This window comes from Equus przewalskii, chromosome 28, assembly GCF_037783145.1.
Source record: "Equus przewalskii isolate Varuska chromosome 28, EquPr2, whole genome shotgun sequence".
Lineage (NCBI taxonomy): Eukaryota > Metazoa > Chordata > Mammalia > Perissodactyla > Equidae > Equus > Equus przewalskii.
The window spans coordinates 6,754,844-6,811,477 of record NC_091858.1 but is presented as its reverse complement, the minus strand read 5'-3'; the positions used below and the strand labels follow the sequence as shown (position 1 = coordinate 6,811,477).

Below are 56,634 nucleotides of genomic sequence, written 5' to 3'. Positions count from 1 at the left end.
ACAAACCATTAGAGGCTCTTCCCACTAGCTGCCAGTTCTTTCTGCCCCAACCAAGTTAAGCTTTTCCCCCAGCTTCATTAAAAGCTCCTATGACCTCTATCCTGTAACCCTACCCCACTCTAAAAATGTAGGAGACAACGTGGACCAGGAGACAAGAGACCTACCTGGGTTCCGGTTCTAGCTCCTCTGCTCCCTGGGTGGCCAAGAGCAGAGCACTTCACATCTCCGTGCCTCAGTTTCCTCCTTAGAGTGAGAGGGTTGGATAAAATGGATGACCGCTAAGATCCTTTTCATCTATAACAGTCCATAATTTCATTTCAGAGAATTGCTGTGAGGACCAAATGCAAGGAGATAATGGATGTTATAACACACGGAAAAGTTTAAAATGATTCGCAAACACGAGGTAGGAAGGAGTCTCCTGTCTTGGAATCGCCCACCAGCACGTCTTTGTAAATATCCTATTGTTTTCATGGCTCATGGTTTCCTCCACAGATTGGGGGCAGCACCAGGGCAGAGATGGCGGCTTCCATTTCTTTTGTATCCTCTCCCAGTGGCTAATACTCACAGAAGCCACTCAACATCTGGGTGACAGATTGAGTGCCCTCCTGGCTGCTCACTCACTTAAACGGACTTATAAGAAACTGAAGAGAAAAGTGGTCCCCTTTGCTTCTTAGAAGGAGAAGGGAAAGCACCTCTTTTAGATATGCACATCCCACATCTACTGAGGAAAGAAAATCCTTAAAATTTGTTGGATTTGGGAATTCAAATGGAATTTTTAATACTGACTTGCAAATTAGCACATAGCAGCACACTCAAGGCTCAGTTCCATTCCCCCAAGTACTTGCTGATATACTGTGTGCTGAGTGCCAACCCTCTGCTCAGTGGTAGAGGGAATACAGAAGAAACACTATAAGGTAATAGACGTTTTTTAACAAACATAGTAGGACTTAGATATCAAAATAAATATTGTCCCGTTCAAAATGGTTACTTTGGAATGGTATACACTTATTCTAATACCTTATTTCGCTCAAAACTCTTTGGAACTCTTTGAAAATCAAGAATGTGAAAGCCTGTCACATTCTTTACTGACAGTGACAAACCTTTATGTTTGATTAGGTGAGAGTAACGTCTCTTGAAGCCAAGCTGGATGGCCAGCCTTATTCAGTCAGGTCAAAAATCTAAATAATGTGCATCTTATAATGACGCTCCTAGTGAGCACACAGGAATAGTGCAGCCTTCCCGTGTGAATACTCTGCAGGCCTTCTTTCATTGACTTGCCTGAGTTTGGCTGTCTATAAAAATCAAGCTCATGATAGATCTCCTTGCTTCTGTTCTTGTCCTACACCCCACCCCAACCACCATCATCTATTCTCAACACAGCAGCCCAAGAACCCCAACATCTTCTAAAAACATAAGTCAGATCATGTCCCTCATCTGCTTGAAACCCCACAAGGGCTCCCATCTTACTGGGAGTTGAGGCCAAAGTCCATAGGGTGGCTTCTGAGACCCCACAGGATCCAGCTCCCAGTTCTCTCTCCCACCTTTCTCTCCTCCAGTTGCTCGGCTCCAGCCACATGGCCTCCGTGCCATTCCTCAAAATGCCAGGCATGCTCCAACTTAGGGGCTTTGCCCTAGCTCCCTCTTCTGTCTGGAAAATTTCTCTCAGATATCCACGTGGGCAACTCCCTCGTTTCCTTCAATTCTTTGGTCAGTTTTCACCTTCTCAATGAGACCTAGTCTGACCTTCTATTTAATGCCTCTATTAATAATGCCTTCTGTTAATACCTTCCACTTAATAACTCTACACACACACTCTCGCCTACACACATTCACTCCTGATCTCCTTTACCCTGTTCTTTTCTTTTTTTCCCATGGCACTTATCACCTTTCACTATACTATATAATTTATCTATATATTATTTATAATGTTTATTGTTATCTGCATCCCCCTGCTAAAATCTAGCCTCAGGAGGGCCAGAGGCTTTGTCTGTTTAGTTGAAAAAAGCTTGGAACTGACACTCAATAAGTATATGTTGAACTGAGTTAAATTGAATGACAGATCCCAACTTATATAACATATAGTCCCTACCTTCCAGTTGCTTACCAATCTGATGGTGAGAACTGGAGACACACACCTGAAAGTGAGTGAAGAGTACACAACAATACAAGACTAAGTGGTATCCACAGTAATGCTGTAGGAACCCTGGGAGGGACAAGTGCAGGATGAAGGAGGAGAAAGGGCTCCGGCTGAGCCTTCCATCTAGTGAATCAAATCTCCTCCTTGTCCCCAGCACAGGCTCCCGTCATCTCAGCCTCTATTCGTTTGCTCATGTTGTCTCCCTGCCTGAAGTCCTCTACCCTTCTGGCCTGCTTAGCCCAACCCTACCCACCCATCAACGCTTAGCCCCAGCCCCCTTCCTCCTTACAACTTTCCTTGATTACTCTAGCCCTCACTGACTTGTCTCTCCTCTGAGCTCCTACAGCACCTACATTTTGTGTCAGACCATTTAGTCTTCAGACGGAAACACTATGTGTGTATGTGTATTATTTCCCCAACTAAGGACCACATCTTTTGCTTCTCTCTTTAGAATGATGCCAAGTGCTGTGCAGTAGTGGCACCTCACATAGTGGCACCAGTTGGTCAGTCAACAGGCAGAGAGAAAAGAGGAGGGATTCCAAGCACAGGAAACATCAAAAGCAAGAAAATCATGGCATAAATTGACGTGATGAGTTTAAAGATATTACACCAGTAGTTCTCAGCCCAGCTGAGGTTTGAATCACCTGAAGAGCTTTTAGAAATACCTCCATGCAGAAGCCCCGCCCCAGACCAATTTTCTCAGAATATCAGGGAATGTGGCCGAGGCATCACTATTTTTCAAAAGCTCCCCAAGTGATGCTAATGTGTAGCTAGAGTTAAGAACCATGGTATTAGCAAAAACAGAAGGAGTGAAAGAAAAAGAGGTGAAAAGGAAACTGGAAAACAGGCACAAAAAACTGTGAGGGTGCCCATCCTTCTTGTCCATTTTGTTCCCATCAGTTTGTCATGGGAATTTGTCCTTGTCAGAGTGGTCTGGATGGATCCGCTATGAACAGATGCTTCTGTCATCTGCCATGGAGAGAACAGACAGCACTGACGAATGCGGGCACAGCCCACAGGGTCAATCTGTACCCACAGGATTCGGAAAAGTTTGGGGAAGTTAGAGGACTAGTTTAGACCACTTGAAAATTTACGTTGCAGTTTCTCCCCCTTCCAGGTTGTTAGCATTCAGTTTACTCTCGCTTATACCTGCCCATCAGAAGAGCCAAGAAGTATGTAAATTATACTCAGGCTACGCTTGTAGAAATTCCTGCCTAATTCTTTGCACTCCTCCCTCCACCTCCTCTGGAATCGAGCAGAAGTCACACCTCCTCGCTGTAATAGGTAATCTGGCTCAAGTGCATTGAAGAGCATGCCAGGAACTTGAAGAGCTAGAGAGTCCTCACCTGGTCCGGTCTGTAGTTGCTGCCTGCCCACGACCTTTTCTCCTCTGGTCCCTCCTTTCTCTACGTAGAAAACCCAGAGACAGAACAAGCACCCAAGCTGCACTTCCCGGGAGCTGCCTCCAGGGGCGCCTGTGCAGAGCGGCCTCTCCTCCCGGCCCGCCCACTGACTGCGCATCGGCAGACAAACCATTACTATCGCCAAAAGTCCCTATCCACCAGATGCCGCTGTTAGGGACGAGGCTGACAAGACAAGTGCCTCTGGGAAAAGACACGGGGCTGACATTCAGAGTAGGACGTAAAGGATTGAGAGGGAAAGTTTTCCTGAGCTCGAGACCTGTTTGTTTGGGAATGGAGGCGTTGGGAGGTGAGAACTGAAGGAAAAAGGAACCCAAAGGGAGATATGTTGGCACCTAGTGGCTGGAACAGGGAGAGAAGGGAGTGCCAGGGAACAAGGGGGAGGGTGTGGAAAGACGAGGCTAGGGCGCTGACGACAAGCTTCCCCAACTCCACAGGCTGGCCAAGCCCCAGCCCTGGATCCAGAGGAGTCACAGCCGAGAGCCGACCTCCGAGGCCACGTCCTTTCACCTCCTCGCTCCCTGGTCTCTGTGCAGCAATTGTGGTCCGCCAGGTTCTGGCCAATGTGTAGCCTCTCCATGCTGAAAATGGCCCCTTGAAAAGTGGAGGGGAAGAGACCAGCCCCCAGCAGCGAACCCCATATATACCGGGAGGTAACTCGAAACCCCAGAGCTGGGCCAGGGGAGGAGGGGAAGGGTAGAGGGGGATGAGGTTTTTCCACTTCCATTCGCAACTGTCAGGCGGGTGATTAATGACCAACAGGTTTGGAATCGCCTTTATTGCCAGATCAGTATTGTTGCCCATGACAGCTAATGAGGTTGGACAGGCTTCTCCACACTGAGCTTTATGGGGCCGGCTCCCTCCCCTGCAGAGCTCGCAAGCCCTGCCAGCTTTTGTGCACTGGAATGTTCCAGCCCCACACCCCGCTTTGCTCCTCCAACACTACCTCCCCCAACCCCCTGAACCACCATGTCACCCAGAACCTACCCCGTCCACAAAGGAAGCTGGGGAGCAAGGGTTTCTGATGCCCAGCCTGCTCAGAGAGACCCATCTGTTACGCCCACACCCCTGAGCGCCCCTCCCCAGCCCTGCTGGAGCTTGAGCAGTGGGATGGGGGCAGCTCTGAATAAAAAGGAAGGGAAAGGAACAAAAGCAAACATCGCAGCCCTTAGGTTTAAGACAAGGGGAAGACACGTCTGTATGCTTGTTCTGGACAGTCTGACCAGCAAACTTAAGAAGCCATTCCCCAGTCAGCCGTAAAACTCAAAAAGTATTTTATACATTACCACTTCAATCCAGCAAATGTGTTGGGTGGGGGGAGTGAGGACAGAGGAATGAGGGAATTTAGGAAAGGAGGTTTAATCACAGTTAATACTGATTTTTTAACCAACCACCTTGAGCCTAGATACACAAAGCCAGGTTTCAGTGCAGAAATCAACTTGGTCTGAGGTTTCAGGGTAAGGAAATGCTGGCTTTGTTTTCTGCTCTCTTACAAATAATCTTTACCTTTGTGCTAGTTCACATCTTGATACGGTTAAGCACGTGTTTGCCTGGGGTTTAATATTTGAAGGAGTTGGAGCAATGTAATAAGCAAACAGCTTAAAAGGCCCAGAAAGACCCCCTCAGCTTAAAAATCTATTACTTTTCAACGTGATATAAATGTATTTTGCTTCTGCTCAGAGCAATTTCCTAGTTTACTCTTATTAAACCAGGAGACGGCTTAGCAGAGTTCTTGATTTATGAAACACATACTAGATTCATTAAAACCTTAAAAGATTTAATACATTTTATCAGGACATTAAATCTGTGCAGGCTTTTTAAATCAAATACCTGCCATATTTCATCCCCCACACCCTGCGCACTTACTTAAGAACACTAAAATGTGCACTGACAGACATTATGGGTGTTTTCGGGCCTGATTTCTAAGTGGCATTAAAGTCCTCCCCTCTAGGATTTACAGCCTGGCCTCTCCCCAAGTCTGATCTACTGAAGAACAAGTGACTTCCCTCTTTGGAATTCGGTTCAGTAGGATGGGCTAAGATCTACATTCCGAACATATATACAAATGTTTCCACCTCTCCCATCCCATAGCTGGTGGTTTTTATCCTCACTGGTTCTCTAGGACCCCACCAGCAATGCCCCTCCATCTCCCATCTTCCTCCAGAACTCCTCCTGGGCTCTGCTTCCACGCGTCCACGCTCACAGCATCCCCTTCCATTCTCTACTCCCCCGACTCTTAGCCATACAGCACTGCATCAACACACCTGTCGTTCTTTGGGATGCCTGGAAAGCTGGCTGTCTCATTCTCAGTCCCCTTTTTAAGTCTTGCTATACAACAGTGGTTCTCAGCTGGAGGCAATTTTGTCACACACACCCCCCAGGGGACATTTGGCAATGTCTGGGTACATATTTGGTTGTCACTACTGGCATCTAGGCAGAGAGGCCAGAGATGCTGTTAAACATCCTACAATGCACAGGACAGCCCTCCCCATCCCACCCCCCAAAAAAGAATTATCCAGCCTAAAATGTTGATCGTAGCAAGGTTGAGAACCCCTGATACAGAACCTTACCAGGCCCAAATGGTCTCTCCACTCTTCTATGCTTTCTTCACTTGGATTGTGGCTTATAGCTAGTAGGTGTTCAACAAATGTTTATTGAATTGAACTAAATTTCTCTCCCGATACACTGACATTTTCCAAATTCACAAATATAGGGGGAGAAAAATATTGAATTAACAATCAGATGATCTGCCTGCGACCTTGAGGAAGTGACTTAACCCTCTAACTAGCATGTCCTCATCTGTTAAATGGGGTTATAGTGAAACCATCCTCATGGAATATTATGAAAATCAAATGAGCTAGTCTAACTGAAAGCACTTTCTACATCCTAAAGGGTCATGTGATATTTATTATTTTAATCAAAAAGCACTTATTGAGTGCCAGTTATGTGCTGGGAATTATGTTAGACTCTCCGGGGTAGGGGTGGGAGACACAAAGGTAACTCAAACGAAGCCCCTACCCTCCAGGAGCTTACAGTCTTGTGAGAAGTACTGACATAGAACCAGAATATTTCAGTGAGTGCCGCAGGAGAAGGATGCACAGGAGGCTGTGGAAACAGAGATGCAGCATTTAGAAGGGTCTTGAAGGATGAGTAAGAGTTGGTCTAGTAAAACACAAAAAACAACAGACTATCATAAAAGCTGAGGTGTGGGCAGAGAACCCACATTAAAATCATTAAAGATCTTGTAAGACAAGCTAAGAGATGTGAAGCTTTTTCTGCAGGTAACCTGTGATTGTGTTTTTAAGCAGAAAAAGTACGAGTCAAAGATCACAAGGAGCAGTGTGGAAGATGCACTCATTTAAGGGTAGGCTACAGGGTGCAGTAAGGAGATCACTAACATTAGATTCTTACAATAATCCAAGGGAGAAATGATGAAGCCCTGAACTAGGACACTGTATAGAGAGAAGGGTACAGGGGCAAGGAATAATTAGAACTTCATAACTAAATGGTTGGGGCAGATGAGGATAGAGGTTGAGCGTCTGGTTGGATGGTTGAGTGCGTGGTGACGCCTTCAATGGGAGGAGTACGTTTGAGGGGAATTACAAGTTCAGTTTGAGACATGATTGGTTTGTCCCCATCCAACATCCAAAGAGATGGTATTCTAGTCTGTAACTCATAGCTATGATATATGTTTGGGAGAGTCAGCAACAACCACACAATTAGAATCTTGAGAACACAAGAGACCTTCCAGAAAGAGAAGGTAGAGAAAGAAGAGCAGTGGATCAAGGCTAGAGTTCACAGAAGTAGTTGAGGATGAGCTAATATAGAGACTACAAAAGGAACATTCAGACAAGTAGGAGGAAAACCAGGAGGGATGGGGCCACTCATGGAAGCCAGGGGTGGGAGGTTTAAGCATTAAGGGGTCAGTCAACAGTACCAAGTGCATCAGAGAAAAGGACTGAAGGACTGAAAACAAGGGATGGAGAGTGAGGAAGTCAAGACAGCAGCAGTAGGTACATGTTCAAGACACTGCTCAAAAGGAAGGAGACAAATCAGGTGAGAACTAGAGGCTCCTGCAGGATCAACAGAGGGGCTTTAAGAGAAAAGAAAGAAAGGGAGAGAGAGACTTGCACAAGGCTGCAGGCTGCAGCTAAAGATCTGGTAGAGTGAGGAGATCATAAAGGCTCTGGGGCCCTGAGGAGAAAGGAGGGATAGATTAAGAATCCAGGTGGAAAAGACTGGCCTGGAATGGAACGTGGGTTGCCTTATTCTCTGAGATTCACCTACCAGGAACATAAGGTATCTCTTTGTCTACAGCAAAAAGGCATCTATCAATGATAGAGATGTATGCAGACAAAATGCCAATCTTTTCTGTAAATTCCTAATGTTATTATGAATTCAGAGATATCAAATGAATGGGCATCCCAGGCAAAACAAGCCATGCCACACCTCTAACTGCCAGGCCGCTTGGCATAGTTGCCCAGGGTAGCAGGCTGCTTTCCCATCGCTCCCCAAATGACTGTGGACCTTGACCAAGGCCCCTCTCTGGAGACTTCCTCCCCTGTGCCCTCTGTTTCCCCATGAGTGAGATAAATGGGTCAGATTAGAATCACAGGCAACAATGTATATGTCTATCAACAGATGAATGTGTAAACAAATCACTGTATAGCTGTACAATGGAATATTACACAGCAATAAAAAGGAATGACGTATTGACATACTCAACAACATCGATCAATCTCCAAATCATTATTCTTGGTTAAAAAAAGCCAGAGAATCCCCCTCAAAAAGAACACATACTGTAGGGTTTCATTTATATAAAATTCTACAAAATGCAAACTAATCTACAGTGACAAGCACAACAGTTTGTGTTCAGGAATTAGGGATTCATGGGGAGGGTGGGAGGGACGGATTACAAAGGGACATGAGGAAATTTGGGGGCATGAGACACGTCTTGATTGTGGTCAAGGCTTCACAGGTGTATACTTATGTCAAAACTTATCAAACTGTATACTTTATAGGCATTTTATTGTATGTCAATTATACTTCAATAAAGCTGTAAAAACATATAATCACAAAATGATCTTTAGGTCACTTCCAACTGCCTTTCAACTCAATTATTTTTTCATGACTCCTCTTTGATCCCTTTACTGAACTCCCTTGAAGAACCCCAAGCAAATATCCTTTTGTTCTCTGAAGGCACCGATCCTGGTTTTCCCTACTGAAAATGAGGGGAAAGTTTTAAGTAACCCTCTTATGAATTAAGGACATAGTCTCCTTTCCTTTTCCCCCCAAGCTCACCAAAATCATACTGGGATCAACTGTCCTGAAGGATGACCTCTAGTCTCTGTTTAAGACACAAAGGAAGAAGAAAAATCAAAAACAAAAAATTTTTCCAGCAACTTCCACTCTTGTGTTATAAATGAACTGAAGTCAAAGATTTTAAGAGTTGCCTGGCTCCTCTGGAGCTAACCTGGTATAAAAAGGGCTCTAATTGTGAAAGAAAGGGTCTCTTCTATCTTTGGAGTAGTGCTCTCACCAACAAACAGCAACCCAGGCAGAGGGAGATGTGGATGGCTGTGGGAGGAGTTTTTTTTTTTTTATCTCGCGTCAATCTACAACTGCAAAATGAACTGGCCCAATTTAAAGTTTCACAATTTCTGACCATTGGTCTACATTCCTGAAAGGTTCTCCATGAAATAAATGTGGTGTGTGTGTAAGTTGAATCACTGGCTTCTAATTCGTTTACTATAATGAAGAAATAGACTTGGGATTATTTGAATTCTGTCTTTGCAATTTACAAGCTTTGTGATCTTGGGCAATCTCTCAACTTCTCTAAACTTCAACTTCCTCCTCTAAAATGGAGCTGAACTCAAGGGCTGACCTGAAGATTGTATGCAATGAGAAAGGCCAGGGCCTGGGACATGGGAAGCACTCAGTAATGGTTTATGAAATCTGCATTGTAAATATCTATTGAGGTCTCATTTCGGAGTCCCTTATCTCTTCTTCTGATAAACATTCATTTGGTTATTACTCAATACCACATAACTTTAAGCTTACCCTCCCCTCACCTTCTGTCATGTTGATAATCCAAGTCCACAAGCAGGCAAGAACACATTCATGGAATCTGCTATTTAAAACAGCAACAGCTCAGGAGGCTGGCCCTGTGGCCGGGTGGTTGAGTTCACATGCTCCGCTTCAGCGGCCCAGGGTTTCACCGGTTCAGATCCTGGGCACGGACATGGCACCTCTCATCGGGCCATACTGGGGCGGCGTCCCACGTGTCCCAACTGGAAGGGTCCACGGCTAAAGTATACAGCTATGTACTGGGGGGATTTGAGGAGAAAAAGAAAAAAAAAAAGAAGATTGGCAACAGTTGTTAGCTCAGGTGCCAATCTTTAAAAAAAACAGCAACAGCTAACACTTATTGAACACTTAAAATGTGCCAGATGTTTTTTGATTTGTCATTTAATCCTCACAGCAGTCCAATAAGGTTCAGACTATTATGACCCCCATTTTACAGACGAAGAAAATGAGTCACAGATAGATTAAGTCATTTTCCCAAGGTCACACAGCTAATAGGAGGCAGGGTGAGGGGAGGTAGCCCAAGATTTAAACCCAGGCAGTCTGACTGGGGTATCTGTGTTTAGCCACTATACCTTAACTTTTTAAAAAATGGATTTTTAAACACTTTTGTTAAACAAATTTCCATAGACTTACCTCCATGGTAACCTTGGATATTGAGTCATAAAAATCACAGGTCTCCTGGGGCTGGCCCCGTGGCCAAGTGGTTAACTTCTCGTGCTCCGCTGCAGGCAGCCCAGTGTTTCCTTGGTTCGAATCCTGGGCGCTGACATGGCACTGCTCATCAAACCATGCTGAGGCGGCGTCCCACATGCTGCAACTAGAAGGACCCACGATGAAGAATATGCAACTATGTACCGGAGGGGGTAGGGGGGCTTTGGGGAGAATAAAGGAAAAAAATAAAATCTTAAAAAAAAAAATCACAGGTCTCCTAAGAAAGGGGTTTTCAGAAATGTTAGATCATCATCTACTGGGGTCCACCCCCTGAGTCTGGGCAGGGCCACAGTGAAACAACCCAGGCCCAGCGAGAAGGCTCCAGAGAACAAAATCCCAGAACTTCCCCTCAGTGTTCATTCCAAAGTTTCATAGTCAGGAAATTCTTAAATTACAACTAATTTAAATCCTTTATGCTGCAGGCTAAGCCCCATTCCTTGGGCTGATAAACCCCAACATTTCCATTTCTCTTACTCATTCATACAAATATTAAATAAACATTTATTAAGCATGCCCAGCTGACTTGCATCACTGAACACGGAGAGCAAAAAGCTCTCAAGTTCGCATAGGATCAATCAGGAGATTGGCGTGTGTGCACCCACGTGTTCTGAGGGTGGGGTTTGCAGTGGAGGGTGGTGGGGAGAGGCCCTCATTTATGGGAGTGGGCACAGAGCTCCCAGGCAGCGCCAGGCAGCCCACTTGTGGCCTTAACCAGAAAATGCTGAAATACCCCAACACAAACTCCCAGAACAAACCCAGGCAGGCAGAACGAGCCAGCCCCAAGCAGCCGTGCCTGGAAAATCTACACTTTCCTTTTCCTGTGCCCTAAATCTACCACCACCAGCTTGCCATCTTCCCTGTGTAATAGCAATAGCTTTTCACTTACTGAAGGTTGTAATTAAGCGGACTCCAACTTTCTCTTCTGCAAATAACATGACTTCAGCGGCTAAATTAGTAATGCCCCAAGGTGCAGAACAGGGAAGGCTGCCGACAACGTGAGGCGCGTAAACCGGGAGACGCAAAGTCTGGACCCTGGTTCTGGTCGCACCGCACTTCAGTCTGTTTTGACCGAGCACCTGAAGGGAAGACACAATCCCTGCCCTCAAGGAACCTATAATCTAGCCAGAGACAGCGGGCCAGGTGCACAAGCCCGTGTGTCCTGTGGCAGGACCTACGAGGGCAGCTAAGATCCTAAATGTTAAGGGAGCGCAAAGGAGGCTTTCATCCACTGTCACTCTCGCACCCCACTGAACTTAGACTTTGTTCACTAAAATTGGGATAATGCCTTCTTAATCTTCTTTATGGTGCTGTGGGGCATAGCTCTAGGCCAAAGCTGCTGGAAAAGCATAAAGGGCAATTCAAAGCAGGGATTGTTGATTAGCGTCGCCGTGGCGCTAATCTGCATATTTAAAAGATCTGTTTCACTCGGCGAGCACAAGGCTAGAATGGTTGCAACTCGCCGGTACCCGCTCCGAAAAAGAAAGAAACAGGCTTGGCCTAATGGGGAGAAGTCTCCGCAGCAAACTTCAAAATCAACCCTCGGAAAGAAACGCCCTCGGTCTCAGCATCCACGGCCACCCTCCAGGCGCTCCGCAGCACCCCAGCCCAGAAACCCCAGACTGAGCCGCGGGCGCCCCTCGGCGGCCAGCCGCGGACACTGACCACTCGGAGCGCGGGGGCGGGGCTAATGAACTAAGGAGGGAGGGGGGTGTGGTCCTCTCGCGTGAACTAATGGCGTCATCAAAGCGACGGGTCCGGAAGGAAGTAGCGTGCTGAGGGGTGTGGCGGTTTCTGCGGTTGCCCGGGAGGTCGGACGGGTACGGAGCGCCTGGAGGGACAGCCTGGTACGCGGCCCCCGCCCATTCGTGCGCGCACTGGGCCTAGTTGCGGCTCTGGGCCGGAGCTCATCAGCGGTTCTGCGGCGCACCCCCCCCCCAACCGGGGAGCCTCCGTCCGTCAGCCGGGCCACTCCGGCAGCGAGAACGCGACCGCTTTCTGTCCAGTCCCTTCCCGCGAGCGCCCAGGCGGGACCGAGCGGAGGCTCTGGGAGCCCCAGCCCCTCCCCAGGGCGTGGGGGACGCGCGACCCTCTCGGAAAAGGGCAGGGAAGGGCGCGAGGTGGGGCGGGGTGACCCCCAGGAGGGCAGGGCTTTTGCTGAAAGAATGCGGTGCAGATCAGAAGCAGGAGGCCGCCACGGTAAAAGAAGCGTCTCTCAGGTGTCTGCGCCCGAGCTGTGTTGGACCCGGGGGCAGAAACCCGCCCTGCGCGGGTGCGCCAGGCACGCCTGACTCTGCCTTCTGCTGTTGGTTGCCGTAGTGTTTCCAGATCATTCAGTGTTCAAAAATTAGTCTAGATGCCACCTCTTTCGCATCCTGATACCTGAACGCAGTTGCACCCAGGACCCCAGAGTCTTCCAGCCTGGGGAAGCCCCTTTCTTCTCTAACCATGGGCTTGGGGAGCTGCCAGGTGCAAAGTGTCAGGTAGATGGGAGGGAGTGTGTCTCCAGGCTGGTTCAGAGCCCTGCCCCATGTACGGCCAAAGGCATAACTGGGAAGGTGGACGAAAGGCCGGAGAATCCCCTTTAGAACTGTTGCTCGAATGCTGTCTCTGACGCTTCCGCGTCTGAAAGGAGTAAATAATGGTTTCCTTTGAAATGGCAGGCAATTAGGACTGGGAGGCTCTGACCAGAATTACATAGCCACAACTGCCTGTCATCTGACATCCTCTGTAATTTGGGCCAACATACTGCAGCTGCCTCTCTTCCCCTTTCCTAGTATGAGTGGCTCCAGTGACAGCACATTCGTGTTCACAGGAAGGGAAGGCTGTGTTCTGAACGCTGCCCAACTGGCACTGGTTCTCCCTTGGGCCACGGCTTGAGCCACTGCCTCTTCAAAGAGGTGAGGAATAGAGTTCTGCAGTTAAGGAATGGGAGTGTTGGCTGAGAGCAAGGTTGAAGAGAGTTGTAGATCTAGCCATGTGTTCATACTACAACAGGCTGGATATGAGCCACTTTCAAGGCGCTCAGCCTGGTGAGGCGCTCTTGCTGTCAGTTTGTCTCCTGCATGTCAGACCACACACATTTTCCCATATCTTTTTCCCTAGGATAAAGGTTCACTGATGGCTCAGTTGGGAGCAATTGTGGCTGTGGCTACCAGTTTCTTTTGTGCATCTCTCTTCTCAGCTGTGCACAAGATAGAAGAGGGACACATTGGGGTGTATTACAGGTAAGGCAGAGACGGAGAAACCTGCAACTTCCTGTTAAATGACTCTCCTTCCTAATCACTGTAGCAGATTTTGCTGAATATCTGTGTTTTTTTGAATAGGGGAGTGATTTAGATTGAGGTTTCTTGTCAGTGACCATGGGGAGGGAAATACACATACATAAATACACATAAGTAGTTGTAAATATAAAACTTTGTAGTTTGAGTTGGTGCTATGGATGGTGATTGATAAACGTGTAGAGAGATTTAGAGACAAAACCTAAAGGAAACCAGTGCTCCTTGCAGATCATGGCTGAAACGTTGTTTTCTCCTACATCCCTCTGGGCATCTTGGTGCCACAAAGTTACCTCTGATGAGTACCAGGTTCTTGATGGCAACGTGAGGTGCTAGCCTGCTGTGCTAATTGAACCTACTCTTTAAATTAACATTACAGGAAAAATGAAAGAGCCTGCAGGTTGATTTGTATCAATTAAGGCAAGCTCAAGAATAGCGGTCCTTACAATAAAGGAGCCCATTATGTCACTGTTTATTTTATTGCTCTTTTAAAAAAATTTATGTCTTTGACTTGACAATGTAAAGCAAAGAAGCACTTTCAAATCTTGGGGTACTTTGCTTTTAGTAACTTCCATAACCAAGTTTTTGCTTTAGTCTTTATGAACCCCTTCTTATATGTGTCCTAAGATGCTTATTTCTGGATTGCCAATAGCAAGTTCTAAAAGTCTTGATTGGGTTCCCCCTCTCTCCTGTAATTATTTCTCCCTACCATCTGCTTATATGTCCTCCCCAAAAGCTTTTAATTTTATCATTTACGTATAACTTGATTAAAAGGTAACTCTACTGTCAAAAAATATATATTAAAATGATTTGTAAAGCATACATAAAATTAGTCTCTTGGTTGTTCATGTTACTGGACTCCAACATTAGTGCAGTTAATTGATAACAGTATTACTGGATTTAACTGCCCTAATGGGTTTCCACAAACTCAAGGGATGTGACAAAGTAAAACAGACTTCCTCTCTCATCTGAAGTACAGCCAGGGCTTCTGCTGTCTTTATTCCACTGAGCCTGTGTGCCTGTTTTTCTCGCTGCAAAAGCAAGAATAATGGTTTTATGTTTTACCATCAGGCTTCCTAGAATATCAGGGTTGAGCTGAGAGGAAGAAAGGGATCTGTGGACATGGCTCTGGCACATGTCACTCTATATTAAATGTTTATGGGGCTGAAGAGAAAGTTGGCCCAAACCATATTGATGTAATAGATACCTCTTGCTAAACTGAACCTGCCCTCTCTTCCTCCTCTGCAGAGGCGGTGCCCTGCTGACTTCCACCAGCGGCCCTGGTTTCCATCTCATGCTCCCTTTCATCACATCATATAAGTCTGTGCAGGTATACTTGGCTTGTGTTGTACGGCCGGACCACTGCAGATTTGGGTGTTGACTAATGCATGATTTGGAATTACTTAGCTATCAGATGACTATAATGCCTTTTCCAGGAATCATTTAAGACTAAGTTTTATGTACATATATATAAGAATGCGGCTCCAGGGGCCAGCCCGGTGGCGCAGCAGTTAAGTTCGCACCTTCCACTTCGGCAGCCCGGGATTCACCATTTCGGATCCCTGGTGTGACATGGCACTGCTTGGCAAGCCATGCTGTGGCAGGCGTCCCACATATAAAGTAGAGGAAGCTGGGCATGGATGTTAGCTCAGGGCCAGTCTTCCTCAGCAAAAGGAGGAGGGTTGGCGGCAAATGTTAGCTCAGGGCTCATCTTCCTCAAAAAAAAAAAAAGAATGAGGCTCCATGAGCCATTCACTCTGGAGCTTTACCCGATTGTTGAACTAGCTGAATGGGCTCATTGCCTTGGCCCATCAGCCCCAGCTGGGAATCATTTCTTTACTTCAAGACAAAACCAGAGAAGAATCTGTTGTAAATGTACACAAGAAAAAGGGTATGTGTGTCTGTGTGTTTTAAATCAGGCTACCAAGATCGATGGAAATAAAACATGGTCATTTTGCTGGTTCTTATTTGAACTTTAGAGATATGAACATAATTTTGGGGAAGAGGAAAGTTGAACTAGGTGAAGGGAAATGACATCTAAAACAGGAATAGAATGAGCTATGACAGATCTAAAGCCTGGCTAAGTCAGGCCAGCCATCTTTGAAGTATGTCCAGCTAAGAGGAAGATTTAGAGAAGGACTTTGAAAGCGACACAGGGAAATGTCCTGGATACCTCATCAGCATTTTTATGGTTTTCACAGTGCATTCATGCACATTATCTGAGTCTCACGATAATCCTGAGAATGGGCTCAGCAGGGATTATAGGCTGAGACAGGTTAAATAAAGAATTCGCTGTTTCAAGACTAGTAAATGGAAGAAGTAGAATAAATACAGATCTTAGGACTCCTAATTCAGAGTCTTTTTCACAAAACTCTTATTACCCAGCTCGTTCCTGTGCTGGTTCACTTACAGGGAGGCTGCGGTAGGTCCCTCTGCTTGGTTTAGTCTCGGCCCCTGTGAGGAAGGAGGGTTAGGTTGGGCAATCGTTTCACCAAGGCAAAGCTCAACCCAAATAAGTATTCGAGGACGAGGCCACTTGGGATTCCAAAAATAAGCTACTTGTTTGTTACTGCCCATCTTACAGCATTTCGTGTCTCTGTTTCCAGACCACCCTGCAGACAGACGAGGTGAAGAACGTACCTTGTGGAACTAGGTAAGGTGCCCAGAATAAAGCAGGTGAGCCCAAATGAGGGGAAGGACTAGCTGGCTGGCTGCAGTGAGGGCCAGTGAAAGGGAGGCCTCCCTTCTTGGTGGTTTTACCAAGTTCCCTGTGCCCTAGCTCCCTCCGCTCTGATTTGACTGCAGCAGAGGAAGTCACAGTAGGTGGACAGGTTTGGGAGAGCCTTGACTGCCATGCTAAGAAGCTGGGACTTTTTCTGTTGCAAGTGAGGATCCACTAAAGGCTTTTAGCAGAGAAGTGACTTGATAAAGGAAGATGACTTTATCATCACTAACTGGGAGAATGTCATAAAGGTGAGGGGAGACCCTTAGGGGCAGGACACCCAAAGAGAACACCACTGCAGTGGTCTGGTTGAACTATGAACAAGGTCTCCACTGGCACAGAGTAACAAGGTAAACGCCATCACGAGGAAACATTCCGACAAATCCAGAATTGTGACAGCCCCCAGGAGAACTGGCTGGGTCTCATCACGAAGTCATATTTGGTGGGGCATTGGGTTGACAAGAAGACTTAAAAGACATAAACAGATGCAGTGGTGAACCTTGGTTAGAACCTGGTTCAAAAATGACAGCTATAAGGACATTTTGGGAACTCTGTTAGGCAGCTTGGGCTGCCATCACAGCCTACCACAGGCAGAGTGACTTAAACAACAGAATTGATTTTCTCACAGTTCTAGCTCAAAGTCCAAGATCAGGGTGCCAGCAGGGTTGGTCTCTGGGGAAGCCTCTCTTCCTGGCTTGCAGATGGCCGCTTGGCTGTGTCCTCACACAGCCTTTCCCCTGCGCATGTGCTCAGTCAGATTAGGGCCCCACCCTTATGACCTCATTGAACCTTAATTACCTCCTTAAAGGCCCTGTCTCCAAATACAGTCGTACGGGGGGTTAGAGTTTCAACATATGGACTTAGGAGGGCACACAATTCGCTCTATAACAGGGACTACTGGGGACATTTAAGTAAGGACTGTGTATTAGGTCATGTTAAGGAGTTATTGCTGATTTTCTTAGGTTTGGGAGTGGTTTTGTGACTGTGTAGGAGAATGTCATTATCCTTTGGTGTTGCCTGCCAAAGTGGGTTAAGGAGTAAAATATCATGACTGCAACTTAACGTTGAAATGTTCAGCAAAAAATAAGTAGCTCAGGGGCCGGCCCCGTGGCCGAGTGGTTAAGTTTGCGCGCTTCACTTCAGCGGCCCAGGGTTTCGCCTGTTCGGATCCTGGGACAGACGTAGCACCACTCATCAAGCCATGCTGGGACGGCATCCCACATGCCACAACTAGAAGGACCCACAAAAAAATATACACCTATCTACTGGGGGGCTTTGGGGAGAAGAAGAAAAAGTAAAAATAAATCTTAAAAAAAATAAGTAGCTCAATCAAGGTAAAATGTTAACAGTTGTTAAATGTAGGTGTTGGTATATGGGTGTTAGCTGTACTATTCTTTCAACTTTTCTGTATGTTTGAAATTTTTTTATAATGAATATTTGAGGAGAAAGGGAAGTACCAAACTAAAGAGACAGTGAAGACAAAGTGAGAAGCAGTGACCACAAGATCCCACAGTGACCTTTTAAGTTCTGAGAACTCCTTGACCTTCTTTAGTCTTTTCCCTTCAGTTGATTGCTTTAATTACAAGGTGTTATGGATTCAAAAGATAGGAGCTTATTTCTTACTGGCACTCTAAAAGTTTCACTTTGTTCTTTGCAGAGGTATTTTGAGGAGGTGTGATTTCTGGGGAGATTGTATTCTTGCTATAAGCTCTGAAGATCTCCTACTTGGAGATCCAGCGTGCCTTGTGACCTCCCATTAACTCTGCTCCTTTTCTGCTGAGTCACACTTACGCCGCCACCTAGGACGCTGCACTGTACTCCAGAGCCCGTCAGTGACCTCTCTGTCCGTCCTTCCTCCAATAGTGGTGGTGTGATGATCTACTTTGACAGAATTGAAGTGGTGAACTTCCTGGTCCCCAACGCAGGTACGTTTTCCCAGTGGACTCTCCCCACCAGCGTACTTTCCCCAGCACGCCACCCACTGTCTGCCGCAGCACCTCAGGAAGGGAGACCTGCTGTGTCTGAGAAAGCTTTGAGTCCTGCCTTTTCTCATCCTGCAATCCCTCCTTCCCTCCAGTGTATGACATAGTGAAGAACTATACTGCCGACTACGACAAGGCCCTCATCTTCAACAAGATCCACCACGAGCTGAACCAGTTCTGCAGTGTACACACGCTTCAAGAGGTCTACATCGAGCTCTTTGGTGAGAAAGCCTCTTCTCGTCAGAGCACACCTGGCTGCCTCCCACTGCCTACTTCTGAGTTACTCACAGGCTGGGTGGGGGCCGATGGGCAGCCCTTGTTAATGAAGCCAGCACTCAGGAGCTGGTCACAGAGCACTCCTGGAAGGCGTTGATGACACTGGAAGAAGGTGGGGAATGTGGTTGAGCTTTGGGCATAGGAATAGCAGTAGAGGGCAGGACTCCTGGCCTGACTCAGAGGACTGCAGTGGAAAGGTGTCCCACTGTCCCTAAAAGATCATCCTGTAACGCAGACAGGGTCAGTCCTAGAAGCACTTAGGGACCGTCCTGCCCGACATCCTCATTTTAGGACAGGGTATTGAGGCACAAAGAGCGAAAGTCGCAGGGCTGGAGGATGGCAGCTGAAGCTAGAACTTCCCTCTCCTCGCTCTCCACTGAGTATGCTGTCCACCACGCCATGCTGAGTGACGGGCACCCAGGGAACGGTGACGAGGCTGTGAGGGCTCATGCTGAATTCTGGAAGTGGGACAAGGACCATCGCTGCTTACCGTTCAAGGGCCTTTGTGCGTTTTGGTTTTTTGTTTTTACCCTAACCTGTAGAGATGAATAGGAAAACGCTTAAAACAAAAAGCATCCCCTTGCTGACTTAGACACTTCTTGTCCGTTTCACGTGGTCAAAGTGAACACAGGCTGACTTCAGCGAGGGAAGGAAACATTTCAGTAACTCTTGCAGCTCCTTTGTGGTAAAGTGTCCTGTTTAAACTTCTGCTAGAAGTTTTCTAGTAGCCGTTGCTAAAAGTAAATGGATTTTTCAACCAGTAGTACACCTGTTGTTGATACTAGGAGTAGACGATGATTTTTCCCAGGAATCTTCATAAAAAGGACCCCAATTGAGAGCATTTTTTGGAGTTAGACAGAGGGAGAAATCATTGGCCAATGATCTTAATCAAGCGAGTAGCCTTGTGCCCTGGGTTTCAGATTTGGGAAACCATCAGAATCACTTTTAATTTTTCTGCTGTAGAAAATGAATCTAAACTTGCTCTATAGGGTTTGGATTCTTTTATTGAGTTTAGATTCAGTGTGCTTTTAAGAAAAATTCAGTAAATTTGCTATTGATTTTTTTTTACCTCAAACTGACAGAATTTTATAAAATATCATTAGTTTTCTCTCTAGGCATTGTTTTAGGACTTGTGCCATTAAATGAACATTTCAAAGCATTTGAGACAACAAAAGACAAAGGACATGTAATTTCCATGAAGAGAAAGTTAAAATGTGAAATTGTTTTGCGTTGGAAAACGTCTTAACTGTCTCAGAGACAAACTTGGTGGCTTCGTTAAGTCTGGTTTCTTGTACAGAGGAGCTGGGAAAATGTATTTGCTTTGAAATCTTTTTCCTTTTAAAGTTCAATCTTGCCAGCAAGCACTGTTTTGTTTAGAATCTATTTTCATCCATAAAATAGAAACTCGTGTCTCTAACCCTGTCCCTCGAACAAGGAAGGTTTTTCTCTGGTTCCCTCCTCTCAGGACTCAGAGCCCTGACTTTCAACATGACTGCATGATTCTCATCACTTTTCACACTGATGCATCCTCTTTGCCCATCTTAGAAAAATATTACCTAACGCTTGTTCAGAAGTTTACCTGAAGGACCTCTTTGCGTTTACTTAGTAGTATAACTTCATCAGCATTTCTCAGCATAACTGTACATATAAACAACTTATTAGCAGTATTAGTTTGGTAATAAACCAGCTTGCAAAATATTTCTTCCAGATTTTTCTGGAAAGTTACTAGCCCAGGGCCACCAGTTTTCACTTTGACTGGGATCTAATTTGGTCTGATAAATGTGACTGTATTATTATTAACTTACAAAAGGGTACAGCCCGTCTCACTTAAAGTTTGGTTGGTATCCTATTTAAAATAGAAAATATGGGGGCCAGCCCCGTGGCCGAGTGGTTAAGCTCGTGTGCTCCGCTTCGGCGGCCCAGGGTTTTGCAAGTTCGAATCCTGGGCGCGGACATGGCACCACTCATCAAGCCATGCTGAGGTGGCATCCCACATGCCACAACTAGAAGGACCTAAACTAAAAATACACAACTATGTACCAGGGGGCTTTGGGGAGAAAAAGGAAAGATAAAATCTTTAAAAAAATAAACACTACATTTCATATTTTCTATTTTATCTCCAGCTGTCACATTGTTAGACCCACATCAGGCATGTGGTGCTGCCTGTATGGGCATTTCTCCCTCGCCACTAAGAGGCTTGTGAGAGCATATCCAATATGTGGAAACATTGAAATCCCTTGCTTACTGCTATGACAGTTGAAGAAAAAAACCCTAACAATCAAAGCACGGTGATTAAACAAGTTCATTATTTTGGCTGCTAACTAGCTTGAGCACATCACTGAACCTCCGGGGGCCTCAGTTTGGTCGTCTCTGAAAGGCAGGAGTTGCACTTGCTATGCCTCACGTCCTGGGCACAGATGACCAAGAATGGCCACTGAAGCCGGTGGCAGCTGACAATAAGGGAGATGATTCAGTTTAGACATCCACCTGGTTTTGTGGAGTCTTTTCCTCGGCGCTCTTCCAGGATCTTAGTGAGGATCTCGGGCAGGAGCAGGGAAGAGAAGGCAGCCTGGGTGCTGCTGTTCTGGGGGCCTAGCTAGAAGGGGGAGTCAGTTACAGCTCTTCCCACACTTGTCCTTGTAACAACTCACATGTGAATTCCAGACCGAGGAATCAGAACCAAAGCAAACAACACATCAAAGACTTGGGCTTATTTCCAGAACTATAAATTTTCGTTTTCCCCTTGTGTTATTTGATGGGGTTCCTAATGGAAATAGTCTTCCTTGGGGCTTTCCTTGACTTCAGAGTCTGTTTTTCTTTTAGAAACTTCTAAAATTACTAGATCGAATGAGCTTGGCTCTTTTCAAAATACCTAACATAGCCATTCCACCTTCCTTCTTCATGAAAACTGGGTGCTTACCTTCTCTTTTGCTGCTCTTGTCTAGGGAAAGGCTGCTGGCTGATTCAAGAAATGTGCTAGAATTGTTTGTTCCTTTTCTTTTTAAAGCTCAGTTCCCTGTTGGGCAAGGTTGATATTTTCATCAACGTAGGCGATTTTATCTTGAGGCCACAGGAAGAGGATGCTCTGATGGCCGACCTCTGCAGAGGGCCTGTGTAGGCATGCTGCTCCAGAAGTCTCTCGGGCTCTGTAGACTTCTGGGCTCTGAGAATCACACTACCTTGGGAAGACCTTTGGCCTGTCAGGTGCATTCTTGAGCCAACGTTTCAGTTTGAACTCTACCCGAATACTTCCCTCCACACCCCGCTCGCCCCCCCAAAAGTGTAACAGCTCCTTTCTCTGTCTCTCTTGATTCTAGATCAGATTGATGAAAATCTCAAACTGGCTTTGCAACAGGACCTGACCTCCATGGCCCCTGGGCTGGTCATCCAAGTAAGCATTGCCACAGAGAGAGCGCCCCCTGGCGCAGGCACAGCTCCTCTTCCAAGGGATGTCCATTTTGTGTGGGAAGATCAAGGACCAGTGGGAGCTGCTTATGTCCCTCACCACCCTCGCCTTCCCTTCAGGTGCTATTTTTGTCCTTCCCCAGGCCGTGCGGGTGACCAAGCCCAATATACCCGAGGCAATCCGCAGAAACTACGAGTTGATGTGAGTGGACCTCTGCCCTAGCCTTACCCACTGCTCTCTCCCACCCCACACCTCCTCCCGCCCCAGAGCTGAGCGAAGCTGTGCCAGGCTCTCCTTCCCCTTCTTGAGTATCTGCCACAGCCCATTGCACTGTGAGATGGAGCAGGCGTGTCAGGAGAGTCACCTGGGCTCCTTAACTGGATTGAGAGCCACGGAGAAGCCCTTTTGAGCCAGGATGCTTTTTAAAGGGCCACGGAGCCTTGTTTGTGCTTCATGGCTCATGCCAAAGAAGATGGGAGGGAAAGACGATTAAGTGGGCAGGCAGGTGCATTTTACTGAAGAAAATTATGCCTTATTTCCCACAAATGAGTTATTTTGGAGGAGAAGGAAAGCCATGTTACTGTCTGCTTTTACCTGGGACATTGAACACCTTCCAGCAGAGAGTAAGAAATCATAGTTGCCTCTCCTCACTGAAGAGTTTGGCTTCTCCGGGGGACAGTGCAGTTCCTCAGAAGCTTTTCCATAGCAGCCTCATGGCTGCATACTTTCTTCCCCTTCAGGGAAAGCGAGAAGACAAAGCTGCTCATTGCAGCCCAGAAACAGAAGGTGGTGGAGAAGGAAGCCGAGACAGAGCGGAAGAAGGCCCTCATTGGTCTGCACGTGGTTCTGTGATACCTTTCAGGGCAGTTGGGTGGGAACGGTGGGAAGGTGTGAGGAAGCCTCAGGCACAGTTAGACCATGTGGTCCTCCAAACCCTGGCCACATGCCGGGGTAGGGGGGCATTCATACTCCCAGAAGCCAAGCTGAAATTGTCAGATCATGGCCAGGGGCAATGAGCTTTGAGTTTCCACATACCTCCTAAGTGAAAGGAGCCCTTCCTGTGAATTCTTAATAATAATGGCTAACACTTACTGAGCACTTACTATGAGTCATGTGCTTTTCTAAGCACTTATATGTGAATTCCTTCAAACCTCACAACCACTAGGTGAGGTAGGCGCTATCGTCAGCCTCATTCTCCTGAGCTGAAGCACACAGAGGTTAAATAATGTGCCAAGGTCATGTGGCAAGTAAGTGGTAGAACCAGGGTTCCAGTCCAGGACTCTGGGTTCTTAACCACTCCCTAGACTATCACCAACAAACCGGACTGCCTCCTAAAGTGAAGGGGCAGGACGAAACTTTTTAGAGACTGCCTTAGTCCTTAAAATATTCCTTTGGGAGAAACACACTTGTGACTTAGGAGAGAGGTTAGGGCTGGTCCCTCACTTTCGTCAGAGGAATGATCTCAGCCCCTGGACCCAGCTCTTCCCAATCACTGTTCACTGATGTTGTGGTTTGTACTCACTGTAGATTCTGTCTCTGCCCGTGGGTGCCACCATGGCTGCCCGCTGGGGCCAGTGGCTCTCCATCTGAGCTTACCCACTATCATGCATCAGGGATTCAGATCAGGTGAAAGGTCAAATTTAGTCAAACTTTTGACACATCAGAGCTCTAAGCCTTTTCTCAACTTCACTAATATAGAGGCAGAAAAAGTGGCTCAGGTTGCAGAAATCACCTATGGGCAGAAGGTGATGGAGAAGGAGACAGAGAAGAAGATTTCAGAAATTGAAGGTGAGCAGAAGTGAAGTTAATGCCTGCGTTTGTTTCCTCAGACCTCACTTTGTAGCAAGGGTGTGGGAGAGTCATTTCTTTTGCTCTTTCATCTCTGTTCTAAGATGTCATGATTTCTTTGGAACATCACTTTTTCTCTGTGCTTTAACTCAAGTTTTGGGGAGATCTGGGCCAGGCTGCCATCAATTTTCCCCCTCAGGGGGCCTTCATTCATTCACTCAACAAATGTTCGTTGGGTGCCCTTGGGCATAAGACGAGGGCAGTCACGCAGTCTCTGGCATCTTGGGCTCACAATCTGGCGTTGGAAGTAACTGAGCAGCTAGGCCAGATCAGCAGCTCCTTCCTCGTGCTTTGCCTGCCTCTCCTCGGAAGTCAGCGAGCACGGACCTGTGGCCTCTAAGTCTGCTCCCAGGGTCCCAGAAGATACAAAGCCAGCTGTGAAGACTCCTTTTCCACACCAACAACCCTGGAGCTGGAGAGAAGTGTTTTCTTTGCTGGCTTCTCTGAATATCATTCCCCTTCAGTTCCCTGCCCCTCAGCCCCCACCTCATTCCCACCCCCTGCCTTTTCCTTCATGCGGTGCCTTATATCAAGCAAATTCTAGGACAGAAATGGGGCCTCAAGGCCCAGCGTCAGGCTGCAAAGTGTTCTGTCCAGTTATACGCTTTATGGGACCTGTCAGGCTTTGCAGGGCCCGTTGAGGAGCCAATTAGGACTTTACAGGTCAGCGGCTCCTCATTAGGGAGCTCTTAGCAAAACACCACATTTTTATTGTATTTTTTAAAAAAGACTGGCACCTGAGCTAACAACTGTTGCCAATCTTCTTTTTTTTTTCCCTGCTTTTTCTCCCCAAGTCCCCCCAGTACATAGTTGTATATTTTTTAGTTGTGGGTCCTTCTAGGTGTGGTATGTGGGACGCCGCCTCAGCGTGGCCTGATGAGCGGTGCCATGTCCGCGCCCAGGATCTGAACCCGATGAAACCCTAGGCCGCCAAAAGCGGAGCATGCGAACTTAACCACTCGGCCACAAGGCAGGCCCCCACGTTTTTATTTCTTATAAATACATGTCATCAGGTGCTAAGACCAGTTGAGACAGCCGCATGCAGCCAGCAGCCCAGCCTGACTGCAGGCTCCTTCCACCCAGGGCCATGCTGAGGGTGTGCAGTAAGGACCCGCCACAGAATGACCTTTCTTCCCAGGTGTTTGGCTACAAATATTCCTCACATGAGGCCGGCCTCATTCCCAAGGCAAGGGAGTACATATCAAAAATTTTGCATCGGCTTGACAGAAAGCTAGTTGCAGCAGATTAAGGAAATGTAGTGCTTGCATAGTGGAAGTTTAAAAGGTTTAATCCAGACAGGTGTTAGTCTGGATCATGGCATGTAATTCTATTAGAGCTAGGCCAACTTAACCACTGTTAATTAGAACCTGTTTGAAATGATTGATGGAAATAAGAGGGAAATGAAGCTGGAGAGGGACTGAACTACTTTACGTTTATGGTATTCGTTTTCAGGGTGGATCCACCTCTGATTCAGAGCCTTCTTTAGGCTTCTCTCACTTTTGCTGTGCAGCATAGGGATGAGGTGGAAAGCTGTGAACCTGGAGGTTGAGGCAGGGTCCCAGGCCTCTTCTCAGGCCTGGACCCACAAAAGGAGGAAGCATCTGGAACCAGGAAGTGTCTCTGGGCGGCAGCGCTTTTCTCAATAATGCTGTCAAAGCTGTTGTCAGGCACAGCAATGGACTTGCTCATAACTAGTCCCCGCCACAGGGAGATCCTTTGACAGCACTTGTTCATCTTGGTTTATTTTCACAACAGCTTGTGAAATAGGAAAAAATGCCTTCTTCCCCATTTCACAGATGAGGAAAGCAAAGCACAGAGAAAAAAGAGCACTCTCCCCAAGGTCACAGAGGCAGTTGGGGAAGGTGACAGGGACCAGGCACTCTGATGGCCTCTGCCCTTCAGCTCCCTGCGTCTTCCCCTCAGATGCTGCATTTCTGGCCCGGGAGAAGGCGAAGGCTGATGCTGAGTGCTACACTGCTATGAAGATAGCCGAAGCAAACAAGGTGAGGGCAGGGCGTCTGGTGAAGAGGGGCGTGTCAGAGTCTGCTTCTGTCGTTTGAGAGCTCTCGCTGTTGGACCACCAGCCTGCAGGTCCCCGGGTGGCTGGAAGTGATGCCTCCAGTGCTGTGTGGGACAGGGACTCCTCTTTTCCTTAAGTGCCTTGACAGAAGTTTAATTTTTGTGCTAAACATGGAAATCCTAAAACTCTTGCAGCTCTGGCCTTGAAGATCTGAGGTTACTTCCTCCTAGAGAAGTGGTTACCCTGTTGTTGCTGTAACCATGAGAGCAGAAGTAGAGAGGGCATATCTCTTTGACAGAGACCCTCTCCGTGTGGAGAGGGAAAGGATGCCACCCGAAGTTTTCTCTCATCTGGCTGCACCTAAGTCATCTTTACTTTTTTTTCTTACAGCTGAAGCTGACCCCTGAGTATCTGCAGCTGATGAAGTACAAGGCCATTGCTTCCAACAGCAAGATTTACTTTGGCAAGGACATCCCTAACATGTTCGTGGACTCTGCAGGCGGTCTGGGCAAGCAGTTTGAGGGGCTGGCTGACAAGCTGGGTTTTGGCTTAGAAGACGAGCCCTTGGAGGCAGACCCTGAGGAGAATTGAAAATTCTTTTTATACAACCTCAGCTGACACTTACAGAGATCTTTATTTTTTAACGATGAACCAGGATGCCCCTCCCGCTCATACTACCTTCTTTGACTCTCTCCCACATACTGTGGTGAAAAAAGAAGAAATGGACTTAAATCTATTCCCCTTCATGGGAAGGGAGGGCTGGGATTGATGATTTTGGGTTTTATTCAGGTAAGTAGGTTATATGACTTCTGTTAAGATTTTTAAATATAGGATTGACCTTTGACCTCCAGGCACTAATTTTAGCCCTCTGAAGCTGGCTTAATGAGGGATGCTGTCCATAGGAGTGGGAGAAGTACAGGGTGTTGCCTTCAGGTGATTTGGCTTCCCTTATTTGGGAAAATGCGGTCCAATTTTCTTGTCCCTGCCTCCAAGGTGGGAGATGCCTGTGGATGAGGCTCAGCAACTGAGCAAGTATGTCCTTGTGCGTTTGCCAGGAGAGCTGCGGGGAGTGTGGGCTGCCCTGGCGTTTCTGTCCGTGCATAATGGGTGATTTTAGAGGCACACTTTCTTGAGCCTTCAAGAGCAAGAATTGGTGCTGGGGTTTGTGAGTTTTTCTACCCACTGCCCTCCCTGCCCTGGGGCTTAAAAAGTGGTGGTTTGTGACTGCATTTCCAGTCAGGGTTTGGTCACCACCACACACTTCTTTTTAAAGCTTTTCACCTGTTCTGTGATCTGGTTTTTTTCCTCTCAATCTGTTCCTGGGTTCCACTCAGCATCAAGAAGAGAGGAACAAACAACTCCAGGGTGTTAACAGCTGCTGAAGCGGGGCCATTGTGTCTGTTAGCCACTGTGGTACCTGCTCGGCAAGCTGCCTGTTTCCTTGAGATCACCTGTCTGTTTATCGTTGTGGATATTCTACACTAAGGGGCTGCTCTGGAGGAAGAAAGTTATCCGAAAGATTTCTCAGTCTCAGGGCTCATGGCTTGTGCCGGGACTTTGTCTGACACAGCGAGGAAAGGGAGCCCGTTCTCTAAGTAGCTAGTGTTTTTAAGTCCAGGGCTGCAGGCGGCCACACAGGTGTCAGAGTGAATGTTAAACCTCCAGAGTCAGCAATGTGGGTGCGAGTCCGAGTTCGTGCCCAAGTCCCTGGGTTGGAATGGCTGCATCAAAATTCATTCAAATGTTTTCTTTTTCATTACTAATTGGGAAAATTTTGAGTTACTCTGGGAGATTCGGGATGGGGGAGAGCAAATGTGAAAGAAAGTTTCTCTTATACCCTGGAATTGGAGTTGGGGGCGGGGGCCCGGCCTCTCTAGCCCATGAGTTGTGTTGCAGATTGTTAAGTGAAGGGCGGCTCTCTGGGGTTAAGTGGGAAGCATACTGGCATTCTCCATGACAAGCTCTGGCTTGGGATTTGGCCTTGTTATTAGCTACCCGCCCCCCCCCCCAAACTCCCACTGTACCCCTCTTCCCTCGGCGAAACTATGAATGATACTTTGTGACACAGACCCCCACCTCATTTTTGGTCCCATGCCCTGACTTCCAGTTTATCAGATGGCCCCAGAACTCAGGCCAGCTTGCTCCAAAGTAGCACCAAGCTTGTCGGGAGTTTGTGGAGCATTCAGCCTGCCTAGGAAGAAACAAAGCATTAACTCCTCTTAATTGAAATGTTGCCCTTCTCTGTTCTAATTCCTGGGACTTAGAATTCTCAAACTTGGTCCTGGTCACACTTTGTGCAAGCAGCCAAATGTTCCCGGGGGGTGATGGATTTTCACGTGCTCATCCTTGCAGAACGTGGGCAGTCTCCCAAGACCAACACAGGGTATCCATTATTAAGACATATTCACCCTCCTCCCATCTCAATGCCATCAGTCACTTGTTAAGAGCCACATGTGACATCCAGCATCCCCCATTTATGTATTTGCTCCCTCTACACTGAGATTTGCTACCTAGGCCTCAGAAAACACTACTTCACCTCAACAGAATAAGGTGCAAGAATGTCTCAGCCTCTCTAATTTGCACGTTGGCTCAGGTTCTTAACTTGAAAGTCTCTCAATGCTAACCTCCTGCCACTGCTTGTCCCTTGCACTAGGGACACTCTGACCACAGGAGAGCCTCAGTAAAGTCCCACCACACCCACCCCTCGATGCTGATGCCGCTTCCTCTTTGAACAAAAATATAAATGTCTCAGTACCCGTTCATGTAAATCCAGTGGTTGTCTGTACCTGCCTGAGTAGTAAAATCATGGAATTCAGCTCTTTCCTTACCATGGGACAACCAGCCAATCTGTCTGTGTGACTGTTTCTTTAACACCTACTAGAAAATCTGATCTTAAAACATTTGATTCTAAACATGTAAAATGTGACAGCCTGCAGTTTTGTAGGCAGTAAAGTCATGGCTGCTATTTATAAATGGAACTTCTATCAAAATAAGTAACTGTTTATAAAATTCATTTTTTTTGTAGGATTTTCCAAGGAAAAGTCACCTTGGTTGAATGTTTCTCACTCATTAAACTCTGCAGAAGTGATTCATATTCAGTACTGCTTTTAATCACTTTTTTAATATAAGGAAAGAATGTTTGCAAGGAAGCCAAAGTTTGTTAATTTTTATATGACTAAAATAAAATAAATTTGCAGGGAGGAAAAAAAAATCACTGAAAGAATTTTAGCAATATATTGATCCAAAAAAGCAGATGTTTTATAAATGATCTGTCGCAATTTCTATGGGTCCATGTATCTTTTAACACTGATAACTTTACCACTTATAGAGAGTAAATAGTGAAAGTAAGATGCTCGTATTTACTGACGTATCTAAGTTTGATTGAGGATAAAATGTATCTTGGCTGATGTCTGCTCTGTGCCTGTGATCCTAACCACCACTTCTTTAGTTCTCCTCACTAGGGTTCCAGACACTGTTTCTCTTGTTTCCTTATAAAAGAGGTGGTAGCCAATCATTTTGTGTTTGTATTTCAGCTCTTGTGAAGGCTGGTGATGGAACAGTCAAACTAATTCTACTTTCAAAGAGCCCCAAGGGCTTAATGACCCCCTTTGTAACTAAGAAGTGATTCTTGTTATATTAATTAACTCTAAAAATGATATGCTGGATTAATTTCCTTGGCTTGAGAACAGGAAGAATTGTTTTGGACAACACTAAAGGCGTGAATTTATGTCTTAGTTTTATTTTCAGTCTTGCTAAATAAAATGTCTTTGTATTTACTTTTTTATTAAAGTGAAATTTAGCAATAGTCAATATTAGGATAAGTAAGAAATAAAACGTCCTGCCTAGTGAGTTAAGTACAAGATTGCCCCAAAAATATATTCAGATGAGTATCATCCCTATTATCAACATAGAAACAATAACTAGTTAATTTATGAACATGGCGTAATTCTTGGTAGGTATATAGAGGTCGTCTATCATTGTAAAGAATCCACACACCACTGCAATTCTGCTCCAAAGGGCAGAGATACTTTGAATTAACCCAAAACTCACTGTGTATCAATTTAGTGAAAAAGTCCCTGTCTCCACTCTGGAAAGCTGTCCAGCCTAAGGTTGCCAAATTCAACACAGGGTACCCAGTGAAATGTGAATTTCATATAAACAAGTAATTTTTAGTAAAAATATGTCCCAAATATTGCATGAGACATACTAAAAAATTACTCGTTGTTTATATGAAATTCACATTTCACTGGTTATCCTGTATTTTTATTTGCTAAATCTGGCCACCCTAGTGCAGGCTTTCTCAGGTTTTTTTAATGGTGCTCAGAAACTTCCTCTATTTGAGAGCCTACTACACAAACAACATGAACTTACAATTCATTAATTAGGTAATGTAGTTACTGGAGTTAAGACTGCCAGAGTTCAAATCTATGCTCTACCACTTCCGAGTTGTATGGTCTTGAATAAATTCTTTAACCTCTCTGAGCCTCAGTTTCTTCATCTATAAAATGGGTTTAGTGCACTAAATGGAATAATGCACATGAAAGTGTTAGCGTGTGCCTAGCATGTATAAATGTTCAAAATAGCTTATTTTTAATCATCTGTAAAAACAGGCTAGAAAGCACACAGCTATGAAGTGGGTACCACTAAGTGGGAAATCAAACAGATGTGGTAACATAGAATAAGATTACAAATAGGAGAGAGCACAGAGGAAGAAGAGAACAACATGGCAATGCAGCAAACACAGTATGGAGAACGCAGACCTCTAAGAAATGTAGTAGGTAGAAAATCAGCTGGTTTGGCCATGTTATGAATTGCCCAGTTCTGAGCGCCAATTAAAAAAAAGACTTGAAGAGGCTAGAAAGTAAGCAAAATGTTAAAAGAAAGAAAGTAGTTAAAAAATAGAGCTCATGGGTTGACCCCAGGAAAGGCAGAAGGGGAATTAAACAGCTTCACGTTTATAAAAGCTGCCTAATGGTCAGCTAGCTATTCTCTAGCTCCTCAGAGACCAAAGAAGAGGAAATTAGCTTGCGGAATAGAGTATTTTAAGAGATTTTACATAAGACTGGCTAAAATTTGAAGAAGGGAGAAGTAGCTCTCTGCAAATGGAAAATAAATCCAGGGATTAGCATGGATAACATTTTCTTCTCTGAGGGTCTTCAGAAATTGGGGAGATTCTATGCGATTTGGGACGGTTTAAATGTCATTCTTCCGATATGAAAGATCAGGTGATCTCTAAAGGTCCTCCCTGGGTCTTGGGTTCTAGGATCTGTATTGACATTTCAAAAGCCAAATGTGACAGTATGTTTGCCGAGGGATTGCTGTCACGGCTCCTCCACCTGAACTCATTTAAACGGACACGCCATTATTTCTCCATTTCTCTTCAGAGCCAAGTAACCAGGCAACAGGAATTTTCTATTATTTTATCTTTTTTTATCCTCCCAAAAGAATCACAGTAAGCTCAGAAGGAAACAATTTTAAAATTCATAAATGTTTTTCTCATAATTCAGGGCCTTAGACTACAGAGGCAGCTTAAAGTTTGATGGCATTTATGGCAATAAGAACACTTTTGTTTATAAAATCTATTCCTCAAGGTATTTGGCTTTTTAATCTTTCTCTTTTCCGCTTCGTCCCTGCAATTTAAAGACAAATTACTGGTGATGAAGTGATTTTGGACTCGCATTTTTCAAGGATTAGGTAGTAGGGAAGGATAAAAGGTTAAATTAGATGGTTGATGTCCCAGGAAGAGGAAAAGAAGAAACTAAAAAAGGAAATAAAGAGAAAAAAGTGGAATAAAATTAATTCAAAAATAGCCAAGAAGAGATTGGAAAATGTGAAATAATGAGCCTGGGGTCACCATGATCTCTTTGCCTTTACTCCCATTTTCACTAGGTCTGAAATGTTAAGAGATGAAAAGCAGCTTAGAAATGAATCCACTGTACAGCCTGCCTTACTCGTCTTGGTCCCCTCCAAGGTCCCTTTCCAGGGAAACACCTCAATGAAAGTTGACTGAATGGATAGCAGGGTCGGGGGACTAACATTCACTGACCACCGGCACTTGCTTTGGGGCAGCACTCTGCTAAGCACGTTACACGCATTATCTTGCTTGATCTTGACTGCAACTCTGAAGGAGATATTAACTGCATTTTAGCAATGAAAAAACCGAGAAGTTCAGTAACTTGTCCAGGATCACAGTTTAGGGATGAAACCACAATTCAACTTGTGTCAATCCTATGTCACCACTACCCAATCTGACCACCACTATGCTTATTGACTTGAAAGTTTAAATCACTCTTTTGAAGCCATTTGGGGAGCCACACACACATACACACCATCGAGTGATGGGGGGAGTAATGCAAAGAGAGACAGGACCTATGAAATTAAGGTGCACCTACTTGTCATAGAGACCTATCGCCTGGATTATACATCCCTTAGCTCTATGAGGTATTTGTAGTTTTAAAAATGTTTTCCGAATAGCATATCACTTTACATATGTCATGCTCACCCACTCCTTCCTCTACACACCCCGTCACCTTGATCCCCATCACTGACTGCTGGCTTGTGCCTTCCAGCTTTGTATCTCTACAGCAAACATCTATTATGTTCCCACCATAAAGGGCTATTCTAGTCATTTGTTTATATTCATCACTTTGGCAGAAGCAGAAATTATCAAGTCAAGAGACACTATATTTGAACACAATTACTCCTGATGTCTTCGGCAACCCTAGTTTACAGATAAGTATACCTGGTAAATGCAGATGTCCCAAAAAGAAGTCCTTGATGGCAAGGACCCTAGGTTCTGCCCAAAGTGATTTTCCCAGAGCAGACCATGTGAAATTCCATCATAGTTCCTGGGGCCTAGGAAGACGTGACAGAAGAAAGTAAGAATGTTGCCGTTTCTTTCTAGAAGGCTCTAAATAATGTTGATGGCCTTCACATTGCCCAGAGCTGGGCACACAGGAGACTCAAGAATTGGACTGAACTTGTGCTGAGCTCACGCTGGACTGTCCACAACTGCCTGGCCTCTCCTCGAGAAGGTAGCACTGGCCACAAGTGGCCGCTGACCGCTTCAAATATAGAAAGTATCAACCGAGGCAAGTTGTCAATCAAAACTATACTCCAAACTGGAACCTAAGTACGATAAGAAAGGAGTAAAATATCTCATTTAAAGTTTTCCTATTGGTTACATGTTGAAACCTTACTTTGGATATACTGGGTTAAATAAAATGTATTCGTTAAATATTTTTACTTTTTATGCGTCTATTAAAAATTGTTAAATTACGTACGTGGATCTCATATTTCTATGGCCAGCACCGGTCTAAAGATGACAAGAGAATTACCACGCATTTGAATCACGCCAAGTTCTTTAGAAAGAGCTTTCTTTTACATCTCTTAACGGTTCCTCGCAAGAATCACCCGAGATACTAAAAGCCACATCTCCGCCCTAGCAGCTTGTAATCTTGGTCCCCGCGCACAGACGTCTTGGTTCACAGCTGTGAACGCCAGGGACGGGCAAATTTGTGAGGCCTGTGGAAAGGGACTAGGACCCCGGGAACAGGCCCGAGTTTTGGGGGACAGGACGGGTCCCTTGCGGGGGCGGCTCAGGCGGCGCGACAGAGAAGCTCGCGGGCGGCCCAAGTACCACCCAGGAGCGCCTGGCACCGCCAACGCCACCACCGCGCCCGCGGCCAGGCCCGGGCGACCTCCCCAAGATGGCCGCTGAGGAGGGGCGGGGCCGCCCGCGACCCCGCCCCCGCACCGCCCGGGCCGATTGGGTGAGACGACGCGGTGGTGAGCGGTGATTGGCCCGCACAGAGCGTGAGTTGGGCGGGACCGGAAGGTGGTCGCGGCCCGGGGGTGCTGGGCCTGGGGCTCGGCGTTGGTCCCCAGGGATGTGGAGAGCTGGCAGCATGTCGGCAGAGCTGGGAGTCGGGTTCGCACTGCGGGCAGTGAATGAGCGCGTGCAGCAGGCGGTGGCGCGGCGGCCGCGGGTGAGGAAGGGGACCCCGTGGGGACGGTGGGCGGCCGCTTTGAGGAGGGGGACACCTGCGTAGGAGTGGGTCGTCACGCTGACGCACGGGGGTCTCCCGGAGGGGCGGGACCCGACCGCCGCCTTGCGTTGGTGCAGGTGGCAGGGCACCTGAAAGGCTAGCGAAGAGTTTGGTCAGCGACCTCCCGGTGAGTCTGTCAGGCTCTCTGGAGGTTGGCTTAGTGGGAGCAGAAGGTATCCGCTACCCCGGGAGAAGGACCGGTTTCCAGGCGCCGCGGCCATTGGCCATCCCGCCCGGTGTAGGGGTCGACAGCCTCAGTGGATGGGAGGAGGGCCAGGCCCGTGCCCAGATGCTACAAGAGAAGACGGCTACCACAAGAGCACCCAGAGGAGGCCAGATCTGCCCAAGATCACGTGTGTGGCGGCGTCTGGCAGCTAGTAGATGCTCAGTAAATGTCACTTCCACCCGTGAGCGGAGGACTTGGAGGCACAGGAGCCACACTTGCGCGTTTGGGGCCGGAGGGAGCTGACATCCAATCCCAAGCAGTTTAAGGGGCGATTTTTTTTCCTTATGTTTATTTTGTCTGCTCTTGGGGTTTCATTAGACCAAAGGTCAATGTCTGCCCCGCTCAGTGCAGGCTTAAGCTGAATGGTGTGGAATGAGACAGACCAGAACAAGGAGGTCAGTGGTTTCTCTGATCAAGCATTTGTAATGTCAGAACTCAGAATGCTGGCCTGGAGACAGAAGACCTGGATCATAGGCTTTCCTTGGCTACTAACTGGATGTTACCCTGAGCAAGTCACTTAACTACTCTGACGCTCAGTTTCCTCGTCTGTACAGACAATGGAATGAGCTCTGAAAGCTCTCAGTTCCCTTCTGGGGTTAATGTTCTATGATTCCCCGAGAAAAATCCAGGGATTCCCCTAATAAACGTCACTCTGGGAGGTTCTCCTAGCATGACTGATGCAGATGGGCTGCCTGTTCCACTTTTCCCTCTGGAAACCGTCAGTTCCTCAACATAATCCTAGGAATTATGACACGGTCTCATGAAAGGCTGGCAGTGCCACCCTCAGAAGGTAGAGGAAACTCTTTGCTAATTGATCTGACCCTTCAGGCCCTTTGAGAATGCTGTGACTCTGTGAAAATCCAGAGGGTGTTGGGGCACGTGAGAACTGAGCTGTGTAAGGACTGGGTGACTGTCTTCTCTTCCCGCCACTGTGGATTTGGTTGCAGCAGAATGGAGGAAACCCCTGCTCTTTATGGAATGGCCATGAGAGGGGGCCTAATAGGCCCAGTCCTGAGTCCAGAGTTTTTTGTGTCCCTCCCTCAGTTCTGCCATTGTTCTTGATTCAATTGAACAGTAAATTACATACATAGTTATCCTAAGTGGGCCCCTTTTGAGAGTGAACGGGGGCAATATTAATAATTATACCAGGACCAAAATGAATTTCCAAAACAGTTAACCTTGGCGTTTTAGAACCCAGAAGGCCTTCCTTCCAGTCAGAGTGATGCCTTCCTTTAATGAAGTGATTCCTAACCCTCCAACCTTGGTATGCAAGAGAACCATCTGGAGAGTTTGTTAGAAAGGAAATTCTCGGACTCCAGCCCCAGAGGTTCAGATCCAGTAGGTGTGGAGTGGGACCCAGGTGCCGATGCAGTTGGTCAAAGACTGCGTTTTATGGAAATACTGCTTTTACTACCTACCTTGCTCTCCTGAGAGAGAAATGTCTTTTGATAGATAGTAAAGTGGCTAATGTATTAGATTTAGATGCCATGTAGAACAAAGACATTTGATCAACATTATTTGATACTGATCTCCCTACAGTATTAGAAAAGTAGAGCTTACCAGATGCTAAGTTGAGATCCATGCCAATCTGTTCTCTGGGATCTATCGCACAGGGCTTATTGGGGCAATATTCCCAAAGTTCACTCATCTGGCTCTTTCCCTCTCGACAGGATCTCCCAGCCATCCAGCCCCGGCTAGTAGCAGTCAGCAAAACCAAACCTGCAGACATGGTGATCGAGGCCTACAGTCATGGCCAGCGCACTTTCGGGGAGAACTATGTAAGAGCCTTGTGCCAAACTGCCTTTGGGAGAGTCGTGATTGCCAGGCTCTTCTTACTTGTTCTGTTTTTACCTTTTAGGTTCAGGAACTGCTAGAAAAAGCATCAAATCCTAAAGTAAGTGGATATCTAAATTCTTGAGTTTGTATCTAAATCTTGGGTCTTCAATAGAAAATTAGACCCATGTTGGTGGTTGGGTTTCAGAGCAGGAGGCTGGGCTGGCGGTAGAAATGGCCACGTTCACCTTGAGCCCCAAATACTTCTCAGCTCAATTTTCTTTGTTAAGACTAGAGTTTTCTCTTTGGCGGCTTTTTGGATATGGTGATTTTAGGAGCTTGCTGTGATCTTGGATCCTTTTGAGATTTGAAAGCTTTAATCAGTTCATCTTTAAGGGGCGATATCTGAAAGATGGAGGGAGTTGATGGGAACGAGGAAGAGAAACAGAACAGAAGCCTTAGGTTTTTCCCTGAGTATCCTCAGGAGCCTGGCTGAAGATGGTGAGAGTGGTTTATTGTGCAGATATGAAAAGTCAGAAGGGAGTGTGCAAGATATTTGAGCTGGCAAGGCCTCCGTAAAATCTAAGTCAAACATAGTTACCTTTTTCTCTTCAGATCCTGTCTTCGTGTCCTGAGATCAAATGGCACTTCATCGGCCACCTACAGAAACAAAATGTCAACAAATTGATGGGTAAGACAAAAGTCTAAGTGTGAAGACAAACTGTCTCCATCATTGTATCATTTATACTACCTTCTGTGGAAAAGAGAACAGCTTTTGGGGTTTCTTTTGGGAAAGAAATCTTAGTTCGTAATATAAGGAGAAGACACCATACCAAGAACAGAATGAATTCACAATTGACTGGGTTATATATACTTGGAAACTTCCCCTACCTTGTGTCAGGTGTTATCTGGTGGTCTTTCAGATAAATTGTGGCCCATAAAATGTTTCATCTGGCAAAGGAGACATTTTTATCCTTTTCTCTTTAAATGAAAGACTATAATAAATAAAATACAATAATATAAATACAATATATAATGATAAAATACAATGTACAGTGAAATAAGTAAAGTACAATAAAATTAAGAATTAACTACAGTAAAGACTTCACTGCATGACAATGACATGTGGAGATCTTTATGAGTAACTGAATACTTAATTCTCTCAAGGTGTCAAAATGAAAATAACCTGTATTTATTTTGTTAAACAGCTTTGCTGAAGTGTAATTGACTTACAGTAAATTGCACATATTTAAAGTGTACAATCTGATAAGTTTTGACATATGGTTGTGCCTGTCACAATAATGAAAATAATAAACATATCCATCACCCCTAAAAGTTTCCTCCTGCCCTTTGTAACCACTCCCTCCCACTCCCCCCACCACCCCTCCTCCTCCAGTCTTACCTACCTGCTTGCTATCACTAGAGGAGAGTTTACATTTTTAAGAGTTTTATTTACATGCAGTCACAAAGTATGTATTTTTGTGTGTCTGACTTCTCTCACTCAGCATCTTTATTTTGAGGCCCATGATGTTGAAATGTGTATCAGTGGTTCACTCCTTTTCATTTGTTTATGCATTCACCTGATGGACATTTGGGTTGCTTCTAATTTTTGGCTGTTACAAAAAAATTTTTATAAGTCTTTGTATGGACTTTCCCTTTTCTCTTGGAATAAATCCCTAGGAGTAGAATGGCTGAATCACATAATAAATGTATGTTTAACTTTTTTAAAAATTCTGGTAAAATACACGTAACATAAAATTTACCATCTTAGCCATGTTTAAATATACAGTTCAGTGTCATTAAGTGCGTTCACATTGTTTGCAACCATTACTACTATCCATCTCTAGAACTCTTTTTATCTTGCAGAGCTGAAACTCTGTACCCATTAGATATGTTTAACTTTTTAAGAAACTGCCAGACTATCCCCCAAAGTGGTCGTGCCATTTTACATCCCCACCAGCAGTGTTCACGTTCCTCCACATCCTCACCAACACTTCATCGGGTCAGTCTTTCGATTTTAGCCTTTCTAATAGGTGTGTGGTGGTGCCCTTGCACTTCCCTAATAGCTAGTGACGTTGAACATCTCTCACAAGTTTGCATCTGTTTATTTTTGGTGAAGTGTCTATTAAAGTCTTTTTCCTGTTTTCTAATTGGATTTTCTTACTTTGGAGACAGGAGAGTTCTTTATGTATCCTGCATTTCCATATAAACCAACTTGTCAGTTTCTACCCAAAAAAATCAAAAGTCCTGCCAGGTTTTTTATTGGGTTTGTATTGAATCTATAGATCAATTTGGGGAACATTTTGAGATACTAAAAATATTGAATCTCCCAACACATTAACAAGGTATAGCTCAGAATTTATTTAGGTCTTCTTTCATTTCTCTCAGTAATATTTTATAGTATTCCTTGTACAGGTTTTCCTCATCTTTTGTCAGATGTATATCTAAGATTTTCATATTTTTGATGCTATTTATTGATGCTATTAATGCTATGGCTTCAATATGTGATTGTTGCTAATCTGTAGAAATACAGTTTATTTCTGTGTATTCATCTTGTATCCTGCAACCTTGCTAAACTCACTTATTCTAGAAGCTTTTTTTTGTAGATTCCATAAAATTTTCTACATGGACAATCATGTCATCTATGAATAAAGACAATTTAGTTCCTCTTTTCTAATCTGAATGTCTTTTATTTCTTTTTCTTGCCTTATTATACTAGCAAGGACCTCCAGTACAATGTTGAATAAAAGGGCTAAGAGTGAACATGTAGGTTTTTCATAGATGTCCTTTATCAGAAGAAGGAATTTCCTTTCTAATCCTAGTTTACTAAGAGGTTTTATCAGGAATAGATGTTGGATTTTGTCAAATGCTTTTACTGAGTCTGTTGAAATGATGATGTGGTTTTTCTTTTTTAATTTGTTACCATGTTGAATTACATTTATTGATTTTCAAATGTTAAACCAACTCTGCGTTCATGGGGGTAAACCCACTTGGTCATGAAGTATCATCCTTTTAATATAGTGTTTCATTTGATTTGTTAAATTTTGCTTAGATTTTTGCATCTATATTCACAAAAGATGTTGGTTTGTAGTTTTCTTTTTTTTGTAATATCTTTTTTGAAGGTTGGTATCATGGTAATGCTAGCCTTATGGAATGAATTGGGAAGTATTCCCTTCTTTTCAATCTTTTGGAAGAATTTATGTGGAATTAGTATTATCTCTGCCTTAACTGTTTAGTGAAATTCACCAGTGAAGCCTAGAGTTTTCTTTGTGGGAAGGTTTTTAACTATAGTTTCAATTCTATTAATTGTCATAGGGCTATTCACATAATCTGTTTCTTCTTGGGTGAGCTTTGTTACTTTTTGTCTTTCAAAGAGTTGGTCCATTTCATCTAAGTTAATTTATGAGTATAGGATTGTGTATAACATCTCTGTATTATCCTTTTAATATCTGTAGAATCTGTAGTGATGTCAGTTCATTCCTGATATTGGTAATTTGTGTCTTCTGTTTTTTTTCCTAGTCCATCTGGCTAGAGATTTATCAATTTTATCAATCTTCTTAGAACAGCTTTTAGTTTCATTCATTTTTTCTATTGTTTTATTATTATAATATATAAACAAAAATAATGTATTGTGGGATTTATAACACATAAAAGTAAAATGCATGACAACAATAGCATAAAGAAGGGAAAGGGAGAAACAGAAGTACACTATTAGAAGATTCTTAAACTATATGTGAAGTGGTATAACACCACTTAAAGGTAGATTGTGATAAAAACTGTAAAGCACCAAAAAAATAGCACAATAGAGATTTATAGCTAATGTCAGCAAAGGAGATTAAATGGAGTCATAAAAAATATGTGAAATGAGGGGGCCGGCCCGGTGGCATAGTGGTTAAGTTTGTGCAGTCTGCTTCAGCAGCCTGGGGTTTGCCAGTTTGGATCGTGGGCATGGACCTACACTCCAGTCATCAAGCCACTGTGGCAGTGTCCCACATACAAAATAGAGGACATTTGGCACAGTTGTTAGCTCAGGGCCGATCTTCCTCACCAAAAAATAAAAAGTAAAAATATGTGAAATGGTATCTCATTGTAGTTTTGATTTCTTTTCCCTAATGACTAAATTAATGAAGTTGATCATCTTTTCATGTGCTTATTGACCATTTGTATATCTTCTTTGGAGAAATGTTTATTTAGGTCCTTTGTGCATTTTTTAATTGGGTTATTTGTGTTTTTATTATTGAGTTGTAAAAGTTCTTTATATATTCTGGGTACCAGTCCCTTATCATATATATGATTTGCAAATATTTCCTTTCCTTCCATGGGTTGTCTTTTCACATTCTTGATGGTATCATTTATACTACAAAAGTTTTTCATTTTAATGTACTTCGATTTTTCTATTTTTTCTTTTGTGGCTTGTGCTATTAGTGTCATATCTAAGAAATCCAAGATCATGAAGATTTTCTTCTAAGAGCTTTATAGTGTTAGCTCTCACATTTGGGTCTATTTGAGTTAATTTTTGTGTATAATCTAAGGAAGAGATCCACCTTCATTCTTTCCTGTTGAATTTTTTTGCTCCTTCACCTCTATTTTTTTTTTTTTTTAAGATTTTATTTTTTTCCTTTTTCTCCCCGAAGCCCCCCAGTACATAGTTGTATATTCTTCGTTGTGGGTCCTTCTAGTTGTGGCATGTGGAACGCTGCCTCAGCGTGGTTTGATGAGCAGTGCCATGTCGGCACCCAGGATTCGAACCAACGAAACACTGGGCCGCCTGCAGCGGAGCACAGGAACTTAACCACTCAGCCACGGGGCCAGCCCCCTTCACCTCTATTTTTGAGAGAGATGTTTGCTAACTGTAGAATTCTACGTTGACAGTCTTTTCTTTTATTTATTTTTTATTTTAAAGGTAAAATTTTAAAATCTTTGTCTTTTAAAGACCATCTCACTTGCATTGTTTCCAACAAGAAATAAGATGTCATCCTTATCTTTGTTCTTCAGTATGTAACATGTTTTTTTCCTTCTGGCTACTTTTAAGATTTCCTCATTATCTCTGGTTTTGAGCAATTTGATTATGATGTGCCTTGGTGTAATTTTCTTTATGTTTCTTGTGTTTGGGGTTCATTGAGCTTCTTGGATCTGTGGGTTTATAGTTTTCATCAAGTCTAGAAATTTTTTAGGCATTGTTTCTTCACATGTATTTTCTGCCTCGCCCTTCTCTTCTCTGGGGACCCCAATTACCTGTTGGGCTGCTTGAGGCGATGCTCTTCTCTGTGTCTCATTTTGGGTAATTTGTTCCAGGTAACTAATCTTTTCTTTGGCATTGTCTAATTTGTGATTAATCCCATCAGTGAATTTTTCATCTCACACATTATAGTTTTCATACTAGAAGTTCAGTTTGGGTCTTTTTTATCTCTTCTACATCTGTGTGTATGTGTGTGTGTGTGCGTGCGTGTTAGGAAGATTGGCCCTGAACTAACATCTGTTGCCAATCTTCTTTCTTTTTGCTTGAGGAAGACTATCACTGAGCTAACATCTGAGCCCATCTTCCTCCACCTTATGTGGGATGCCACTGCAGCATGGCTTGACAAGCAGTGCGAGGTCCGCACCCGGAATCCAAACCCACAAACCCCAGGCCGCCAAATTGCAGCACGCGAACTTAACCACTACACCACTGAGCCAGCCCCACTATTTTTTTTAACATATGGAACATAGTGAATGATAACTGTTCTAATGTTCTGTCTACTGATTCTGTCATCTTTGTCGATCTGGAGCAGTTTCAATTGATTAACTCATTATGTATCATATTTTCCTGCCTTTTTAAATGCCTGGTCATTTTTGTTTGGACAACCAGACATTGTGAATTTTGTCTTGCTGGGTGCTGGCCATTTTTGTATTCCTATAAATATTCTTGAGCTTTGTTAAATTACTTTCCCAGGGTACAGTTAAATTTAATTACAGTTAAATTACTTGGCAACAGTTTGATCCTTGCAAGTCTTACTTTTAAGATTAGTTGGTGTGACCAGAGCAGAGCTTAGTCTAGGGTTAATTCCCCACTACGGAGGCGAGACCCTTCTGTGGACTGTCCCCAGTGCCCCATGAATCTTGAGTGTTCCGGCCTAACTGCTAGGGATGGGCACTATTCCATGCCCTGCGTGAACATCAGGCACTGTTTCTTCTCATCCTTTCAAATCATCCTTTCACCGGCCTTGGGTAATTCTTCCCATGCTTGCACTGATCAGGACCCAGCTGAATACTGGAGGGGAGCGCTTTGCAAACCACCCACATTCCCTTTGTGTGCAGCGCTGTCTTATCTCCTGTTCCGTCCTCTGAACTCCGGCTGCCATAGTCTTTCCAGATTCAGCTCATCTCCTTGACTCAAGATCCACCACATTCTCCCTGTGTTCCCCTTCCGTGTGCCACATCCTACAAACTCTCAGGCAGTCACCTGGGGCATCCGTAGGGCTCCCTTCGTTTGTTTCTCATCCCTCTGGGATCACTGTGTTTCACTGCATGATATCCAGTTCTGGTAAACCATCGTTTCATGTGTCTTTCATATATTTTGTCCATTTGGTTGTTCACGTGGAGGATAAATCTGGTCCCTGTTCTCCATCTTGTCTGGAAGTAGAAGTCTAGTATGTTATTTTTAAAAGACGTTTCATATTGGGTGTGGGAGTAGTAGGGAGCCTCTTTATACTTAATAAACGGCAGCAGGACAATCAGCTTTTTATTTGAGAAATAAGTAAGTTAGATTTCCTTCCTCACAGTGCAGATTCCAGCTAGATTAAAGAATCTTAACTTGAAAACCAAAACCATAAAAGTATTAGAAGAAAATATAGGAAAATATTGTTATTTTCTCTGGCTAGGAAAAGGCCTAAGTAAAACATAAAGTCTGGAAACCATAAAAGAAACAACTAGCATATTTGATTACACAAAAATTAAAGCCTTCTTATGTCAAAGCAAAAGGGAAGCACAGACAGGCGGAAAAATAATATTTTTTAAAAGGGGAAGCGGTTAGTGTCCTGAATACATAAAGAGCTATAATTTTTTTAATCTATAAGGAAAAAATAGGAAAAAGCAAGAACAGACAATTTACAAGGACAAAAAATACAAAAGGCCAATAGTCAAATGAGAAATACTCAACCTCAATAAGAGGAATGCATAATAAATTCTACTTTTCACCAATCAACTTTGGTAATTGGTGATTGGTGAAAATGATTGAAATGAAAAAAATGATTGAATGATAGGTGATTGGTGAAAATGATAACGACCTCTAATATCCAGTGTTTTGAGAGCGTGAGGAAAGGAACTCTCCTATATTTTGCCAGGAAGATTCTAAAATAAGTTTTTTGGGGTTGGTAATAGTTCACACAATCTAAATTGTACTTCCTCCTTGACTAGTAATTTCAATTCTAGAACTCACGTATCATATAGCAATAGTTGTATATATGCACACAGATCTATGTCTAAGCTTTGATTTGTAGTAAAAAGTAAGAAAGGATCTAATGTCCATTAACGAGAGGAAGAGTTAAGTAAATTGTGATTGTCTGTTCTGTGGAAGCTGCAGCTGTTAAAAAGTACTAGCAAATCTTTGGTGCTGATGTGGAAAAATCTATATTTATTGCTAACTGGAAGCAAGGAACTCACAGAACATTTAGTGTGATCCAATGTATGTGTCATTTAAAAAACAGAAGGTTAACAAGAAATTATACATTTAGGGTGTGTGTTTGACTGGGTGGAGATACACTAAAGTAAGTCCGGGAGAATCCCCATCCCAGAGGTAATAGCGGTAGCCTCTCGGGTCAGAGCCTTTGACTTTTAACCACATGTACTTCTATATTGCTTTCTTTTTTTTTGTATCAAGGATGTATACTTTTTGTCATTTTTTAAAATAGTTATTTTTTAAACGAAGTAGCCTGAGCTCAGATTCAGTATTAAGAATGGAGTCCATTTGCCTTAGTTCAAATCACAGCTCTAATATTTGTTAATTTTGTAAACTGGAATAAACTTTATCCTTTCTGAGCCTCACTTTCCCCATCTATAAAATGGAGATGATAATGGGGCTTCATGAACCATGGTGAAGATTAAAAAGAAATCGTTCATGTAAAATGGTTAGCACCTTGCCTGGAGGATGTCAGTGTTCTGTAAAAGTAAATTCGCTGCTGTTGCTTCTGTTTTGTTGTTGTTATTTATCTGAGGCAAGACTGAAGCTTCATTTCACATGCATCTTTGGAAAAGAGGATGGTCTTGATGACCTCAGCCTCCCACTCAGGTTTCCGTGTTCGGATCACCCTGATGTCCTTGTTGAGTAAGGCGCCCCCATCCCAGAGAGTTTAAGAACATGGCGGTGTCAGGCCAGGGGGCACTGTGGCTTCCACAGATTATCCTGTCTTCACTGTCATCTTGACCTGCTTCTCTCAGTTGAACTGAGATTTAATCAGACCAGGCCTGCTTTTAGGAATCTCTGCAGTTATCAGTGTCTTGACGTGTGTGGATACATACGCTGCCCGATTGTGTATGTCTGCGTTTCCTTTCCCTTATTTGTCTTTGCTGATCAGACAGCAAAGAGGAATCTGACATTTGATGATGTCTGATTCAAAAATGGTCTGACAGTCAAACTTATATCTAGTAAAACTCCCACATAAATCTCAGCAGATCTGAAACTTAACTGCCTTTTTCTTTAAATTAGTTTTCCATCTACCAAGAAAAGATTTGCTATGTGTTGTGTGCTCAGTGGTGAGTGAAGAATTACCTTGCCTCTCTCTCATTACAGCTGTCCCCAATCTCTCCATGCTGGAAACAGTGGATTCTGTGAAGCTGGCAGACAAAGTGAACAGTTCGTGGCAGAAAAAAGGCTCTCCTGAAAGGCTAAAGATTATGGTTCAGATTAACACCAGTGGAGAGGAGAGTAAGTGACGAGACCTGGACTGGAGGTTTTTCTTCCCTTTGGATGGCTGAGGCTTAGGAAGAAGGGCAGGCATGGGTGTCTGACAGCGAAGGTTATAGAAGGCCATCCCAGGCCTTTAATCATGCTGTTGCATGTAGGATCTAGATGGCGTGACATCAAGCTGGTCCACATGTTATTCTTTAATGCGTCATCATTTGTTTCTTCTTAATTTTTGAGGAGGCAGACAAGGGATAAAGAAGGGGATTGTGACTCAGATCTCCTGGAAATTCCCAGAAGTCACCATCACTCCTGAAAGAGATTGCAGACTTACCTGTATAATACTTCTCGGGTCTTAAAAAAATTATTTGGAGATTTGAAAAATTATTGGGAGAGAATAGAAGAAAAATCACCGTGAGCACCTGTCAGTGAATATCTTTATGGGGCTTAGGTTAACAGTGTAACACAGTGAACAGAGCATGGGCTTTGAAATCAGACAGCTCTGGGGTTTGTGGCTCCACCATTTTCCAGCTGTGTAACCTTGGGTAAGTTACTTAACCTCTCTGGACCTCAGTTTCCTTGTCTGGCAATGATATCATCATAGTACCTACTTCAGAGGGTGTTGTGAGGATTGAATGTGGGAACGCAGGTAGAGCTGTTGGCATAGAACCCTGTACATCTTCCCTGTTAGCCGTTTAAGTGTTTACAGATCAGTCATGTGCTTATGACCGTCAGAGCACCAGTATTCACCAAATCTTAGCATAAAGGAGCTCGGTCTAGGCCCTGGAGTCAGGCACCTGGTTCAGATCCCAGTTCCACAGTTCCTAGTTGTGTGACCTTGGGAAAGGCACTTAGCCTCCCTGTGCCTCCGTTTCCGCATCTTTAGAACGGAGATAATAAGAGTACTTACTTCATAGAGTTAATGGGTTAAATAAAAAGCTCTTAGGACGTGGCACATGTGTCTGGCGCGTAGATGTTCTGTAATTTTTAACAATTATCATTATATACACTTACACCTAGATTATAACTATATTACATTACCAATATAGGTAAATCTGAAATCGACTCCAGATCGAGTCTTCATTATACCATTTCTTGATAATTAGCTATCCTTGCCCTAATTAAGGATTGAAGTGAATGTTCTTGGCATCTCCATTTGATAAATGAGGGAAAGACCATATCAGTAATCTTTATAACTGCACAACAAACAATCACGTGCTGCAGATTCTCCCTCTAGTTGTTAATTAGCATTAAATTTTGCAAATATATAGTCAAAACTGTGTAATATATGCTTGATTTTTAAGTTTTTTACAATTCTAATTAATAAAACCATAGAAATACCAGATTTGGAAAAATAATCCTCAGGTTAATCTGGCATTTTGGCAATGTGAATCTTCTTAATGTCCCAAGAAAAGCAATGTTTTTTCTTTTCTCTCTACTCTAGCTGTTCTCAGCTAAGATATTAAGACAGTAAAGAGAATCCAATTTATAGCCCTTTCCTTGAGAAATTCAGAACCTGCCCGGAAGGGGAGCAGCATAGAAAGTCTCGTTGGGGCTTGAGGATAAGTTCTTGCAAGAAGTCATCTTGTCTGAGTCATCTCCACCGTTATAAGGAGGCAGTGACAGTGGAGCCTTCCTCTGGCTGCTCAACACATTTTGGTACCAGTGTCCTCTCTTTCTGTTTTTGAAGGTAAACATGGCCTTCTGCCTTCGGAGACAGTAGCCACGGTGGAACACATAAAGGCCAAGTGCCCCAGCCTGGAGTTCGTGGGGCTGATGACCATAGGAAGCTTCGGGCATGATCTTAGTCAAGGACCAAATCCGGACTTCCAGGTACTGGGGGCCTGGGATGGGGGATTGTTCGTGCACTGAAGAAGCATCTCAGTGAAATGCTGTTGCAGGGCTGGCCTTGTAGTGAATGTCAGAGACATCCCAGACCGTGCCTGTCAGGTGTTATAACCCTCCTCTGAGCTCTTCTCATAAGGAAAGGAGAGAACAGGTTCCCAAACCTTCCTCACCTCAATTTAAACCAGGCCAAAACAGTCTTTAGAGAAAATGAGCTCTTTCTTCCTCTCCAGTGACTGCTAGTTTTTTTGAGAGTAGGAACAGTTTGCTAAAAACCCCTTCAGTAAGTTCTGGCAATTTGACGGGCCTTGAAAGCATAAGGAGTAAATAATCTTTGTCAGAGATGTTCAGATTCAGCCACTTTCAGGCATCCTTAAAGCAGGCAGGAGTAAAACAGGTGTCCTCTTGTCTTCCTGTCAGGTGTTACTGTCCCTCCGGGAGGAGCTGTGTAAGAAGCTGAGCATCCCCACTGAGCAGGTTGAGCTGAGCATGGGCATGTCCCTGGACTTCCAGCATGCAGTGAGTGTCCTGGGTGCCCTCACCTGCCTCGAGGGAGGGTCCAAAAGGCCACAGCAAGAGTGTTTTGGAGAAACCTTGCAAATGCCTCATCGTAGCAACAGGGCACCCATAGCAGTGGTTCTCAACTGTTCTAATGTCCCCCAGCCCCCTTCTTTTTTGAAATAAAATGTATAGAAATTAGAGCCTGACACATAATATTGTAAAACTCAATATAATTCTCTAAATGGAATATACAGTAAAACAAGAAATTAAACAATATTTTTTAAAGGCACTTCACTATGTAGATGCTTGGGCATGGGTATATGACAGTAGGTCGTAATGAAGTAGTCTGAAGTTGAATCTTATGTGTAGGGTCACTATGACTGCAACAGCTATAAATAGATACTGACATAGCTGTGCTGTGTTGGGAACTCAAATACATGATTTTCTGGAACAGTAAATAACTTGATAAAGCTCCATAATCAAAGTATAAACTTCCCTCTGTATAGACAGTAGTTAGATTTCTGGAAAATTGTATATATTAAAACAGCACAAAAATACTTTGTGCTTATAAGTAAAATGGAATTAGATCCTGTACTCAGACAATTATAAGGCGTTTTTTTCATGTACCTGCCCGTGGAACTTTAGAAAAGTGTGTGGGCTGAAGACACCTCTTCCTTGTGCCCCTGTGTCCCACACACTGCGGGACCTCCAACATCCCTGGCCCCACCCAACTAAATGCCCATCATATTTCCCAATCACTGTGAAAGCCAAAGAAATCCTCGCTTATTTCTTAAACACCCCCTTGGAGGTCGTATTGTCCCCGAGGAGAACCACTGCCCCATTGACCTCTTCAGCTGCATTATCGTTGTTCTTCATAGAAAACCCTTAAGGGCCAGAATGAGAGGAACAGCTTCAGCATTTGCTGTGTTTCATTATTTTAAACTCAGTCCTCGGTACTTTCTCTTCTTTCCCGCAGATTGAAGTAGGATCTACGAATGTCCGAATAGGAAGCACCATTTTTGGAGAGCGAGATTACTCAAAGAAACCTGCCCTGGACAAGTCCTCAGCAGACCTGAAGGCCCCGGTGGAGGTGGCCCAGGCACACTGAGCCAGGGACCAACCAGCAGTGGCTGACAGCCAGGGGCCCTGTCCAGAAGGCTAACTATGCACTCACCTGGATTTTCATTTGAGATTCCCTGTGTCACAGCACAGCCATACTGTCCTTGTGACCTGCAGAGAGAACACTAATGATTATACGTGTTGATGAAAACCATCTGTGTTTAGTGTCTGACATAGGAAGCTCCCTTCAAGCGGTGGCTTTGGATTGGATTTGAGAAATCCAGACATTTCTGCAGAACAGATGCCAAATCAATAGCCAGGAATTGCGCTCAGTGTTGAATCCTGCCCAGGAGCACCAACCAACCCGTGAGTGACTTTCCCAGGTTACAATTTGGTCACTGATGCCTATAATCACCAAAATCAGAGGGATTCGCAGTGTCATCCCCTTTAATAGAAAATTCCCTCTGGTTACCAGCTTCCTACAAACCCCACTGAGTAATCATCTTTGCTGCTTTGGAGCAAGGGCATTTCTGCCCCCAGTTTCCAGCCCACCCAGTAGATATTTGTGTCTGCCCTGGAGTGGCAGTACAGGTAACTTCAGGGAGTGGCTCAATTAATGCTCCAAAACCAAATTGTTGCTCATGAGAGTTTGTGTCATTGGTCACCCCATGGTATTGACCCTGAAAATTACAGGGGTCACAGAAATAGTGCTTGGGCCTTTCTCACATCTTGCACAAGAGACAGGGCTTTGAGCTTTGTCCTCTGGGCCTTGCAGTGATGAGAATTTACTATTATGATTTCTCCTCTATTATAATCCTCTCTATGGTGATGTCTTATCAAAGACCACTGAATCTAGTGGCTCCCCAGAAATGAGAGATTCCTCCACAGCTGGCTCAGGCTCGCAGGTGCAGCAAGGCCTGGCTTAGAGTTCCTGCTCTAGGCACATTTATAGCCTCTGCTCCCCACTGTATTTATAAGCGAGAATTCTGCAACTCTTCTTGATTGTTAATAAAGTAGCAAGATGTTCAAAAACCAGAAAGCACAATTCTGAGATAGTCATGACAGATGACTTCAGTCTTGGTGGTTTATTTTCTAGAGGGTTTTTCTCTTATTTATTCAAGCCCCAGTCTTTATTTTATGAAATAACTTTCAGAACGTGATGCTGCTGCCGAATGTAATTTTGTAAAACTTAAACCTTTATGATTCCTGTCCTCTTTCGATCAAAACTATAGTGTGATATTTCAGAGTCTATTCAATAAAAATGTGAGTTTGAAGTATACCATCTGTGCCAATTACAAAGCAATTAAAAGATTTATTTTTCTGATCTGGTGTAGTGAGTGAGTACAACAGGAGGGGGCACTGGAAGCAACAGGAAGCAGCTGTGCCTGGCACTGGCCTTGTACCGTGGGCTTTGAGAAGGGCTTCCCTTGGGTTACAGATGCAGCTAAAGCCACACGGTGGATGAAAGAGGGATTCTGAACTTCTAAGGGCAGGAAAATTGTGCTTCTGCATTTCAGGAATTACAAAGTTTACCTCTTGCTGCAAGAAACTTTGAAATTGCCTCTAGATGGCGACGTTGGCCAACCTGAGGTGCAAGCACTAGGGCACCGGTCAGCAGATTACCCAGAAGGGACTCACCCTTGGTCACGTTCCTTCTTTATAGGGCAGAAACCAGCCAGAGGGGACACAATGTTCCCAAGCAATAATGGCTGACGCTTGCAGAGCCACTAGATTCTTTCAGATACTTCGTTTCTTTGCTAACTCGACTGAGGGTCCCCAGGGTGGCTGTGGACCCCTTTGGGAGAAAGTGAAATGGTCTGAGCAATAACGAGCTCTGTGGCTTATTCCTAGAGATGGAGGACAACAAAGGAGGAGGCAAGCCAGGGGAGGTCAGATCAAACCCAGCAAAGAAAAGGAAACCAAAGTATGTCCACTGTACCCACAGCAGGCCGGGACCTCTTGCAGAGAGAAAATTGAGCAAAGCTGTGACGTTGTCTTTTGTTATACATGACAGGCAGCAGGTCTGAACACTCCCAGATTTTCCTCAAAGTGGTGACAGCACACTTCCTGAGTGACAGCAGCATGCTGTCCTGGGTCAGACCCGCCCATGCGGCCTAGCAGTCTCTGCTGTCAATGGCCTGGGCCCTTGTCTGCCTGGTGCCGGAAGGTTTGCATGCTCAGAGGCTCCCAATGATCCAGCACGGCTTTGTCCTTGGGAAGTTCCTCACAGCTTCTGACTACTGCATCTCTTAGCAAAGCGACCTCATAATACTCAAATTGTACTCCCCTGCTCCCTTTGTTGGACATTCATGGCACATAAAGCACTATCCCCCGTATTCCTCATTTTACCCTGGCAGCAGTTGGTACAGCAAGTTCGGCTCTTTGGCGGTATCTCTGTGGACAGGGCACTGAGAGCCAGGGAAAGGCTCGTGCGCTCCTTGTCTGAGGTCTGAGTGGGATGGTGGCAGGACAAAGAAACAAACTCAACACTCTTGACCTCTTGATTCCTGGTCCAGAGCTTGTCACCACACCACACTGGTGTCTTCTCTTGTCTCCAGCTTTAATAATTGGTAAGCGGCATATTCTTAGGTTTATAGGCTTAATTTAAGAGAACCTTATTATCAAAAAAGTAATGTATGTTTTTAGTCTGTTGTAATTGGTGAGAACTGATACATCTTAATGCAGAGCAAACTTTGAAACCACAAGCCGTGAGGATGAGAAGGAAAGAGAGAATTAAACCCAGCCTGAGTGGAATTAGCCTTCCCCGTCTGTCATTCCGTTTCCCTAACACACACATTCCTCCCCCAGATTCAGATTATCCTGCACACAGGCTGCAAGGCTCAGAGTGCAGAACTGCACCCCTCTCTTAGAGCTAGACTGGCAGTGAATTCTGTTCCCCAAGGCCAGACGAGGAGGAATGAGGTCAAATGGGACATTCCTAAAATCCAAGACATCTTTGTCCTTCTGAAAAGAAGTGGCCCCATGCTTTCCACCGAAGCTCTAAAGGAGGAAGGACTCGCCCACCAGTTCCTGAAGGGCTGTGATAAGGGTGCGTGTCATCGGCGGTGCAATTGGAAATGATTTGCTCTGGGAACTGTGACTGTCTTTACCATGAAATCTGTTAAATCTATTACATCAGCCTCATGACTAAGGGCAAAAGAATCCAAACCATCCACCCAGATGTCTTACTAATCTGCCCTCTCCCCTCAAGAAGCACATAGGTATAGAAAAGGGCTTTTTTTCCCACCCACTTTGCATCAAGGGGCACATACTACGACTGTGTGGTTGGGTAGCTCTTTCCAAGATAGAGGGCCCTTAAATTTAAGGTCCTCTCCTAGAAGCTCCTCAAAGTCCCAAGGGACCTCAGAGATAACACTTCTTTTCCTATAAAGTCCAGCACAGATAAGCTAAAATGGCGTGTAGTGGGGACAGAGGGAAGGACTTTTGGCATCCTTCTCGTATTTAAAATAAATTTTATAAGCCCCAACTCCCAAGCTTTGAAATCACAAAGGAGCAGAAGCCACCCTTCGAGTGCCGGCGTGTCTTTATTCCCACTGGCTGGCTGGCTGTGCCCGCGACAGTGCCTACCCACACCGGGCTCTGGCCGAGCCGTGCCGCTCTCCAGCTTCAGCGCTAAGCTCGACCCAGCTGCCAATCGCCAAAATAAAATCAATGTGTGACCTTATTCACCAGCTGTACTGAAGAAACTAGCACAAACTAGGGCCAACTTTGAAGCCAAAAAGGGAAGATGAGAAGTTGGGAGAGAGAGAAAGAGGGGGAAAAAAACTTGGCTGGACATGAAAGGTGTCTTGTCTGTCTGTTCCCCATTAGACGCAATTCTCTTGCAATCTGCAGCCTCGACATAATTCTCTTGACCAGAAACTCTCTGGAGAGATAGTGTCAGAAGGAAAAACAAATAGAATAGCATCTCTGACAGCAGAGTCACTTAAAAACCTATTTGGGGGCTGGGGGGATGTCACCACTCCTCCACAGCAGGCCACATGTGAAGACACGCTTACCCTGGGACGGGACAAAGCCAGGAAGGGGAGCCCAGGAGAGGGCTGGTGTGCAAGGCGAGGTCATCCCCAGGCAGCAAAACCCCTAGTCCTCTGCCCTACCAGCCCTCTGATACGTCAAGAGCCACCTTCTCTGGCTTTCTCAACTGTGCATTCAATACAAAAACCCACGGTGGTAGGCTTTTTACAGCCCCGAGGTGCATTGAGAGGAATTCAGAAGGACTGCCTTAGAAAAAAAGTGGTCCCAATTTGTCCTAACTCCACTTTCCCGTTTCTGACGGCCACCAGCAACCAAAGCCTGAGACCCCAGCTACCCCATAAACTGGCAGCCAGATCCCCAGACAGCAAAGGCGCATTCTCGCCAACCCCCTTTGACCTGACTTTGAGCTAAACCATCTAGTGTTGGAAAAGCCAGGCCCCACCCGGGCCTGCAGGAGCCCGGGGTAAGGATTTGGGAGTGGGGGTGCAGGGCGGGAGAGGACGCAGTTCCGTGCTCAAGTTTCTGAGGCAGGCATCCTGTTATAGGAGAGAACTTTTTTTAAAAAGGAAGAAAAACTAATCAGAAGAAAGAAGCAAGAGCTTTTCCCGGCCTTTCGGACTTGTTTATTACTAGGATATCTGATTTCAGCAGAGGAAGCCGGCACTGAAGCAAGGTTTTTATTGGCCATGAGCAAGAGGAATTCAGGGTTTGCCTTTGATTTGGCTGTCCCAGAGCATGAGGCGCTGAAGAGCGCTCACTGCTTCGATGGAGCAGCTCGGTACTTTGGGGCCCCCAGAGCTCCCTGTTTCTACAGCATTGACTAAAACTCCCTTTGGAGGATGAGGGTGGAGCAAGGGGCCCAGAGTGGAGGATGGCCTCACCAACATTTCAGAGAGGAGAGCAAAATTGGGGACAGAAGTTAAAAAGTTTTGAAATTGGCTGCAGGGGAGCACCAGTGAGGCTGTGCTCACTGCCCCCCTTCCCCGAGCGGGGACCTGGAGGAGGGAAGGCCTGGTCTGGATGGAAACAGTGTCTCTAGCTGACAGAGCTAGGCAGGCTGCAGCCGGAGGGCCGGGCCTGATGGTTTCAATGTGTGGGGAAGATAGAGCCAGAGATCTGCAGAGGCCGCCTCTGCCAGCAGCCCTCCTCAGCAGGGGCCCGGCCGGCCCCTGCAGAGGGGGATTACCAGCTGGGCTGCAGGCTTGGGGAGCTGCTGCTGATCCCCTAGGACTCCCCACAGACAGCTTGAGGCATAGACGGCCGCTGCGTTGGGGTCTGGAGCCCCAGCCAGCCTGATCACTCTAGTCCAGCGTGGGCTTTCTGCCTGCCTCTGGCTGCCAAAGGGGGACATCTCCTCCACTGGAGAAAGAGGGGACTGTCCTTCTCTCTGGGGACCTCACAGGGAGCCCAGCCATCTCCCTCTCTCCCTTTTTTCCCCTTTGTATCCTATTTCTCTCTCCTTTTCCTTCTGATCCCCCATCACCCTTCCCCCCCAAACCACTGGTGACAGGAAGGACCCTGCAGCAGCCCCTGGTTGGGACCATCTGGCAGGAAGATGGCTCTTGTCCTGTTCCCTCTGTGACCAGAAGGCTGTAGATCTGTGTGAGGGCCACCCTCCTCCTCTCTGCAGCGGGTCTTCATAGGCGGCTCCGGGGGTGCCTCTGTGACTGCTCCGGGGCCCCTCTCCCAGACTGAGCGTGAGCCTCGGCCGAGGCGCTGGCGGTCCCTGGCGTGGCCCTGCTCACCTGCGAGGCCCAGGCCCACTTTGGCAGCCACCGGGCCGTCTGGCGCCCTGAGCTGAGGCCCAGAGCCCGGGCAGGGGGTGGGGAGTGGGGGAACAGGGCTCTCACTGTGTCCACTTCAAGGAACCCAGTCATCAAAAGGACTTTATGCAGTAAGTTTGGGAACAGACTCACAGGGAGAGGAGCTGCAGGAGTGTGAGGAGACGGCCCACACTGGGGGTGGGGAGCTGCGTGTACACACACACACACACACACACACACACACACGGCTTCTCCAAGACCCTGGCACCAGTCTGTCTGGGTGTGAATCCCGAATCTGTTCCTTACCAGCCAAATTGCCTTGGGCCCAAGATTTCACCCCCTTGGTGCCTCAGTTTCCTCATCTGTAAATAGGGGGGTGATATTAAGAGTAACTGCTTCGTATGACGTTTAAACGTGATAAAGCTCGTAAAGCGCTGTCCACAGAAGCTGGCACAAAGTAAGAGCTTAGCAAACGTGAGCGACTAGGCACTGGAGCTGCGAGCTGGGCTTCCCCGCCTGGGTCTCCGTGGAAAATGGGGTGGGGGGCGGTGCTCCGATGGACATAGCAGATAAGGGCTGTTAGGAACTGCCGCCTTCCTTCCTAAATGAACCATGATCCTCGAAGGCTGAGGAGGAAGGGGGCCCTCTGAGAGGCCACAAAAGCTCCGAGCACCCATGATGAGCTCCCACGAGGGTCTTTCACTGGGTGGGGCTGACATCATGAGGCCGGCTCCTGGGAGGGGAAAGGCCCAGCGTCCCCTTACAAGCTGCCCGAAGGTGGACACCCAAGCCTTCCCTTCCTGTCCCCACAGCTTTAAACTAAAGACCTAGCTAGAGACTGGGGCATAAAAACAGCAAAATCAGCCCAGAGTGAAACCAAAAGTAGATACTCTGGCTCAAACACCCTGGGCGTCAAGACTCTGGCGACACACCCAAGCTCCCTGAGCGCAGTCCCCAGGATGGGAGGCCCAGAAAGTGGGCTCCTCTTAACACATTTCTCCCAACCTCCCCCTCCACCATCACGGGGCTCCCAGGGCCCCAAGGCAGCCTGACAGGTCTTAGGTAATAGAGCCCAACCTCCTGCACAGAAGTCTGACCTTGACCTTCCAGAGAGAGAGGAGGATGCACAAAGAGGGTAGGAGAAGAAAGGAGGAAAAAAAGCACAGAGAGAGGGAAAGAAGCAGAGACAAATGACAAGAGAGACAAACACCGTGGGCCAGCCCCAGAAGCCACCATGGGCCAGCGAGGCATCAAGAGGACAGCGGCTGCAGGGAATTGGGGTTCTCCGCAAAGACGGGCTTTCCCAGCAAATTAACCATCCAAACTGCCAGACGGCTGATCAGCCTCAGCTGTGTGATAATGAGGGCGTTTCCGAGGCTCCAACATGAGTGGAGGGGCTTCCTACACGCCAAGCCGGGGCAAGGGGACAGTGACCCAGAGAATCGGGCCTGGCAATCGCGGGGAGCCCAGCTCTGAAAGGCCCCCTGCCCCGGGGGTGGTGGGGCGCCCCTGCAGGGTTTGCAGCCCACCGTCACAGGGCAGCTCTCCCAGGAACCGCACCCACGAAGCACGGAGAACTAAGGGCAAGACCGGGTGAAGGCCGCCTCTGCGGAGCAGGATCGGAGGGGACCAGGGCTTTTCATTATTCGCGCTTCCATGCGCTCTCGTTTTAACCATATGGGTGTATTACTTTGATAAAATCCATTTGTAAATCGCGGTGAGGCCTGGAGGCGGTACCTCCAGACGAGCGCCTGAGGTGTCTCCCCCCTCTACCCCCGGCCTGGCGCTCCGGGGTGTGCCTTGCGAAGGGTCAGCCAACTCCTCACTCACGCCAGCCCCCACATGGCCCCGTGCCCGGGGTCACCCCAAACACTCCAGGCATGTCTGGGGCATCTTCTGTCTCTCCTCCCGCCCGCCATCACACCTGCCCCTTCTCCACCAAACGGCTTCGTTTCCTCTCCTGTTTTCTTCGGTGCTGCTTCAGGCATCCCTGGGGTGTGAGGGGCGCAGATGTGTGAGCCTTGGCCCTGGGCTGGGCAGACCAGAGATTCACACCTGCCCACACTCACCCACCGCAGGGCAAGGTCGCAGGTGGAGAGCCGGGCTCCCACCCAGCTGCTCCACCAAGTCACCATGTTACAGCACAGAAAGGAGCCGGGCCAAATGAACCCTCCCCAAGCCCAACACACGCACGCATGCACACACACACACACCCGTTACTTAACATGCGTTCCAAGGTCCTCAACTGTGAGAACGAATAACAGCCACGTGCGGGGCCTTGGTGAGGATTAAGTGAAACACAGCACACACTGCGTGCCTGAGTGCCTCGTAAGTGTTACTCTTGTCCTCCTCCTCTATATTTTCTTTTCTGCAACCTTGAAGCTGCACGTCCACGCACCTGCATAAAATGCTGGCCTCATGCCACCTTCTCTCCCCTCCACCCATCCCACCCCCACCCTTGCACACTCACACACACCACACCCTTGCACACTCACACACACTCTTCTTTGAGCCAGAGTTGCGTCTCCTCCTCCTGGGACCGGAATAGCCTGACCCCAGTGAGGCTCAGAGAGAGGGGCACCGGCCTCCTCCTCAGCTGCCTCTGGGGAGAAAAGGCTATGGATGGAGCAGCCCCTCAGGGGGGTCTAGAACAGGTCAGA

General features: G+C 45.7%; 2 protein-coding genes and 1 long non-coding RNA gene across 24 annotated transcripts; 2 read left to right on the top strand and 1 right to left on the bottom strand.

Annotated features, from left to right (window-relative positions):
- Window positions 1-8,569: 8,569 nt before the first annotated feature.
- On the bottom strand, window positions 8,570-12,023 carry LOC139080063 (uncharacterized). Its single transcript, XR_011534210.1, has 3 exons — window positions 11,243-12,023; window positions 10,279-10,462; window positions 8,570-9,884 (listed from the first exon to the last, which is right to left on the bottom strand). It is a non-coding gene; the product is annotated as an uncharacterized lncRNA (long non-coding RNA).
- ERLIN2 (ER lipid raft associated 2) lies at window positions 11,787-30,367 on the top strand. 22 transcript variants are annotated; one of them, XR_011534204.1, is made up of 14 exons: window positions 12,190-12,572; window positions 13,169-13,253; window positions 13,459-13,580; window positions 14,880-14,961; window positions 16,238-16,284; window positions 18,217-18,278; window positions 18,431-18,556; window positions 21,929-22,002; window positions 22,160-22,218; window positions 22,758-22,849; window positions 23,716-23,805; window positions 25,789-25,868; window positions 26,276-26,674; window positions 29,419-30,367. XR_011534204.1 is itself a non-coding variant. In XM_070598344.1 (13 exons), the coding sequence occupies exons 3-13, from the start codon at window positions 13,474-13,476 to the stop codon at window positions 26,474-26,476; spliced, it is 1,020 nt and encodes a 339-aa protein (XP_070454445.1). In that variant the 5' UTR covers window positions 12,187-12,473; window positions 13,169-13,253; window positions 13,459-13,473; the 3' UTR covers window positions 26,477-30,367. The 22 variants fall into 22 exon arrangements, 9 of the variants coding, with proteins under 9 accessions (XP_008521773.1, XP_070454445.1, XP_070454444.1 ...); XR_011534199.1 differs by having other exon boundaries at window positions 12,195-12,473; window positions 28,911-30,367; XR_011534200.1 differs by having other exon boundaries at window positions 12,198-12,572; window positions 13,131-13,253.
- A 3,004-nt stretch (window positions 30,368-33,371) lies between these two features.
- Window positions 33,372-49,539, top strand: PLPBP (pyridoxal phosphate binding protein). The gene is made up of 8 exons (XM_070598347.1): window positions 33,372-33,873; window positions 35,830-35,937; window positions 36,018-36,053; window positions 36,548-36,623; window positions 44,700-44,834; window positions 46,501-46,643; window positions 47,076-47,174; window positions 48,133-49,539. Exons 1-8 carry the CDS (start codon window positions 33,775-33,777, stop codon window positions 48,262-48,264), a joined length of 828 nt encoding a protein of 275 aa, XP_070454448.1. The 5' UTR covers window positions 33,372-33,774; the 3' UTR covers window positions 48,265-49,539.
- Window positions 49,540-56,634: the final 7,095 nt, after the last annotated feature.

Bases quoted from the DNA above. Each gene is read 5' to 3' on its own strand.
- ERLIN2 (XM_008523551.2), top strand. From the start codon at position 13,474: ATGGCTCAGTTGGGAGCAATTGTGGCTGTGGCTACCAGTTTCTTTTGT. The intron at 16,285-18,216 runs GTAAGGTGCCCA...TTCCTCCAATAG, and splicing joins AACGTACCTTGTGGAACTAG to TGGTGGTGTGATGATCTACT. The intron at 25,869-26,275 runs GTGAGGGCAGGG...TTTTTCTTACAG, and splicing joins AGATAGCCGAAGCAAACAAG to CTGAAGCTGACCCCTGAGTA.
- PLPBP (XM_070598347.1), top strand. From the start codon at position 33,775: ATGTGGAGAGCTGGCAGCATGTCGGCAGAGCTGGGAGTCGGGTTCGCA. The intron at 33,874-35,829 runs GTGAGGAAGGGG...CCCTCTCGACAG, and splicing joins CGGTGGCGCGGCGGCCGCGG to GATCTCCCAGCCATCCAGCC. The intron at 46,644-47,075 runs GTACTGGGGGCC...TCTTCCTGTCAG, and splicing joins GACCAAATCCGGACTTCCAG to GTGTTACTGTCCCTCCGGGA.